Genomic DNA, 72,089 nt, shown 5'->3' with positions numbered 1-72,089 from the left:
TTTTCCTATTATCCCAATCACCTCATCTAAGGTTATTTAAGGTCATAGAATTTACATTTTTCTGGCCTAAGAAAACTAATGATAGAATTGAATGCTGAAAAATCTTAAAGCAGCTTCATAAATAATAAAATCAAAATGTCATAAAATGTAGGAGAACAGAAAAGAGAAAGAGCAGAGCCTTATTAGCTTGAATCTGGCAAGTGTTTGTCAGATTGTGGATTTATTCCGCATAGTCAAATCACAGAGGTTCTAGAAGGCTTAAGATGATGCATATACAAACCAAACTGACAGCACAATTGTAATGCATCTTAGTTGAATGTTCATTGAGGAGCTTGGCTTCTTACAACTTTACAAAGCTTTGATTAAATCCCCCTTTAAACTGAATGTTCAATACATTGAATAAGAATCTAAACATACTGTCCAATTTCGCATGGCAGTTCGATTGACTTGCTAGGTGTGCAAAAGTTGAAACATTCAAATGAATAAAGCAGAGGGTGTGATGGGCACTGAGATACTGGCAAAAACAATGGCTCAAATAACTGGCTAATGACTTAATCACACCTGCAAATCCTCTTTGCTAGAGCAACGAGTGCTGCTCAACCTCACACTTTCACTTGAATGTATTTGTGCAGGTTTGCCAGGAAGGAAAGAAATATATTCAGATTTATTCTGCTATTTATGTTTTATACCTATTTGAATTTTTAATCACTCCCCAAATTTATAATCCTTAAATCTCACATCTATTAGTCTGTCCTGTAGTATAGCCCCTGTTATTCTCACTGTTCAGTTTATCTACAATTTTTCACTTCCTCAGTTTTACTTTCATCCTTTTTCTTTTCTACCATTCACTAAAAATAGCAAAATAATAATAATGCCTTTTTACTCTCCAGAAACTAATTCTCTGTCTCTGTTTGTCTTATTACATGGAGTGATCTAAGAGAATGTGTTTGCTGTTAGAGTGTAGCACAGAACAGACTGTTTATATCATAGTGCAGCATTCCTCAACTTTGGCAACTTTAAGATGTGGACTTCAACTCCCAGAATTCCCCAGCCAGCATATTAAAATTGTCAAGATTTTTTTAAAAAGCATACTAAATTAATCTCAACTGAGGATTACATTGCCCTAAAGCCATCTTGATAATTAGGCCACCCTGGCCAACCAAGTACTGAGAAGATAGTTGAGTTTTTGATTTTTAATCCCCCTCCCATTTAAATAGGACATTTTATTTATTGGTTCAGTAAAACATCTCTAGTCATTTTGCTAAATAATATGGAGGCAGCTGTTCTATTGTTTTCTCATCCATTCTATCTCTTCTTTAAAAGAGGTGGAGAGAGGATCTTTTTCCAAATTTATTGCTGGGAATCTTCAATGTTAATGCCCTCCAAAGGGCTATCATTCCTGTTACTCTCATCTCATTCTGTCAAAAATGAAATAATGTGCTTTCCTATGATGGACTATGTTCTAATCAACCAATTGTTCAATCAACTGAAATCTAATTTTGTCTTTGAACCTCAAATCTGAATCAGAACTTAGCTAATTCACACATCCCTAAGAAATTAAAAAACAGAGCAAACCTGGCATAAATTCTGTGATGTGGAAATGTATTGAACGAAAGTTTGGAAAAAGCCCATTGTATAGCTACCTCTAACAGTTCTCTCGGAGAAGAGCTTATTCAAGAAGTCCTGTTTTGCTCTGCTGGTTTATCATACTCCCAATAGTCTTCCTTTATTCTATACATCAGGATTTTGTTCATTTAATACTTTATTAGGTACATCCTTTACCTAAAAATCCATTGGAAATCAATCCACCATAGGCAGCTTGTATTCATGGTTGTTTCATACCACACAACTTTTGCAAGTTCCTTCATGAAATAGATTAGTGATGCAGTTCTTAAAATTAAATTCTGTGTTGTATGACCTAATCTAAATCTTAGGAGTTTTATTTATTCTTTCCCTACATTTAGGAATTATTGCAGGAGTGCCAAAGCTTGAGGATTCGTGACTCCACGCAAAGCTGGGTTCAGAGGTCACAGTCAAGACCATTAATAACAAGGTGCAAACGGCTGGTTTATATGTAATGTGAAGCTTTTTACTTATTTCATTTATGCACTTCGGGGGCTCTGTTTGCTTATGGAGCACTTGGTGTCTGGTACTTATTTAGGAGATTGGGTTCATACAGGCCTTTGAAGGAATGTAGCAAATTGTTCTCCAGTGCTGTAATTCTGCAGTGGTAGCTGAACTTATTTGTCTCTGCTTATTACATAGGTGCTTAGCTCAAAGGTTATTCTTCACTTAAGAAGCAATAGTTGAATTCCAAGCTCTGCAAACTCAAAGGGTGCTTTGTATCTTTCCTTCTTTCTCATAAAAAGGTGGCTGGCCTTTAATGATAGACATTTAAGAGCTCAAATTGATCTCGGTGATAAGAGACTAGGAGGAGTTCACACAGGAGTAAAGGCATTTTCAGTGAGGGAAAAGAAACAAGATAATTTATTCTGCGGTGTGTAGGTACATGGTTAATCTGTACAATGACAGATGAATAGAATAAACTCTTTATGCATAGCTGGAGGGTTTTGTGTGGTGGGTGTATATACTGTAGTGCATTGTAGTGAGTTTCAGATTTCCTGTCTCTGTGCTACTGGTAGAACAATTCAAGTAATCAATCGGCTGATTTATCATCCACTACTCATTAGTGATCTATTATCAGACAGAATTTTGCAATGTACATATTCAACACTATTGTTAGTAAGGCAAGTGGGGAGAATAGCGAAGTGACCCCTCCCCAGAGTTGCAAGACTTTTTTTTAATCACTCCGTACCCTCAATTTTCACTGCAGTTGCACACTATGTTAATATTCACACTGAGTAACCCACCAGAGTCCTAAGATCCCTTTCCTGTTCAGCTAAAACTAGTGGCTGACCATTGGTGTGTGTGTGTGTGTGTGTGTGTGTGTGTGTGTGTGTGTGTGTGTGTGTGTGTGTGTGTGAGAGAGAGAGAGAGAGAGAGAGAGAGAGAGAGAGAGAGAGAGATGGGAATATTTGGGAAAGAGGATCACTGAATATACTACTATACATGGATTATACTAAATTGTCTTTACCATTTTAAACTCCCCAATTTGAAACGCTTCAAATTATTTTTTTTTGGTTCTTCTTGTTCTTTGCTGTCTTATAAACCTTTAATATTTTCCACTGTACTTTTTAAACCTTCTTTCCCCTAAATTCTATTATTAAAATTGCTGCTTCCCAGGGCAGAGAGGGAAGGAGAGAAGTGGCACTTTTCCTCACTTAGAATTATGATTCTCCTAACAGAAATTAAAACCTTCCCTATTCCAGCCATCCTTTATTTTCTTCTTTCTTATCCTTTTGCCTAAGTTGTGCCAACCAAATTAGGAATTGCTACTGTGTTGCCCGTCAACTGGTCCAAACTGGTACAAGTCTGAATTTTATTTATGGAGGCTTAGAAAGTTAAATTCACATGGCTTCTTTTAGATGAAAAAGAATTGTATTGCATTTGCCTGCAATAGATAATGTGCATAAATTCTGGAACCACAGGCCATGCTTATACATTTGATCTTTGTTATAAAGCAGAAGTGGGGCACAGTGGCTCAGAGTTAAAGTCGCTGAATTTGTGAGCCAGGGTTCAAGACCTGAGCGCTGTGTGATGGGGGTAGCTCCCATTACTTGGCCCAGCTCCTGCTCACCTAGCAGTTTGAAAGCATGCAAATGTGAGTAGAGTAATAGATACGATTTTGGTGGGAAGGTAACAGCATTCCATGCTCCTTGGCATATAGTCATGCTGGCCACGTGACGATGGAAAAGTCTTCCGACAATGCTGGCTCCCTTGGCTAAGAAATGGAGATGAACACGACCCATTAGGGCTGGGCACAACTGTGTAAGGAACACCTTAGTGTTTATAAAGCAGGAGAATATTCCCTTCTTTTATAGCCTCTTTATAAACTATATACTGCAACTTCAATGTGAAGTAATGCTTTTTTTTTTTTTTTTTTGCCAATATGAATCTTCTGCTGGACTTTTTCATGAGCTGGGTTCTTACACTGAATTTACATGTTTTTCCTTTCAGTCTAGCTGCAGGTTGTCATCAGTTACACAACCAACGGAACGACAGTTCCATTCTCCATGAATCATCATCCAAGACCAAAGGCAACAACCTTTTCCCACTCTTTCCCCACTAGTCATTGCTCCTGGCTATAGTATGGCTGGCTGGGTCACCCTGGCTGGTCTCCTTTGCAGTAATAATGCACTTGAAGACTAGGTTTAAAAAATCCTCTCCCACACAGGTCATGGCAGGCTACACAAATATTAGTTCAAACATCCCCATAAATTGCCCCCAGGGGGGCAGACCAGCAGTGACCTCTTTTCATGGTATGTATCTTATTCTCAAGAGCAAAATTAGTGGCTCTTAGGATGTGTGAAATGGAATTACTTCTGGGTAGAAGAAAAAGTACAAGAGAATTGTCAATTTTATTTGGGCAGAAATTGAAGACTTTTTCACATATCACAACAGACACGAACCCATGATAACAATTCTAGTAGGGTTGTTTCCATTTTCACGTAGAGATGCCCTCACTGCCATGCTATTCTTTGATTCATAGCAGAGCCAGTTGATGAAAACGAGCAACTCTGTATCCAAAGTAGAACTACGGAAGAGCAAGTGGAGAAGAATTTTTGGCCTACTTGAAGAAAGCCAGATGGAATGTTTGGAAAAGTCCCCCAAAGCCTGAAAACAAAATCCTCACTTTTATGAAAGACATTTGACTGTGCAAACATAGGAAATCTGTCAAACACCCCAAAGAGGAATAATCATAATCTATCTTAATGGAATAGTTCAGGGGTGGGTTCTACTTACCTTTACTACCAGTTCGCATCACGCCTGCGCTCACTTCGCCCATGCCCGCTCTTCTGTGCATGCACAGATCACCTATCCGGGTCAGTGGGTGGAGACTCCCACCGGTTTTACTATCGGTTCTTGTGAACCGATCCAAACCGGGGACAACCCACCACTGGAATAGTTAACATCCTGAGTGATGATGGTGAAACATTCTAGAAAAGATGGCGTGATGGCGAACTTATGGCACGCGTTCCACAGGTGGCACGTATAGCCATATACGTAAACTCACCTCTGGCACACATGTGTAGGCCGGCCAACTGATTTTCGGGCCTTCTGGGCGTACTGGAAGTAGGGAAACAGGCTGTTTCCTGCTTCCGGAGGGCCTCGGGGGGGGGAGGCCCATTTTTCTCTCTCACCAGGCTTTCTAGGACCTTTTTCACCTTGGGTAGAGCAAAAAAGGCCTTCACTACCCCTCCGGAGGCCCTCCAGAAGCCGGAAATGGCCCGTTTGCCAACATCCAGAAGTCTTCCGGAGACCCTCTGGGAGGGGGAGGCCGATTTTGCTCTCCCCAGGCTCCTAGAAAGTCTCTGGAGCCTGGGGAGAGACAAAAACGGGCCTACCATGCCCACCGTGCCATCGTGTGCCATAAGCGTGGGAAAAGTGGGGGGAGCGTGCGCATGCTCATAGGCGGGGCACATAGAATTATGGGTGTGGGCATGTGCATGTGCGCACGTGACCCCTCCACACTCTCCCCCGCTTTTGGCACGCGATGGCAAAAAGGTTAGCCATCACTGCCCTATAGAGAAACTCTGGAATCAAGGATTTTGTTTAGGGGTGCAGATTTGTTACTGCTGGCCTTGAACAAAAACATCCAAAAATTCAGAGCTTTATTGCTTCAAAATGTCTATATTATCTTGTGGCCCACACACTGATTGTGTACAGTTATGTTAACTGTAGTTAATATAATAAATAGTTGCATGGTTCCATGTAGTACAGGTAGTCCTCAATGTACAACAATTCATTTAGTGACAGTTCAAAGTTACAATAGCATTGAAAAATGTGACTTATGACCTTTTTTCATAGTTATGACCTCTGCAGCATCCCTGTGATGATAGGTGATCAAAATTCAGATGCTTGGCAACTGGCTCATATTTATGATGGTTACAGTGTCCCAGGATCATATGATTACCTTTTGTGACCGTCTGATAAGCAAAGTCAATGGGAAGCCAGAGTCACTGAACAACTGCAATGATTCACTTAATAACTGTGACAAAAAAAAGTCTTAAAATGGGACAAAATTCACTTAACAAATGTCTCACTTAACATAAATTTTGGGCTCAATTGTGGTCGTAAGTCGAGGGCTACCTGTAACTTATGCACAATGTTGAAGATAGAAGTTCACCATTTTAAAAAGTCTTTATCTTATATAATAACTGATGGTTTTACTAACAATAAATAGAGGGTTGCAAAAGCATTCATATATCAATTTCGATGTATCACTCTGTAAAAGGTATAGGATTATTGCTGTGGGGAAAATAGGCAAAAGGATTATTATGCATGTTTGTCACCTTGAGTTACTTATTAAGTAATAAGGGTGGGATAAGTTCATGTTGCTTATAGAGGTAGTCCTCAACTTATGACTGTTCATTTAATGATGGTTTAAAGTTATGACAGCCTTGGCAACAATGATTTACAACTTGAACTTGCAGCTATGACCATGGTACCACCCCCGTGATCATGTGATCTCAGTTTGGTTGTTTGGCAACCAGCTCACATTTATGATCTGTTACAGCACTCGACGGTCATGTGATCATGATTTGCAATTTTTTCTTTTCTTTTTTTTTTCTGATTTCTGGTAAAACCGTCCATTGGGAAAGCTTGATTCCTTAACGCTTGTAATGACCATCATAAAAATTGTCACAAAATTGTGTCTGACTCAACTTATGACTGCAATGACTTATGATGAAGTTCCAATCCCATTTGCGGCTGTAACTCAAGAACTACCTATACTTCTTCATTACTATCAAACTAATGGTATAAAGGTGGCATATTACCAAGAATTGTTGGGGCTGCGACTAATATTTAAATTCATTCATGCTATATTCAGAAAACTTGCATGTGCATGCTAAATTACCTAGTAGGCGTGTATTTCTGATAGACCTGTCATAATTCACTCTCCAAGTGCTCTGTCCCAGTTCTTTGTGATCCATCCTTAAATCAATTAACCTCCCCCCACTGGCTGCTTATGTCAGACATGTGAAAAATGAAGATTATTAGAACATGATCTTCAGTGGAGATTGTTTTAGATCACTTAAAAGGCATAATTTAGGAAGGCCATCTGAGTAGAACAGAGAATCCCTGACAAGACTCATCCCTTTTTAAAAGCAGCACTAGATAGAAAACATCTGCTTTTAAAGAGAGAAATGTGCACATTAAGTGGAAAAATGAGTGCAGTAGATAAATTATGTAAAAAAGCACATAGAAAGCTCTGGTTATTGGAGTTACCAAAAGAGAGAGAAGATTTGTCCTTTTGATTGTCTCATCTAGAGTTTAAAATACTCTATTTTTCTGAGTATAAGACAGACCTTTTTCCCCAAAAAAGAGGGTGAAAATCTGGGTGCATCTTATACTCCGAATGTAGCCCCACCCAGCCTCCCAACGGAGATTTCAGAGGCTGAAAGAAGCCTCTGAAAGAAGCTTCAGAAAAAAAGCCTGAGAAAGGCTTTTATCTAAAACAATATGGCAAGCAACAAAAGAAGATCAGTAAAGGTTCTAACCAAACTATGCCAACAAATCTGGAGAATGACACAATAACCAACAGATCAGAAGAGGTTAATCTAGATCCAATACCAAAGAAAGAAGATTGAACAGAGTACAAGATAGTCCTTCAGAATAAAAGCCTCTGAAAAAAGCTTCAGAAAAAAAGCCTCCAAACAGAGCTTCAGAAAAAAAAGCCTTTTTTTCTGAAGCTCTGTTTCGGAGGCTTTCAGAGGCAGAAAAAAGAGTTTTTTCTGAAAGAGAGTTTCAGAAGTTTCAGTGGCAGAAAAAAAAGCAAGGCACAGAGCCCACAACCATGGAACCTGTTGCTAAAATTCACCACTGGGAACAGCTGATTGGGGGTATTCCAGGAGGCCGTTCCACCCACCAATCAGCTTTTTTCTTATTTTCCTCCCCAAAAACTAAGCTGCGTCTTTCTCTATTGCTTGTGGAATGTACATAGTTACACAAGGTTAGGAAATATTCCTGGTCTAATATTTACAGCAAATCAAAACTCTCTCTCTCCCTCCCTCCCCCTCCTATTCCTCCCCCTTCCTCCTTCCTCCTTCCCCCTCCCCCCTCTCCCCCTTCTCCCTTTGTGTCTAGGTTATGCCTTGTTATTCATCAGGTCAGCTTGAAGCGGTGTAAGGCCTGGCATTCTGGACCGAAGGATCTTCCCAATAAGGCTATCCCCATTCCCCAGTCAACAGTTTTAACTTTTCCAGCCCACTGAGTAAACATTTCCCTCTAGGGCAGAGGAAAGCCTTGCTTTGTTGTGGAGGGGGGCTTAAATTCTAAATTGATGGCAGGTAGGGCAATAAAATGAAGATAAATTAAGGGAGTTCTTTCCAATAGATTAGATCTCAGTGCTGATGAACATGTCTGTTAGGACAGGTTTGAAAATCTCTGGACCAAATTCAACTTCTCCTTTCACCTACAAAAATTCCAATAATGCCATTTGGAAAGGGAGCAGCAAGCTTGTGGGCTAGCAGTCTCATTTGGAAGGATTTGGAAGATGAAGGCACCTGGCTGCAGTTTATCCAGATTTGACATAAACTTGAACCAGAAGACGGGAGAGACAAATCATGCTTGGTATTTGTATAACACTTTCTGGATGATTGCAGGAATTTCAGTCATTGGTACAGCAAGTGTTATACAAAGTTCTTCTACTACCTGTCCAAGGCTCTAGTGCATAGAATAAACCTTCACAAGGAGCAGCCTTAACCAGAACTGTCACCTGCACTGCAGCCACATATTCTCAAAAGACCAACCTTACTTTACATGCAGGCTCAAATTGTACTATTGAACTTGCCAACATCCATTCCGACCAACAGGCCACCTGGAGCATTTGACTAATCTCAGAGTCATCCTGTAGCTATTTTCAGAAATCCCAGAATTGCAATTTTAAAATAGAATGTAAGACATGATTTAAAAATTCTCTCAGGTCAAAAGTACTCTAGAAATGGTAATACTCTCATATTTCTCCCAGGTTTCTTACTTACACACTTGATAAGGATAAGTATTTTCTACGTGTGTGTATATGGATTATTGCTTTAATGTTTTAATGGCTTTTAATGTTTGCAAGCCACCCAAAGTCACCTTTAGGCAAGCAAAATGGCTGGTATACAAGTGTAACAATAAAGTAAGTAAGTAAGTAATAAACAAACAAACAGACAGACAAACAAACAAACAAACAAACAAACAAATGAATACATAAATAAATAACATGGATGAATTGATCAGCATCAAATCAATTACACCAAGTAACAAATACACATTTATATATTGGAAGACAATATGAAAAAGCAGCAGAGTAATTTCTCATTTTAAAGCAGTATCTGAAAGAGTGTTGGATGCCAGAAAGATTTTTTGTGCAGCAATTTTGCTTTTGTTTTATTATTATCAGCTTCTCTTGATTATTTTTTTAAAAAATAAAAAAGAATGAGTAATAGTTGGTATAAGGGATAAGTATATAATTTTAGTACATAAGAACCAATTTAATTTCAAATACTTAAATTAATTAGGCATATACATCAAATAGATTTAATGAATGCTCTGAAAGCTGTGAAAGCTATGAATTTTGCCAAAGTTTCTTAAAACTGAAAAAAATAGCTGATACCTTTGGCATATGGTGTAACAAAAGAAAGCAAAAGAACTGCAGTTACTATAGCCTCTGATCATTACTGATTATAATTAGGAAATGTAGAACTGATGAATAAACATTATTTTGGTATTAGACACATTTCAAAAGTTGATGCTGTCTGAATTTTTCTCAGAATTTGAATAGCCCATCTTAACAGTTAACAATCACCATAAAAAGGAAAGTCCTAAATTTTAGAAGACTTCTCCATGAAGTATTTCAAATTATTTAATATAGAGATAGTCCTCAACTTACAACCATTCATTTAGTGACTGTTCAAAGTTATAATAACTTTGAAAAGAGTGACTTATGACCATTTTTCACATTTACGACTGTCACAGAATCCCTACGGCAGGGGTGAAATGCTACCGGTTCGGCCAAATTGGTAGCGGCAGAGTGTGATTCAGAGAACCGGTAGCGGCAGCAGCACGAGGCTCCGCCAACCTCTGCCCACCTGCCTGGACATCGTTACTTCCTGGTTTTACCCAGGAAGTAACCTGCTTTTGACCCTCTGTGCATGCGCAGAAGGCTTTGCGTATGTGCAGAGGGTCCAAGCACACTTCTGAACCGGTAGGGAAGGTAAATAGATTTCACCCTGTGGTCACTTGATCAAAATTCAGATGCTTGGCAACTGGTTCACTTTTATTACAATCTCAGTGTCCCATGGCCATGTGATCACCTTTTGTGACCTTCTGCAAAGCAAGGTCAATGGGGAAGCCAGATTCACTTAACAACCATGTTACTAATTTACCAACTGCAGTGATTCACTTAACATCTGTGGGAAGAAAAGTTGTAAAATGGAACAAAACTGACTGAACACCTGTCTTGTTTAGCAACAGAAATCTTGGGCTCAATTGTGGTCATAAGTCGAGGATTAACTGTATTTTTAACTATTTAAAATTGTTGATATGTTTTCCAAACAAAATTAATACAGTCTGACAATTAATCATGAATGAAGATGTTGATTTTCATGATTTTAATTGAGATCACATGATCTCAGTCAGAAGGACAGATATATTGAATGATGTTGAGAAACTGGTGCATTGTGGCATTTTTGTCTTAATGAATGATTTGATTTTGTTTCCTGGCTGTGATAGACATGGCTACTTTAAACCAGAGGAACAAAATATATTGCAATTGTCATCAATGTTGCTGTTAAATTATTTCCAAAGAGGATTTTATTGCAGTTTCATGAATGAATGTAACTTTATTATAATTTGACTACATAATTACATTTCATAATATTAAACTAATAAGTGGGGAAAATAAATAGAAGAATTGGAAATGCAATGATTATATAAATGTTGACATTGGGTTTTTTTGGTAGAGGTACTTCAAGTAACGGGAATACTGGGAGACAATTTGAAAAATGGAGCAAGCGATATCCCTAAATAATAAGAATAAATAAACAGCTGTTAGTCCACCAGTGGACAATGAGATGCTTAGGCTAAATCCATAAGCAAAATACAATGAAAGATTATTTTCTATTTCATTCCTCAGCAGCAAATAATATCTAGAGGCATATGACAGAGGTAGTATATAGTCATCATATGTTTCATGATTAATTGCCGCAAATTAATGATCAATATATCCTTACTTTATTATATTAGGATTTTTACGTAGAAACATGAGAAGGGAAGACAATTTCAATTCTTGATTTTCTTACTGCAAATTTTATAAAACACCAGATTAACCAAACAGTATATGTTCTTTAACTTGTCAAAGTTATAAAAATAGTTTAAGGGAGAATGTAGAAGGCAGAAAAAATAGTTTAGAATGTGATATATATTTATTATTTCTTGTAGTTTAAATATATGTCATACATATTTTATTTAGAATTTAGCTTTTTGGTGTAATAATGCTAACTCACACTTATTCTGAGTTTAAAAATGTTTAATGGCAATGGAAGTAGAGCCTCAATGGTTATGGAAAACATAATTTATATCCTTTTTCTGTTCTTTTAATGATATAGAATTTTCTGTAATGGTTTGTCCAATTGCAGACCCTTAGCTTCAACTTCTTCTTAAGCTGCTGCTTTCTATCTTACATTGTTCTATCTTATATTACTGATTATAAGAATGGCTGAGATAATGTACATGAAATATTTTAGAATGTTCTAAAGAAGTACCTCTATATCCAAGAGACCATGAGTTCTAGTCCCACCTTAGTCGTGAAAGCTGGCTGGCTGACTTTGGGCCAGTTACTCTCTCTTAGCCCAACTCATCTCACAGAGTTGTTTGTTGTAGGGAAAATAGGAGGAGGGAAAATTAAAATTAAAAATAAAATAAAATATTATTATGCGTGTGTAGGCCAAGCAAAGATAATCAGGACAGGTGAAGAACAGTTTTGAAATATCAACTATGGAATGCAGAAATGTATTACAGATTCCAATGAAAACATGATAAAAATAGGCCAAGGAATTTTAAAGGCAGTATTACTCAGAGTGAATATAAATGTGAGAAAGTCTTTGAATGTAAAAATGCAAGACTGATACTGTCTCCTTTTTTTTAATACCCCAAACTTCATTTTGTTCATATTGCCTGCGATGCAGTCTCATAATCAAAGCTTTCATAGGCGAATAGCAAACTATGCCAATACAATGCTATAAAAGAATATGAGTTATGACCTTGCAATGATAGGGCATTTTCAAAGTTGAGCTGCTTGTTGCTATGGAAGCAAAGAATGATATTCTCAGGTCTTCTGCTATTTTCTGTAATATATACTGGAAACCTGTGTGTCATTTAATCTTAACATTTTTTAGACCTATTCCATTCTTGTGAACATCCCTTTTCAGGCACACAATAGCTTTGGCAGCCTTTCAGTAAACCATTTCATAGGGGATGATCTAATGAGGATCTCTTTTCCAAATTGTTAAAAAAGAGATTTAAAAGGTGAATGTCATATAGAAGCCTGCTTTATACAGTTTTTTCCCGAACGCCATCACTGCTAAACAAATAATTCCCTCAACACTGTCAAACTATTTAGTAAATCTATATGACTGTAACTTTGTTGCTTGTATCCTTACAATTTATATTGATATTGATTGTTTCCTGATTGCTTATTTGTACCCTATGACTATCATCAGGGGTGGGTTCTACTTACCTTTACTACCGGTTTGCAGCGGGCCGCGTGAGCACGCTCGCTTCACTCGTGCACGCAAGCGCAGAAGCATTTTGATGACATCGGGGTCGGTGGGTGGAGCCGCCTCCCAGTTTTACTACCAGTTCTATAGAACCGGTGCGAACCCACCACTGACTATCATTAAGTGTTGTACCTTATGATTCTTGATGAATGTATTTTTTCTTTTATGTACATTGAGAGCATATGCACCAAAACAAATTCCTTGTGTATCCAATCACACTTGGCCAATAAAATTCTATTCTATTCTATTCTGTTCTGTTCTGTTCTGTTCTATTCTATTCTATTCTATTCTATTCTATTCTATTCTATTCTATTCTATTCTATTCTATTCTATTCTATTCTATTCTATTCTTATATATAGCTGCCGTTTAATCATTCTCGGCTGACAAGAACTTACCAAATGATCCTGCTGTTTTCAATTTGAACAGTGAGAACAGCAACAGCTGCTGCAGCACTCTGAAAACTACAAAGTTTTACCTTTACACCTCCTAAAAATACATATATAAAATATCTCCCAGAAGATGGGAAAGCTTGTTTTCAGATTAAAATGTGGGACTATAAATAAGCATAGGGTTTTATTTACCAACCAGAGCACCAGAGAAGTTAACAGTGCTGATAATTTTCATTAAGGTCAATGCACTGTTGATTTTAGATACTGTTCCCAGACAGGAGACAAACTTTTCTCTAAATTCTGGATTGTTTTGCTTCCATAAAGCTATTATCTCCAATCCTCCTGCTTCTGAGAAAAAGCAGCCATTTGAAAGTAGGGAATTAGTGCATAGAAAACAGTCTTAGCCTCTGCTACATGACAGGTCTATCTAGTCCAGGACTCATCATAATAGACAGTTGCTCTCCAGGGTTTCAATTGCCTTTCGTAGACCTGCTTGGAAATGCTGTAGATTAAAACTGGAACGTTTTACAAATGGTTGAGTATTTTGCATCATCAAATGTTATTAACACTATCTAATATTACGTTAACTGAAGTAAGATATAAATATTGTATACATTTTACTTAGGGATAATTCCCATTGGAACTTGCTTCTTAACAGAGGTACACAGATTCATTTAGTCTGACTATGGCTGTATTGTGTCCTGCCTAGGTAAATATATAAGAAACTTTCAACTAACTTTCATGTCCCTGTAAATGTTGAAGTAAGGAGATTTAGCACTGCTATATCAAGGACATTTCTAGGACATTTGGGATTGGCAATAGAAAGGAAGCACTTTTACAAATATTTTGTATTATCCTAGTAAAATTGAGATGGTGCTTTAAAATAATTAATTAGCAAAGTGATGAAGCTAAATGGATTTTAAAATCCTGAGTTCTGTTACAGATTTGAAGTCAACGTAGTACAGTTTCTTTCATAAATATTTTATGGCTAAGGACTTTAATAATTTCCAAACATATAATTTTTACCATTGCATACCATCATCTGACATGTCGGAGGGGCAGAAGAGTCTGAATATAAACGCTTGTATCACCCGAATGATCAACATTTATAGGACATAAATCAGCAGCTAGACCCAATGGAGTCGAATCCGGTCATAGATTAGAGTTTATTTATTTATTTACAGGACTTATGTGGTTGCCTATCTCATACAATGACTCTAGGTAAGTCACAACAATCCATAAGATGTAGTTAAAAACAAAGATACACTCCTCCATCAATGGCAGACTAAATGTCTCAACAGATCAACCCTATCTTACTACAATGGCTTGGGGAAAATCCAGGTCTTGGACAGTCCTCCAGAAAGCTAAAAGGGAAGAGATCCCTCAGATCTCAAGTGGGAGGCTGTTCAAAGGGCTGGAGCAGCTACTGAGAAAGTGCAGCTCCAAGGTCCCATCAAGTGGCATCAAGTGGCAATATTTAAGGGAGGGGATCTGGATTGTACCCATATATCTAACCTAGTAGGACAGGCCTCAGGGAGATACCCTCAGGAAGAGGTGGGTCCCACAAGTAAACTAGCCCTGTTCCATGTAGGACTTTAAAAATGATAACCAGCACTTGAATTGCACCCAGAAAGCAACTAGAAATCAGGGCAGCTCATGCAGAGGTGCGTTACTTGAGTGAACTATGGGACCCTCAAAAGTCTGCATGATGCTGAATTCTGGATCAGCTGGTCCAAAGATAATCAGATTATGTTTGGATTTTTGTGTGCTTTTGTGACATTTCCAAAGTAATGATATTGGAGACTGATTTTTGGGTTTCTTTTGGCAAGATCCAATCTGGGATGATCACTGGTACCGGAGGTTTAATCTTCTGAGCTGATTTGTCGTTATCTTGAAGTTATAAGGATGTCCTATTTCTCAAGAATGTTGCTTTGATTCAGTGGTCAAAAAACACAGAGTTGACAGAGTTGAAACAATAATGAAGAACTAGACTTATCCATCACTTACCCCATCACTTACCCAATTAGCCATGAATTAGCCATGTAAGTGCAGAAATTCACCAAATCCAAGAGAATATTTTTCTGGTAATACTTTTGTATGCTGTTTATCTGAAGCATTTAAAGCAATGCATATAATAAGTAGATTTATTTTAAACAAATGTTATATTTGCTTCTTTTAGAACCTACAACTTGTCCAGACACATACACATACTCTCAACTTTCTTTCACCTTTTTTTTATTCTGTCCCCTCTGTAGAATTGATTTTCTTTTTGAAAACAATTTTATATTTCCATAGTTTAATTTCAGTTGGAGAGGAAATATAATGAAAATCCTTTTACACAAAGTTGCTGTTTTTCAGCTGGTATCCATAATGCAGGCATGGTGATCTCTGTTTGAAAGATGAAAATAATATGCTTATTCCGAGTTGGATAAAAAAACTGTGGTTGTTTTCTCCTACTTTTGGGTGCATATGGTATTTATAGTTTACTGTGTAAACTTTTTTTTTAGAATGAGGCACTAAATCACAGCCTGATTCTTAACGTCCTATGTTTATCAGCAACTTCACTCTCCCATTTTGGAACAGTAATACCAAGTAGAGAAAGCTGCACAGTTCACTGTCATTTGCTAATTCATTTTTTAAAAAGTAGGGATATGAAAATCTGCTTGATGAGCAAAGGAGCCCACTAATGCCCCTTGAGAAATATAATCTTCTCTTTGTTTTTTCAGAATGAGTTAAATAAATGCAATGCAGTTGAACTATAACTCCCAGAATTCTCAGGCCCACAGGTGGCACAGCACCAGCTTTCCTTTCCTTTTCTGGATCTGTCCAGCCCTGTCTCAAGTTTGATCAATCCATTCTGCACGCTTTGGTGCTTTACACGTGTGAATGTCTACGGTGTCTTCACATTCTTTGCAGCGAACAGCGCAACACCAATGGAATTTGCACTCGCATTTAGTGACTCGAGTTACTTGAGTGGTATCATAACCTCTTCCACAACACATGACTTCACATCCATCAGTCCCACGTGATACCTTGTTGCACACACGACCAGCAGTTCCTAGGGAACCTGTAAGAAAAGAAGAATAGTTTTATTTAAGCTTGCATGATGTTGGCATTGTATCTTGGAAAACATAGAATTGAAGTCACTTTTTGAAATGAATTATAGAATTCATTTTTAACAGAATTTATAATAGCAAATTCTAGAAATTCACTTAAATTAGTAGCAATACAGTAAGGTTTGAAATCTGGTCTGAATAAATTCTAACAACTATTTCTAACTATAATTTCTAACAACAATTCTACATACATTAGTAGAAGTATAATTTCCTGCCTCAAGCAAGGTGTGAAATAAGAAATATTGGTGAGTAATATTGGTAAGGTGGTCAGGTAGCAGGAGCAACAGAGTGATATCAATCCTACTCTTTCAACCACATTTTGCAAGTATAATTTTCCTCATAATTCAACATTAACTGGAAGTAAAATTGAAATTCCTGGATATACACACTTTACAGTTCAGATGCTAATTTCCATGGGAATTTTTATCCAGATAGGAATTCTGAAGACAAGGAATCCTTCCTACAATGTTAGTGTCCAAGTCACTCTTTCCTAAACAGGATACTCTCTAGATTTGCAAATCTTAATTCCAAGAATTTCCCAACCATCATGATCAATGTTGAAAATTTGAGGAGTTGAAATCTGCCCTTCTGAAAGGTAGGTGCTAAAACTGGAGAAGACCAATGTAAGCAAAATTTCAAAATATTGTTTTACCTGCAGACTTATCCATCAAACAATAATCAGGAGAGTTCTCAAAATATACAAGGTCAGTTTTGGTGGGCTTCCGGAAGTTCTTATTGGCCACAGTAAATCCGGAGCCATCTTGGTTCATAGTCACTTGGATGGCACCATTGTATTTTTTCCGAAGATAATCTCCTGTTTTGCGGAAGTCTGACATTGCCAGCCAGCAAGTCCTTAAGGTACAGGAACCACTGACACCATGACATTTGCATTCTAGTTTCAGGAAACGCTTCACAGCCTGAAATAGAAGGTTTAGTAGCAGATCTAAGGTGGAACAGACAAAAATTGCTTTAATAATAATACTCAGAATGGCTGCTTCTGTTTCTGAGAGATACTGCTTTATTTCTTAGACTGGGTATTTCTCTTTAGATTTTGCTAGTTACAATAATGACCTTCCAGACCTATGAACAATACTTATACCTGCTCTTTTGTGATACATCTCTATCTGGTCAATTAGAGCTGAGAATCATTCTAACTGAAAGATAATAGAAATCACCTTCAGTGACCTCATAAAAATGCTTTTGCTGGAAGGTGTATCTATCAGTTTTTGAATGAAAGGAAGGTTTTGCCAGGATGCAATAAATATCTTATGTTGGTTTTACTGAAGTGGTAGCTATTGGTGCTAAAAACTTCCTATTTGATGTGTGTGTGTGTGTGTGTGTGTGTGTGTGAGAGAGAGAGAGAGAGAGAGAGAGAGAGAGAGAGAGAGAGAGAGAGAGAATTAGAAAGCTCAGTTATTGCCTTGAGCTGCCTCTTTCTCTTTCCCTGTTTTATTTATACTCCATTTAGACATTGATAGTACCAGACCTTTTAATCAAAGTGAACTGAAAATTATTTGAATGTGGCTAAGAATCTGAAGAGGGTTCAAAGTTCCAGTTCCTAACAAATTCCTAGGCTTTTGTGAAGTTGGTGATGCTGTTATTTTTTCTTGTCTGAAAAGTTCATAGTTTGATTATAAATGCTACAAAGCATAAGATAATGATATAGGAATGGTTATATAATCCCTAAAACCGTGTTGGACAATTTGTTCCTCTCTCTAAGTATAATATTATCTCCACATTATGCTAGTGGGCTTTAGCAGTAAAACTATTTTGAGGGCTTTCTTTTGTTTCATTTTCACCTTTCCAACAAATTTCAGTGTTCCAATTATTCATTTTAAATACCAAACCCATCAAAGTAAAAAAGTTCAGCCCAATCCATCTGCCAATGATGCTGACATGCTATCAGTCAACCCTTTGGTGGCTTTTAGATGTCCCCTTCTCTCTATATTCATTCATTCATTCATTCATTCATTCATTCATTCATTCATTCATTCATTCATTCATATTGTAGCCCTATGCTACAAAAAATTGCCTCCCTCGAATCTAAGGTTGGCATTACTAACCGTTCTGCCACAACGATTGTTATGCAGATTCATTAAAGCACGGGCATCTTTCACTGTTTTCTCTTTGGCATCCACAAAGTCCTTTGCAAACTTTATGCCATAATTGATGTTGTCACTGCAGCCCCCCCAGTCAAAGTCCCCTCTGTCATCCTTTGAGCGGCCCCGCTTGTGGGGATCACAGTTGCAGGCTTTTAGCTCCCCTTGGCTGCAGGCCCGGGTGATGGCATATACAACTCCAGCTGAGGAGATTGCGTAGACGAAGGCTGCTTCTCTACTACCTGCCATATAGATAAAAGAAATAAACATGAGTGAATCAGGAAACAGTCGAGGGTTTTGAAAAGAGCATATAAGTTTATATATTGTGTGCGTGTCCTATGGTATTTTTAATCCATCTAATAACTGAATGGTTAGAAATCAATGGAACTATGGACACAAGATGCTTTATCTTTACATGCCAAAATAAAAGATGCGTTAAGAGAATAACAGATGATTCAATTGGAAGATATACATATCTCAACAATAGAATACATATTTGAAAAGTAAAGCCTTTCCCATCAATATTCAGTTCCTAACAGCTCCAAGTAAAAGGCTCCTAAGTAGCAAGAAGAGAAAAAGATAACCTACTGACTACAGAAAACATTTTTAAGGAACCTGAAAATATGACAGAACAGTAGCACTACAGATACTCATTTTATCAGCTAAAGCATAATTGAGATAATGCTTGTATTGTTAATGAACTATCAGTTCATATTCTAGAGAAGCTAAACTAAGGCATGCTAAGCAAATATTCTAAAATATTTTCTGGATCAAAAGAGGGATTAGCAGTGGATAAACCAAAGAAGAATTAAACCCAACTTATTGAAAAAAGTTCATCTGGTCAGAATGCCAGAAAAATGGCATTCTGGAAAATGGAAAAACGTTTTAGTTATGTACTATCTTACGAAAGAAGCGTGACATTCAAGGGTGTGAGTCCTAATTAGGAAAAAATGTTCTGGCTAAGCAATTAAAGATTTTATTTTCATTTTCTTTTTTATGCATTTGGAACTGATAATTTAGGTATTTCAGTTTGTACTACTTCTATATCAGTGCCTTTCAGGTAGATTGGGAGGACTTTATAAATTCCAGAATTATAATCTGATCACAGCTGAAGGACATTATATGGAAGAAAACCATCATGGGCTCTGTATTACAGTTTTCAAGGGTTTCCCTTGCTTATTTATTATCACTGTAGAAGCTGCTTGATTTTAGACTATATTCTTTGAATGTGAGCAACTATTATACCAACTCACTCACATCTGGACTGGGGGGAAAGCAGATGTTTGCTTAGAAAAACAGAGAAGTACTTCTTCCAGAAACATTAAATTGTTTTGCAAATCCCCATCTAGCACAGACTACTGCTTTATATTTTATAGATCTTCTCTAAATTTGCACCTCATTTTACAATGGTTATAAAAGCAACAGCAAATAAAAAACATACCATTATATTCTGCAAGAACAGCCTATATATAATCAGTTTCATTCAAAGCACAGAGTGCATTTTATTTGCCTTAAGGGAAACCAAGGAGATCTCTTTTCAGAAGATTTGGCTATTTCCCCATTTCTATTACCCATGCATCCCAAATCCAGGTAGCTAATTTGGATGTTATGTCCACATAAATTCAAGCTGCCAAATTTGAGAAGCACTGTCTTACAGAGTATTCCCTGACCTTTAATACCTGCACACTCTAACTAAAGCAAAATTCTATGACTAGTAGCAGAAACACCAGAAAAAAATGTTAACATATATCCTTTTAAAGGCAGATCACTTATTAAAACATGTCTATGCTGTTTTGTATTATAGAAGATCCAGAAGCAGTTTACAATAATTTCAAAAGAGATTTCAGGCGTAAACAAAATTAAAAACAAGTTGAAAAAAAACCTGTTATTAAAATAAAAACTTTAGTGGGAATTATGGCTGGAGAAGAACTACAATAAAAAGCTTTTGAAAGAGATACAAAATGTGTTGGCATTGAAGGGGAAAACACATCCGACATTACCATGGAAAAGCTCATTTGGCGTTGCAGCCAGGATCCTAATTTCTTAAGAGACTTAAATACTTGGAAAAATTTTAAGGTCCCAGAACTGTTTAGAGCTTTATGTACTAATAGCAATACTTTTTATGTGACTCAATAGCAGATTGAGAGCCAGTGTAGCATAGATGAAATATGGATACCATTACAACTGCAGGAATCCAGTATCTGTATTCTATATTATTCTATATTATTCAGATAAGCCTGAAAAACAGACCTATTGCAATCTTTAGATTACCAACATATGACTAATCATAGCAAATTATTTCTGTCCAGAAATGGTGCAGTTGATGTATAGCCTAAGCTATACCCTAAAGTGTGAAACTCCAAGCATAGCAGGGAATTCCTTCGTTTTTGGATTTAGAAACTTTCCTGTTTCCATCTTTTTTTATGCTTTCCACCCCCAACCTGGAGTGTTCAAGTTGTCTTGATCTACAGATATTTAGCTTGGTGTCATCAATGCAAGTGATGTCTTGCTTCAGATACCCCAGTGACCGCACCCAGGTGTGTCTTAGTACTAAGCCTGTTAGAAAATAGTTCTGTGGTTTTCCAATGTTATTCTCTCAGATAGAGGCAGAAGCTGTTTCAGAGCTGCCATGATCAATGGCATTAAAAGCTGCTGAACTATCAAGTAAGCATTCCCTCTTCATCAGGACAGTCAAGCTGGATTCTGTCCTATAACTCAGACTGGAGGAGATAATCATTATTTCCCCCAAATGCTCAGAGTTGAATCAGCAGCTGCTTCTTAATCAACTTGTGTCAAATGGGGCAATTTTCATTGGTGCAAGTGTGATATAGATAGCAATAAGAAAAAGGTTGGTTCAGTTTAAAGCTAGAAATAAAGAGCTGTTGTGGATCCCAACTCCGAGCTATTTTGTAAAGAATCTAGATGACGACAATCAAAGCTCCAAAACTAATGCGTTCAGATGTAAAGAGACTACTGTATCTAGATTTCCTTTCTATTAAATAATTTTTTTACAGTGTGAATAGATCATCACCCCACATTATTTGAGCATGCAAATGATGGCACAAAATTAATTAATTAATATTTATTTATTTATTTATTTATTTATTTATTTATTTATTTATTTATTCATTTTTCACAGTTCTTAACTGCCCATCTCCCTCAGAGAGGGGGTCTGGTCAGCGTACAATTTAATCAATAAAATTAAGCATTAAAAACAGAATAATTTTTTAAATTTTAAAAAAATATAAAGGAACATTATAAAAGTACAAAAGATGGAGAGTTTCAAGATGGGGAGGTTAGCAGTTGTTAATACAGATGAGGGACAGGGGTTCACATGGGGACAACCAGCTGCATGGTTTTGTGAACCCCTGGGTCCCCCATATAAGGCTATACAAACAGGTTTTGGCCCCTTTGCAGAAAGCCAAGAGATTGGGAACATGTTTTCATAGAAAAGTTGACTATATAAGAACATATTTATGGAGATTCTCGGTTATCTAGATTATAGTTGTCTCAAAGGTGTTTTTTTTTTTAAAAGGCAATTTTTTGAGGAAGAAGAAGACGTTTTGCTTCTCATGATAATGATAAACATAATCAGCTCCAGTGAATTTATTTTCCATTTAAACCTGCAAATGTCCCTTAAAAACTGTTAACTGAGTCTTGTAGTTTGCTGATTTTAATTTACGGTTGTTCAAACATGGCTAAAGAGTTTGGAATGAATAATCAGTTATTCCTAAACTGTTCTATAATAGCTTTGATTTAGATAGGCTTTCTCCTCTAATGATCAGCAGCTTTGAGGGCTTTCTAAAAGAGTTAAAAAGCCTGGTTCAGAAAGCAATCTTATTGTCAGTGGGAAAAAGAAGAAGGAGGAGGAGAAGGAAGAGGAGAAAGAGAAGAAGAAGTAGAAAAAGAAAAAGAAGAAATAATGACCAGTTTTGACCGTTTTACTACAACACTTGATATAAAATTTTTGTGACCAAGAACAAAATTAAAGCAATGCAGCATCCCTACATTTTTATCTCAGATGTAAAATCAAAGCAACATTGAAGAAAGGGAATGATCTATTTATTTATTTAGCATATAGCAGAAGAAAGGGAAAGATAATACAGAGGGAGAGAGAGAGAGAGAGAATGGAATGGAATGGAATGGAATGGAAGAGAAGAGAAGAGAAGAGAAGAGAAGAGAAGAGAAGAGAAGAGAAGAGAAGAGAAGAGAAGAGAAGAGAAGAGAAGAGAAGGAAGTTCATACTGCCTTATCATCACTGAACTGATAAAGGGACTTACTTCGGAGCATGACTCTGCCAAAAACGGTGTGGTCTCTGTCCAAAGTGCTGCAGTTCCAACGATGGTGACGGAATTGGTGCTGGCATTCCCGAATCCACTCTTTAGCTCCTTCTCCTATGGATTGCATGATATCTGGGTAACTCTGGCACAAGTGCCGCTGTTTATTGACTAGTCCTGGTATGTTATCACAGATCACCCTTGTGCCTAGGGCCCCAATATACCTGTAGGGATATAAATAATGTCTGTGAAATAATCAGGACTCAATCTTTCATAAAACAGTTAATGCTATTAATGAATGAAATGAATAGGTAGCTACTGGCGTCCTTAATACTTTCATTTTCTTTCTCAGACTGGCATAAACTGCTCACAGTTTCCTGTCCATACACATTTCTTTAGTGCTATGTATCCCACTTTTTACACTGCATAAAGATAAATGTAAATATACCAACAGTGAAGCAGTTAAAAATTTATGAATATAGTTGCATGTAGGAGATACATTTATCTAGTTAACAAAACAATAATCAACAACAAAATATTTTGCAATGGCAATACAGAAAACTTTAAAAAGGTAATATTTTGAAATCCATATGTAGGCTTATATCTTTAAATGTTTGTTAACAAGATTATTCAATATTATGTCAATCTTTAATTCCACATGATATTATCATTGCCAGGCTGAAATGATAGTACTGTCATAAAGTAGAATCATAAATGGTTGGCTAACCAAATGCTCAGAAATTCAATATTCAAGACTCTATATCAGGATGCAGAGCATTAATAGTGAGTTTCTGCAGGGCAATATTATTCAATAGTTTTAACAACAACAACAACAACAACAACAACAACAACAACAACAACTTTATTGTCATTGTACGGGTATACAAAGTATACCCATACAACGAAATTCACTTAACACTCAAAGACCAGGTCCAACACACATAACAATCCCCAAACACACTGGAATGACCTGGAACTGGGATTAATGGGCTGCTTTTCAAACTTGCAACAATTCTACAACAAGATGGAGGAAATTGGTTTTCTGCACATTCCATCAGGTTGGGCAAGATGATCCTTGTGGTCCCTTCTCATTCTATAATTCTGTGATTTAAAATTGAGGAAACAAAGCTGAAGGAGAGTGGGGGAAATGTATCTGATGCTTAAGGAATTATGGCTTTACACTTGGATATAATTTTGTGGCAATGGCAGCCGGGCGCTTTCAGATATAATCACTATATTAAGTTGCACCAAGAAGTCTTCTGAAGTATAATGACAAGAAGAAACATGCAAATAATTATTGGGCTCATTTTTAATGAAATACTTAAATCTCTTGATATTTGAAAAGGAAATGAGATCAATGATCTCAGACTTCTCTTCCCAGAGAATATATGGGTTTTGCCCTTAATAAGCAAATGCATTGTATTATGTTATGATGTTATGTCATGCCATTTCTATGGTAAATTAATACTATAAAATCTAACTCGAGTACTCTGGATTTCTTAAAGAACAATATTTTATTTTAGTGCATATTTAGTTCAAGAGCATTCTATTATCAACCTAGCTTCAGCTCTCATTCTTTCTAGCTGACATTGTAGCAAGCAGAACAGGCAAATATTTTCGTTTGCTAAGTATCTGAATGATTCTTCCAACAGGAACAGTCTTTGTGTGTGTCAAGATGTGTTCTGACTTGGATTTGAATTGCTAACATGTTAATCTTATACCAAATGGCTAAAGAACAGGACATTGCTAACAACTTTGTACAGCTTAGACACAAAATTATCCCAGGTCAACATCCTAGGTCAAAACAACATGTATCTCTTTGATAAATTGATGTTGGAAGCCAAACAAGTTAAAGAGCAACATTTCCCAACAGTATTAAAAAGCAAAGTATCCAGGTGCAGCTGGACTATATAATGGTGGGTTTTAAAAGGCGCCACTTTTTTCTGTGTGTTTAAGATTCTGCAAATTCATTGTAGGTGTCAGCTTAAGAAATTTCAAAGTTATGAGCCAACCATACTAATATTAGATTGTAAAAACCCTTATATATTTAATGGGTTACTTCAGTTTGGGTCTTCAGGCTGCAATGCTGAAAACGTGGCTTTTATTTTACAGAAAAATAAGATGAAATGTTCTTATATGTAACAGAAATGAGACCACCAAATAAAATATAATAAATCTCACAATGTATTATCACATTGCTCCATAAGTTTGTCTACACATGGAAAGAGCTTGTTTATGACTACAGTGTTTCCCCAAAAATAAGATCCTGTCTTATATTTTTTTGAACCCCCCAAAAAGTGCTTGGCCTTATTTTCAGGGAGGTCTTATTATTTTGGGGCGTGTGGAGCAAGATGGGACTCCTCTTGCTGTCTTACCTGATTTCCAGCTCTGCATTTAAATATTTTTAGGGAGGGCTTATTTTCGGGGGGAGGCTTATTTTAGTGCATGCGTTCAAAAGCCCAATGGTCTTGTTATCTGGGGATGCTTTATTTTCAGGGAAACAGGGTAGTTATTTAACCCATTGCTTCAAGGCATTGCATGGAGATTGCCTCAATGTTTCTTGCTAACAGTTCTGAAAGATACTTTATATTTCAGTTAGGGTTTGAAACTCAACCAAGAGTGTCTTGTCATTTTGTCAGATACGTTTTTCATTCAGGGACTGTCATCTTACCAGTAGTTCTTAAGAAATTGTGACACATTGTACTTCCTGTATAACACAGTCTTAGGAAAGGTTATTTGGCACTAAAAACCTGAGTTCATTAGGACTTTTTCCCAAGATATTGTACATATGATTCCTGCTTTAGATTAATAAATCTTCATTGTTTTGTTTGTTATTAGTATTCTCTGGACTTCCATATAAAAGATGTGAATGTCTCCCACTGAGGATTTAAAATTGTTAATAAATAAATAAAAATAAACAGTTGTATGTTCAAGTATGGAATTCTCCACATCGATCAAACAACTTCTTTTTTTCACACCAGAAGGAAATTAATATTGTTATAATAATTTTTTTATGTGTAAGGCTATCATACTACGTACTGTATCTCTAAAGCTGTATTTCTGGCTGAAAAAATGAATGTCTTGGGTAGAGTTCAAATGTTTTGAGTTCCTAGACTGGAATTAAGACCCTCCCTTTAATGATAATAATAAAAAAAAGGGCTATATGGCTGTATTTCACTGTCTCCCACACCATCTGCTATCATTTGTATTAGTCATGAAGATAGCTCACATCCTTATGAAAGATCTGCAAATACAGACAAAATCCCATTATTTTTCTCCTCATAAAATATTTTGTTTCAACTCTGGTGAGAAGTTGAGGTCATCTAGGGCTGGCATGGTGGATGATAAACATTGCTCCCCACATCCTTGGCAAATGAGGTCTGTTTTGGCTAACATACATTATTTTCACAAGCTGGCTGATCAACTGCTCAAGAGAAAAGACAGGATACAAGAGGCATTAGAAGGCGGTCTGTTGTCAAATGTGAAGAAGCAGAACATGGAGTATGTAGGAAAAAATAAGCAACCATGGAATTCAGTCATGACCTTAGAAAAAGAAGCTTAATGCAACAACTCTATAGTTTCTTTGGACCAGGCTCTATTGTATAATGGTAGAAACAAACTATTTTCTTGATTCTTTGGCTTCAGGTCAGTAAAAGCTAGACTGTCCCTATTCTACCATGGACTTAGTGGGAACTTACCACAAAGTGTGTATGAAACCACTTGAAAAGAAGATTGCCTATGATATCCTGCCAAGTGATATGGAGAATTTTGTTATTCCCTAGCTTCTGGACTTCCTGTAAATATGTGGTAAAATTCTCACCACTTAGAAGAATGTCAGAGCCACACATGGTTACATGTGTGCTATGGAAAACTATTCTGGTGAATGGATGTTTTCAGCCAACTGCAGCCATGGCTAAATTGCAGAACCCTTTGTTCTTCTATGACCTAGAAAAACCAAGATGGAACTCCTGGTTCCATCCATGAACCAGAATAAAGATTAGTTTTAATTTAAATAACAGAGAAGAACTCTGGAAATTATGAGGCAATACTCTGCAAATAAAAGTGTTCTTCTTCTAATATTTCTAGTTATTTTATAATTAATTAAGTATGGGATAAGTTGCTTCTGTACTGATACTTTTTTTCCCAGCTATTCACTCTGCATTCAGGAATCCAGATGATATCATTAAGGCATACCAAACTATTGACTTGAAATGATGGAAACAGCAATCTTTCCGATAGTTTTCTAATGCAAAGAAAATAGATCTAGAAACTTGTAAAGTTCAAAACTGTCCCCTAGAAAATAAACTCAAACCCCAAAAACACAACTGGCAGTGCAGCTCCTACAGTTATTTATTTATTATTTGCTTCATTTTGCTTTATCTGTTTAGGTTTCTGTATTTTTAGAATTGTGTTTAAATACTGTTTAAATAATTTTATAATATAGTACATATAAAAGTTAGGTGCATATACATGTAGCCATTTTGATTTTTTCTTTAATTTTTAATCCACGGGAGAGGAACTATTTTTAAGTCTCCAGGCTACTTGTCCTTTCCTTTGAAAATGAAAATGAAAATAAATCCATTCTTCTGGCACTAAAGGATGCCTATTCTTCTTTTTCTGTACAGTTATCAAACTAATTAAACAAGAGTTTGGCTTATGTCAGCTCCCTTTGCTCCATGCTGCCTATAGATTTAGAAGCCTATAGGAAAAAATGCATAGTTTAACCCAATATTTTTCAACTTTGGCAACCTTAAGATGTGTGGACTTCCAGAACTCCCGAGACAGCAGGGCATGATGGGACCTGTTTGTCATTTGGCAACTCTGAATTTTCTCTTGTCTCTAAACACTTTTTTCTCCTATCCAAGATTTCTTGATTTCTCTCATAATAGTCTATTTACCAGTGTCTCCTCAGACTCTTATGTCCCTTCCATTTCTCAGTTCTTTGTTTATGCTAATTTATTTTGTGCCTGTCATTTTTCAGTCATTCTGACTTTCATATCTATTTTTCTTCAACTTTCTTCAGTAGTTTGCATTCCTTCTCCACCTCCAGTTTTTCTTTTAATGACATGGCATCTCTTAGCTCAAAACAATAACTCTTCTTCAATTGTCTTCCTTACCTTCTGTCCCTCTACAGCCAAATATATTTTTCCATGCTACAACATGCTGCAGCACATACATGCAGAATCTAAAACAAAAAAAATCCTTGCTCAGTCATGTGCAAGTGAACACTTATTTCACTGATAACTTTATAATTTAAAACTAATTTGACTGAATTCTTTAAGCCGGTAACAACTTTAAACTGTGAATGAAATTTCTAAGCACTGAAATAATCCATTTGATAGATGAATTTGGGCATTTTTCTCTTTATACAATGTTCATTATAAATAACACTTGTAATATTTATTTTGCTCTTGAAGAATATTAGAATATTCTGCTATATTTGTATTCTTGAGCTAATTTTCTCCCTTGAAATAGATATTCCCACATCTCAAAGCATAGTACATATGTTTTACATGTGACACACCTCTTAGAAAGATTATTTCATTTGTGTCTTTGAATAGTACATATAAACATGTCTCTTCATGTATCAGTTCAAAATGTCATACCTGTGAGAACAATATTTTCACCTAAGCTTGTGCTGAAGGATTCACAAGGCTGAATTGATTCAGTCCACAAATGCTTAAAATTCTAGCTGTGTGGAATCCAAATATTCAATGAATATCTATCCAGAATCATAGCATATATCCTTCCCACCCATTCATCAGGTTGATCTTGGGATCATCAGATTAATTTGACTGGAGTTTCTGGGGAAGTAGAGTAAATCAGTAGCAAACCAGAATGTCTTTAAAAAATATGAAGAAGCCATGATGGACATATCTTTTTCTCACTGAGAATATAAACAGTCCATGGTCTTTCTCTTTGATTATAATAACTCTTTTCTGAATGGCAGATGACATAGTTATTAACTGCGTAATTAATGCAGATTGCCCCCAGTAAGTCTCACTCTTCTTTTCTGTCTAGTTCATGGTGTAATGGATGTTACAAAGGTAATATTAAATACAATGTTAGAAGATTATATTATCAATCTCAGTCTAGCTTGCAAGAAAAAACATAGCAATGACCATCATTCTCTGTACTGAATGCTGATGGTTTAAATTACTTCTTCCAACTTTTATCATTATTTGATCTTTCAAGCTCTTTGTCTTATAATTGGCTATCTCTACAGCACCAATTCAACTCATCTCATCTCATTCTGGATGGTTTGTTTATCAAGTGAAAGTGGGAAGTCCTGACACAGAAGCATCTGTGCAATTCAAAAACGTTTTGACACAAGTGGGTGAAGGCCAACTTTGAAAGATATTTTAAAGTTTGGGAGATGGCATCCACAGTTTATTGACAATATATTACAGGGAGAACTGTTTCCTTTGCTGAAACATGAGCATATGAGGTTCAGAGGCAGAACCTTCCAATCGCACAATTTTAAATCATATTATTATTATTATCTCAATTGTACCTACGGAGCCAATGATTTAAACATTTGTCCACTTTTCCTGCCAAGGGTCTCAATTGAGGCAAATATTATTTTAAGGATAAAGCTGAGAAAGACAATACAGAAAGGTCACTGATTGCTTTCTTTTTCCTGCAGTCCACTGTGCCAACAAAGTCCTACTTCCAAAGCGCCAGCTTCATGCTGTGTGAGATGATTACTGTCAGGCCAAAATAATGTAACTTAAAAGACCTGTTCAGGCATTGCTTTGCATTAGAAGACCTGTTCCATATCTGCCTGTAGGCGGGCATAAAGACCCAATCAAGCATTAGAAATGCTACCAGTTGCTTGCATATGGCACAGTGCAAAAATGTACAAAAAGAAGAAATATAGAAACTACCAAATAATTTTTTCTGATCTAAATGGATATATGTTTTTTATGTGATACACCAAAAATAATCAGATTTAAGTTATAATAGATACGCACAATATAAGGCCCATAAATTGATCATGGTCATTGGAGGAATTCTAATAACCATGGATTATCAACATTTCAAATTTCTGCGTAGGAAACCAAGTCAATCAAAAGCAGGATTTGGAATGGATAATATCATGTGGGTTCCTCAGTTTCCTAACCTTTTCGCTTGCATTCAGAAAGTTCTGATGGAGCTGGCTTTTCTTTGCCTTGCTGCTGATGCATCCAAACATCTCTATCAGTGTGTGATTGTCAGAGAAAGTAGATGACCCCATACTCCTAATTTTGGCAAGAAGGAACAAATCTAAAAATGGAGACAGGACGACAGGACGACAAAACAGACCAAATAAAAAGGGAACTGAAAGAATAGAAAGCCTGCCTAGTCTTTTACAATTCCTGCTCTGTGGAATGATCTCCCCTCCCTTCCCGAAAAGATTTGTGCAGCTCTCACACTTATGTAATTCAGGAAACTATTGAAGACATGGATGTTCTAGCTGTTATAATTTTTGAGGCCAATTTTTGTTCTTTTGCTTGTTTTGTTTTGAATTCTCCCTCTCTTTCTTTTAGTCCGTCCCTGTCCCCCCCCCACATCTGTCTATCATGTATCTAATCATCTTCTTAGCTAAATATTGTATATTCTTAGCTGTAAACTGCCCAGAGTCATTTTGGACTCAGGAGTCTTATAAATTAATAATTTAAATAAGTAAAATAAAATGTGAAATTTGAGGGGGTGAAGAATAATTGAGGTAGGAGTTGAACAAAATGTGAAGAATTAAAGACAGGCAGTGACCATGTATAAGAACGAATAGAAAATGAAAAATTGAAAAGTTATTTTTTAATGATTACCAAAATCCTCAATTTTTTTATAAATAAAAAAAAATGAATCCCTTATGAACTTTCTGATGAAAGTCCTTGGTGAAAGCTTGTGGTTGATAGTACTTATCCAAGGGCAGGACTTTTAGAGAAATATAGACCCCTAGCTCAAACTAAGATTCAAACACTCCTTTTGAAACTGCCCCAAACTCTGAAGATTTTTCCCAAGCCAATCATGTAAGCAATGCTTGTATTGCATAACTATAAGCAACTATGCTTATAGAACTATTTTATTTTAAAAAATAAAATAAGGCAGAAAAAGCGCAAAAAGCACAGCTTCTGGAATTCCTTTTGATCTCTCAAAATAGCTCTGTCCAGAATGACGAGACTGCTATGAAAGGGATGGAGGCGTAAGAGCAGAGAAGACAACAATATTTAGAGGTACTGCCAAACTGTCCCTCTTATAAGATGCATTTGATCCCTTCCTGATTTCAAAGTGTTATTGATGGACAGAGTTCTGGGTTCTGAGTTCTTCACATAATTCCTTTCCAACATTCTGTGCTCTGCAAACCCCAAGTAGAACAATAGGAACAGTCTGTTTAGCAGAATCCCTGCTGCTCCAGCTAAATAATGTTTAAGCAGTTAGACGTTCTTAATGAAGTTGAAATGGTTTGGGAGAAATTTCTATATCATACATACATATGTCTTTGTTTTGTTACTGTTTATACTAAATGATGCAGGTGTCTGAAATACCTGATTGCCAAAAATAAAATGGGATGGGGAAAGGGGGGGGGGGGGAAACAGCTGGAATTATTGTCATCCATGGCTTTAATTACTTAAAGATTTTTTAAAAAATAATAATGCCCAGAAATGTTCTCTGTTCTTTATTACTATTTTTTGTTTTTGGACTGGACTCACTGGTTTCAGGGTTGAATTCAAAGTAAACATTACACGCAAATCATGAATTATGCATCTCAGCAAATAGCCTAGCATTTACAGCTTTCATTTTACAAAGATGTTGGCCATAGAATGGTTATTTAACCAAACAGGCTGAATGAACAAAGAAACTGATTGGTAGAACTCAGAACAGCTACATTCCTGCCAGATGCATAAATGGAAACTGTCATGACACGTACATGATAAAGTTATCATAAAATATTATTTGCATCACAATAATTAATGCAGAACATAAATGGCAACGTTTGCGTCATTACATTATTTATTTGCTTCCCCTTGTCTTTGTAGACTGCTATTTACTTATTAGATTTGTATAACCACACTTCTTATTTATGAGACCATGGGCAGCATAGAATAATTAAAAACCACAGTGAGAATACAAATATAAATAAATGCAATAAATATACAACCATATTAAAATCATCACTAAAAGCTCAGTTAAACACATAACATAATCACAGCAGTGAATACAACCATACATCCCATTCAGTACAACTACTGAAAGGGCTCTACTACTAGAGTCCCCAGCATGACGACACTGTTATTCCTTAGATGACTGGACCCATAAGGTGATTCTCTTTTTGGATCTGATGGGATGGGTAGATGTAAATGGAAAGAGATGGTTCCTCAAACATCCTGGCCTCATAGAATGTAGAGCTTTATAGTTCATTACCAGCACTTTGAATTGCATCTGGAAGCAAGCCAGTAGTCAATACAACTCAAGGAATGCACATAACTGCCCACACTGCTGCATTTTGGACCAGATGCAGACTCTAAATTCTCATCAAGGCCAGTCCCATGTAGAGCACATTAAGTGACCCATTCGAGAGGCACGCTAGGCATGAGGGACTGAGAGCAGAGCCTCCTGATCCAGGAAAGGATGCAACTGGTGCACTACATGAAGTTGGCCAGGGTTTTCACCTACTCTTCAAGCAGGAGTCCCAGATTCCACACACAATCTGTTTGAGACAGAGCTACCTCATTCATGACAAAATAATGATACAGTCTGGTCCATAAATATTGGGACATCGACACAATTCTAACATCTTTGGCTCTATACACCACCACAATGGAGTTGGAATGAAACAAACACAATGTGCGTTAACTGCAGACTGTCAGCTTTAATTTGAGGGTTTGTACATCCAATTCAGGTGAACGGTGTAGGACTTACAGCAGTTTGTATATGTGCCTCCCACTTGTTAAGGGACCAAAAGTAATGGGACAATTGGCTTCTCAGCTGTTCCATGGCCAGGTGTGTGATATTCCCTCATTACCCCAATTACAATGTGCAGATAAAAGGCCCAGAGTTCATTTCAAGTGTGCTATTTGCATTTGGAATCTGTTGCTGTCAACTCTCAAGATGAGATCCAAAGAGCTGTCACTATCAGTGAAGCAAGCCATCATTAGGCTGAAGAAACAAAACAAACCCATCAGAGAGATAGCAAGAACATTAGGCGTGGCCAAAACAACAGTTTGAAACATTCTCAAAAAGAAGGAATGCACCGGTGAGCTCAGCAACACCAAAAGACCAGGGAGACCACGGAAAACAAGTGTGGTGGATGACCGAAGAATTCTTTCCCTGGTGAAGAAAACACCCTTCACAACAGTTGGCCAGATCAAGAACACTCTCCAGGAGGTAGGTGTATGTGTGTCAAAGTCAACAATCAAGAGAAGACTTCACCAGAGTGAATAGAGAGGGTTCACCACAAGATGTAAACCATTGGTGAGCTTCAAAAACAGGAAGGCCAGATTAGAGTTTGCCAAACAACATCTAACAAAGCCTTCACAGTTCTGGAACAAGATCCTATGGACAGATGAGACCAAGATCAACTTATACCAGAGTGATGGGAAGAGAAGAGTATGGAGAAGGAAAGGAATTGCTCATGATCCTAAGCATACCACCTCATCAGTGAAGCATGGTGGTGGTAGTGTCATGGTGTGGGCATGTATGGCTGCCAATGGAACTGGTTCTCTTGTATTTATTGATGATGTGACTGCTGACAAAAGCAGCAGGATGAATTCTGAAGTGTTTTGGGCAATATTATCTGCTCACATTCAGCCAAATGCTGCAGAACTCATTGGACAGCACTTCACAGTGCAGATGGACAATGACCCAAAGCATACTGCAAAAGCAACCAAAGAGTTTTTGAAGGGACAGAAGTGGAATGTTATGCAATGGCCAAGTCAATCACCTGACCTGAATCCCATTGAGCATGCATTTCACTTGCTGAAGACAAAACTGAAGGGAAAATGCCCCAAGAACAAGCAGGAACTGAAGACAGTTGCAGTAGAGGCCTGGCAGAGCATCACCAGGGATGAAACCCAGCGTCTGGTGATGTCTATGTGTTCCAGACTTCAGGCTGTGATTGACTGCAAAGGATTTGAAACCAAGTATTAAGAAGGGAAAGTTTGATTTATGATTATTATTCTGTCCCATTACTTTTGGTCCCTTAACAAGTGGGAGGCACATATGCAAACTGCTGTAAGTCGTACACCGTTCACCTGAGTTGGATGTACATACCCTCAAATTAAAGCTGACAGTCTGCAGTTAACGCACATTGTGTTTGTTTCATTCCAACTCCATTGTGGTGGTGTATAGAGCCAAAGATGTTAGAATTGTGTCGATGTCCCAATATTTATGGACCTGACTGTAAATCCCCAAAGCCACTCAGTTTTGCCAGAATTGAGCTGAAGTCTGTTTTTCCCTATCCAACACCCCACAGTTTTCAGATACCAAGATAGGATATAAACAGCATGGCTTAGTTTGCTGGGGATGTAGATGTAACACTAGGAATCATCAATGTGTTGATGTAAAGTTACTAAGTGGCAGTGGTGGGTTGCTCCCGGTTCGCACCGGTTCACAAGAACCGGTAGTAAAAATATGTAGTAGTTCAGAGAACCAGTAATAACATTGGCTGGCCAGGCCCCCGAACTGGTCCCCGGTCCAGTTGCCGCTCGCTTACCCTGCCCATCTCATCAAAGGCTTTTTTTTTTTTAAAAAAAGTATTTTTTTCTACAACCTCTTAAGTTTGTAGAAAAAATGCTTTTAAAAGTAAAAAAAAAAAAAGTTGGCCATACCCACCCAGTCACATTACCCCCACCAAGCCATACCCACAAAATAAGCCACACAGTAGTACCAGTAGTAAACAGAACCAGTAGTAAAAATGTTTAGAACCCACCCCTGCTCAGTGGTGATGGAAGGTCTCACCCAGTACCTTCATGTAGATATTAAACAATGAGTCCTTGGTGCTCTTTAAGCTCGCTTTTTGATGTTTGATGTTTCATTACCCAAACTAAGTAACATCATCAGTGCTAGACAGGACACAAATGAGAAAAATTGCCTGCAGTCACACTTCCACTAAAGAACAACTTTTCTTCCTGTATGAATATGTACTATAGCATGCCTTACCTACCTATCAGTGTCAGATACAAACCTCCAATTAATTATACAACTAGATGGAAAATAGCTCAAGAAAGAGAGTGAAAAAACACTAGCACTAATGATGTTACCTAGTTTGGGTAATAAAACATCTGCAAGAAAATGAGCAAGCTCAGAAGGCACCAAGGATCCCTCATTTCAACCCTGAGCTACAAATATTCTCCTTTATTGGATTAAACAGGAGTGGAGAGAGTACCAAACCCTGCAGGACCCTTTCTATTAACACCTACTGGAACTGGCCTCAGAGCAAGAAGGAATAGTAGAAAAATACAGTTACCATACACGGTCAACCCTGAAACTGATCCAGAAGGATATGGTTGATGATACCAGAGGCAACTGAGAAATTAAGAAAAAGGATGGATGCACTACATTCAACCTGCTTCCACCAGAAGTCAAAGCATGGCCAGTGTTGTTTCAATCCTAGGCCCAGGGTTGAAACTGGATTGAAAGGGATCCAGATAATCCACTTCATTGAGAGGAAAGTATGGTTCAATAATTTATTGAGAAGGAAACAAACTCTACTTCCTTAAGAGGTGGAGGGATCATTCCCTCTCTCAAGGAAGAATTCACCACTGTCCGACTCCAGCCACATGTCATCTCCTGGGAAGCCTTCACCAGCCATGAGGGATATCTATCTAATACTGTTCACATGGATGAGCTCCATTTTGATAGAGAGTCAGTTTATGATTTTATATGTCTGCAAATGTCAAAGGTATATGCAAGAAACAAGATTACAAGGATAACTTTGGCTGGCCCATTTGGCTCAACATGTAGCTTGTGCTTCAACTCAGGGCAAACTATCCAAAAGGTACTTTTTACTCATTTCATATGAAATTTCTAACTTACTGTATCACAAACTCAGAATCTTTTGTAAAGCTCCACCTCCGATGCATGGATGGAACCAATATGGGGGGGGATTAAAAGTGTTTAGTTAAATGGAGTCAGTGTAGTGTTTAAGGCACCAGGGTAGAAACTGAGAGACTACATGTTCTAATTCTGCCTTAGGGACAAAGCAACTGAGTGACCCTCCGCCAGTCGCTTTTTTTCAGTCCTTGGAAGGAGGAATAGCAAACCCCTTTTGAAATTTTGTGACTTGTCCTGGTAGTTGCTAAAAGTCAAGACCAATTCAATTTAATTCAAATCTTGATTGTCAGAGTACAATATAGGTACAATGAGATTGGCTGAGCTTCCCTTTGTGCACCCCCCCAACACAATACAACTCACAGTGAAAGACAAAAAAAAAATCCCTAGCCCAGTGAATCCTATTAACAAACAAACAAACAGTCCTATTACATCATGTGAACTTATTGCATGTTGCACTGGCCCGCAAGTCAATCGTGCTATGTTCTTGTAGAGTTATTTTTCATTCAGGGGTTTGACAGCCCACGGATAAAAACTGTTCTTCAGCCTGTTTGTGCAGCTGCCTATGCTTCTATATCTCCTTCCCGATGGCAGGAGAATAAAGAAGGGCTGACCAGGGAGAAGGAAGAACTCCGCGGGCCTTCCATAGTCTCTTCTCCGCGGAGACGAGACTATGCTGGGAACAATTGAGAGAAAAAAAAGAAGGGGACGACAAAGAATGAGGTGGCTGATGGAGTCACTGAAGCAGTAGGCATGAGGTTGGATGGACTCCAAAGGATGATAGAGGACAGGAAGGCCCGGAGGAATGTTGTCCATGGGGTTGTCATGGGTCGGACATGACTTCGCAACTAACAACAACAAAGAGGTAGAAATCAGCAGAAAAGCTTTCCCCATTGCTCCTTCCTTACAATTAATAAGCAATGCATTAATGTATTAATTTCTTCTAGATGTAGCTGTTCAAAAGGTATAACCTTTGTCTCTAAAAAGGCTAAAACAATAAAATTGATACCTTGATCTCAAATGTATTCCTTAAAAGAAAATGCCATTTAAAAAATTAACATAGTTGTATATCTACTAATATCCACTGCCATCTGGGTAGAGCAATTTAGCAGAATAACAGAATAATTGAGTTGGAATGGACCTTGGAGGTCTTCTAATACATCCCCCTGCTCAAGCAGGAAACCCTACACCTTTCCAGACAACTGGCTATCCAGTGATGGAGCATCCATAACTTCTGAAAGCAAGTTGCTCCACTGGTTAATTGTTCTCACTGTTAGGAAATTTGTCCTTAGTTCTAGGTTGCTTCTCTCCTTGATTAGTTTCCACCCATTATTTCTTGTCTTGCTTTCTGGTGCTTTGGAAAATAGGTTGCCCCCCTCTTCTTGGTGGCAACTCCTCAAATATTGGAATGCTGCTATCATGTCACCCACAGTCCTTCTTTTCACTAGACTATATTGCTGCAATTTTCTCCATAAGTTTTAGCCTCAAGCCTCCTAATCATCTTTGTTGTTCTTTTCTGCACTCTTTCCAGTGTCTCAACATATTTTTTATAATATGGTGATCATATTATTATCTGAATCCTGTTCCTGATGTTTTCATTCTATATAATATCCCACTCCCATTTCATACCACTGGCAAGGAATTAAACAAATAATGGCTGCAAATGTAGAAAGAAGTCCTGATATGGAAGAAACATTATTAGAGGTAACTCAGTTTTATAATACTGTAGTACATTCTTCACCTAATCTAAATATAATGTATGAAGCCCAGAGGTACAAAAAATATAGAAAACATCTCCAGCATTATAAAGGAATGATTATTTGCAGCTGAATAGCAGGACTGTGGCTTTATACGTGGTTTTGAATGCCGAATTAGACATGAAATACTGTTTGCATTTAACCTATCTAATTTCTCTGCTCCATATAGCAGCCATGGGGGAAAAGGATAAGAATTCAGATTCTAATGCACAGGAAAGATTGGTTCAACTTCTTCCCAAATGAAAATTGTACCTCCTTCCAGTGAAAATCCTAGTTGCAAATTTAAACTGGATTGCTATGTGCATGAAAGGGTTAATTTGTGCATACCAGAGTCTGAGTTGTAGCCTTCTCCCTGCCATGATTTCTATTTTAAATAAATAGAAAATAGATGTTTAACACAACTCATTTATTGCATTGTGAAGTTTGATTCTGAGATTACAGGGAGGGAAGCACTTAAAAGTTATTTCAAAACAATTGCTCCTCTTTTTCCCTGCTCTCTGTCTGCTTAGCACTTCATAAAAGAATCTACATTAGAAAGATCTAGATAAGGGGAATGCTTCATTTTTCCTTTCCTTTCCTTTTTCCATGACTGAAGCTATTATCAATGCAAATCTGGATAGGCTAGATAGCCAAGAAGTTCTTCTTTGTATGGCCCCTTAATGCAGGCTGCCCTTAATGCAACCCTTAAGATAACAGAAGAAAATTGTCACATGTCACCACAGTTGGGTTTTAAAAAAAATTCTTGTTGTAAGAATCTTCTGGGTCTTCTTCCAATAAACAAGGAGAATCCTAAATTGCCTCTTAGATAAACAAAACAATCAGACACAGCCACATCTATTTACTCAGCAACATACGTTTCATTTTAAACCTCAGCAAGCATGGATTCCTGGAGAGCACACATGCGATGATGAGTCAGAATATCAAAAAATTTCAGCCATTCAAGCACCCAAGATACTTGCTATCCAATCCAGTTTATGAACAGTTAGGAGTTTTGAGGTCCTCCTCCTCATCTCAAAACTTTATAATATCATTTACCTAGTTCTGTTGGCTTAAGAGTGAACACAATGAAAGGAAATCAGTCAAATAGGTTTCAGTAAGAAAGGAGATAATTCATATGATGCATTCTTCCACTCAGGAAGCCTATGTTCTTTGTCCCAGAAAGCAGCACAGTTAATGGGATACTCTTGGATAGAGATGCATCTGTCAAGTTGAGGGCCACCCTTGGTTTTTCAGAGAAGGCTTCACTCCAAAGAATGGATAGGAACAAAGGGATATTAAATGTGATTACATTCAAGTCTAATTCAATAGGAATCTTTGGAGGATCAAGGTTATTAGGGCCACATGAGTCTACATTCACCTACTCTATAGCAAAAAGTGATGTTTGTGGCAGGAATCTACCATGATTCAGCCTTACATTCCATACAAGTTATGTCTGAGTAATTATGAATGGACCACTTTAATACTATGCAGAGCTTTTGTTCTTTTCATAATACAAAATCAGAAGTCTATAGTTATGGTAACAAACTATGACAAAAAGTTTCAGAACAACTTAGATTCCAAGTCATCTCCAGGAATATATACCAGAACATTCCACTGTATTCAGAAGCCAAGGACAATGTAGTATCTCACCCTTCTTCATATACAGAAGCAAATTTAATTGACATTTTGATCTTACTTTAGTGTTGGCATTGAAGGATGTTAATTTCCATCATACTAGAGAGTGAAAAGTGAGTTTAGATTATCATGATAAACCAGTAGTGCACACAATGTTGCTGTCACAGTGAAGGTCTTGAGATTTTGGAAGAACAGGCAAAATATTGTTACTTAGTAATGGCGTCTATCTAGAATTAGAATCAGATTTGACAGTTGGAACTAGCTCATTAAATCTACAAAAAAAGAAAAAAATTTCTATAATTCTAGAGAAGATATTTGTCATAAGTTTAGCACTGACCCATTAAGAAACCATTAATCATCACAGAATGATCTTTTTGGCCCCGTAAAAAGCATGTCTAAATTGCCAGCTATGCGCAGTTAGATACAATTAAAGAAATGTTCTTAAACTTGGAGTCAGAAGATTATTTATGATTCTTGTTGCATTTTCAGAGTCTAGCTGAAACCTCAATGAAAACAAATGCAGCTAAGTCAATTTTCAGTGTAAACATTTAAAAAATGGAAAACAAAGCTTTTCAATCTGGATATGGGAAGAAATCCTTTTCTAAGCCATCAACTTCTGGTTGGTGGTAATGATCATGATGGTTTGTCTTCCTATATTGCAAATAGATTACTGCACTTGGAAGACCTATATGGTTTATTAAATTAAAAAAAAGTATCCTTAACAGGATATCTATTTCTTTGGTGAATTATTTTGTTTCTGCTTGTAGAACTAAGTGTGTTTGCCAATGCAGGATGGTCAGTATGTGATTTGGTATGGTGTGATTGCACAATCCTGTTACAGTACTATCATAGCTGAAATCAGCCTACACTGAGTCAATCCTGTTTTAAGTAACCTTTCAGTGAAATCAAGAATGCTTTACTGATACAATGAATTGCTTCCATGTACCAAAATTCCTTTCTTCTTGTCCTCCCACATTCTGCTAATCTAGTGTTGGATAAGACTAATTTTACATACACATAATTTTTAAAATGTCAGTGGTATTGCTCTTTGCCAGAGTTAGAACAGAGAATGACTGCCTGTGGTATTTTGTGATCTATATTCTGAACCACTACTCAGAGCGTTCTGGAGAAGAAATGTTAAACATATAATCACATCATAGTTAAATGTTGATACATTTCAGCTTTATCCACTGATTTAGTATTAGTGAAGTTCAAGAGGATATAGAGGATTTTTTCTAATGGGTGGTTAAACAGGTTGGCAGGAAATTATTTAGAGGCTTAAAGTTAATTAAATATCTCACATATGAAATTAGTTATTTTTTATGCATTAGGCTAAGACGACCATATCTGCAAAACTCAAAAACCCCTTGTCATTTTCAGTTATCAAACCAAATTCATGGCTTTGCTGTTGACATAGAAGGCATTTAACTATTTGGAACCAGAATTCCTACAAGACCACTTTGCATTACTTGGTTGATCATTAAGACCCTCAAATGCAGGTTGTGTATGTTGAGATTAATAGTGTCACTTTGGACTCGAGAACACAAGATTAGAGGCAGGATAATTCTCTCTTTGCAGAATTTGTCACCTAAAGCACAATGGTTTCATCTTGCTTCTAATAATTTAGCTATGTTGTCTGATTATGTCACTTTGATACCAAACACATTGGCTGAGTTAACACATCATACCACAGTTGTTTAACCATACTGAATAATCACAAGCAGCTGGATTCACTCAATACATTAAATCAAAACCAAGGAAACTCTATTATGGTTTAGTTTGATTTGTGAAGTGAACCACTATCCACACTGAAATCCCCATAAAGTAAGTGCTTGAAATGGTAATCTTATAGTAATCAAGGCATTTTCATTGCCTTGGCAAAGGAGGGGACCCCCTTCAAAATTTGCCTCAGTGTATTTCAAATGATTAAATTGATATTGTAAACAATCCTGAGTTCCTTGTGGTAAGATGAGCAGTCAATAAATTTAATAAAATAAATAAATGAATTTATATTTTTCATGAGATACAGTAAAGTTAATTACAATATGATCCCAATGGCCTTTTTCCAGGACTTTCTCCACACCTTTTTGTTTATTGGGCCATTTTTAACTTTTGTTTATTTATTTATTTGTACTTTTAAATGTTATTTATTTGTATCCTGCCTTTATTATTTTTATAAACAACTCAAAGCAACAAACATAACCAGACACCTTCCTTTTCCTATTTTCCTTACAACAACACTGTGAAATGAGTTGGGTTGAGAGAGGGTGACTGACCCAAAGTTACTCAACTGTCTTTCATGGCTAAGGTGGGACTATAACTCACAGTCTTCCAGTTTCTAGTCTGGTGCCTTAACCATTAGATCAAACTGGATAACAACACGTCGTGGGAAGAAAGTAGTGATGGAACTCAAATGGCCATTCTGCCTCTGAACCCTGGTAGTAGAATGCTCAGGAAATCTTAAAGTGCTTTTTCCCACATTGCACAATAAACATGAGTAAGAAGTGTGATAATAAATTTGTTATTTTAAAATACCTCATTTCATTTACTCAGTTTAGTTAAAGCTTCTCCTGGTTTTTTTTTAAATGTCCAACTTCATGTTGGTTTTGACTGTTTCTTTTTCCCTTGGCAGATGACCAAAGTTGACATGGGGACCATAGAACTGGAGAAAACACTCATCAATTGCTAGGCAATGGGCCACATTTTTCTTAGTTTCCGTGTCCATTGACTTGGAAAGGGCAACATGTTAATATTATAATAGTGGAGTTCTGGGTAACTGAATGATTCAGTTACCCAGAACTCCACTACTATAATATTAACATGTTGCCCTTTCCAAGTGACTGGAGAAAAGACATGATACATTTTGCAATCTGCATGAGAAACTACTATAATATTAACATGTTGCCCTTTCCAAGTGACTGGAGAAAAGACATGATACATTTTGCAATCTGCATGAGAAACCCTGAAAAGCACCTAAATGTTTTTTGAGCTTTCAATGTCCATTTTAAATAGCATCCTGAAATGCAAAGTGTTCCATAAAAGCCATACTAGTCGACCACATCAAACTCTTACTATTTTGTTAAGCCTTTATAGAAATGGGGCTATTTTAGCCTGCTACAATTTGGAATGTTAATTTACTCATGAACAATTACAGTTCAGAACTAATGCTGCTGCAGGTCACATACTAGAATCACCTGGTTTAATTTCAGTGAGGGGTACATTTGTTTCTTCCTCCTTCATTCTATAACAGTTTTAAACATTCTTAGAATTACTTATTTTTATAATACTGAAAGCATTCCCCCAAATCATCCTGTCAAGGGAATCCCCAAAGTCAGAATTGTTTCTATGACAATATGCCTACATAGGAAAAGAAGATATTCACAGTTGGCATTTAGTTAATTTCTAAACGACTCCAAATGAACTCTGTACCTAGAGGTGATTTTAAAACTATTTCAAATAATTCCAAAAAAAGACAAACATAATATATCTCTCATTGTGCCATGGAGTTCTGTAATTTATTGTATATGAAATTTTAAAACCACAATAGCTGCTGCTAGACTTTTATGTAGGATTCACTCCATGTACAGGATTTATCTATCAATTTTATTCAGACTACATTGTCTGCAACCAGCTACTAGGACCAGGGTCTCTAAATGACTCTAGGCAGCTTGCATTTTAAAATCAAGGATAATAAAGGTAAAGATAAAGATAATGAAACCAAATAAAACAAGCCAAAAAACCAAAAGGGTTGAGCAACTACCCTATGACAAAGTCTGGGATAATATTCATGTTTTCAAAGACTTTCAGAACATCATCATTAAGAAAAAGGAATCTAATTCAATTTATATCAAGAATATATCCTCCTATTCAACCTGTCCTTTCTTTTGTAATTAGATAAAACCAGATGGGAAAATGTAAGGGACAGGAAAATTAAATTTCAGCAACAGAATCCAGGAACTCAGGCAGGGTTGGTGATGAGTTACAGGGAGTGTACCAGCAGCAACCTCAATTTCAGTCAGAGGGCCTTGTAACTGGTTACCTGCAGGGCAAAGGCTCTAAAAGCCGACAGTGACTCATGAATGACAACTATCACCCCAACCGCCCTCCCCTCCCCTTGATGTCTTGGCTAGTACCATATCCAAAATGCACAGGTCTTGGAATTTAAGTCAAGTTGGCCACCTCATCCATAATAGTGGTTAAAGGTGTATTTATTGCAGATTGACCTGATATTCAATAGCAGCAACTGGACTTCAATGCTACTGAGGAACGGATAAATTGAATCCAAGGGTGGATCACTCTAAACCAGAGAATTCAATGTCCCCAATTACAGCCATATAATGCTCAGATTCTTCCATATCTGCCTTTCATAATTCTGATGCTCCTGCCCACTTCCTCTGTTTGCCACCAGAATTATTAATAGTTCTAGGGATTTGATGAATGGATGGATGGACGGACAGAGATAGATGATTTGAAGTTATCAAGAACTTTGAAATTCCAAATGAACTTTATAATTTAGGGAATTCACTTTTCTTTTCAAAGCAATTTATAAAGCAATCGGAAAACTAAAATAATAAAGTTAATAGGCTGTAATCATAATCATAATTTCTTTAGGTCATAATCTTTCTCTTCCATTTAACATAATGGTAGGGTGTCTTTTCTGACTCTGGGTATCTTCCTTTGATAGGTGTGGCAATATGAGTAGCAAAGAGAAGCCTTTTCCAGTCCTAAAGATGAAGGGCATGCTAGCTTAGAGAAAGTTAGCCAAAAGCATAGCTGGTTTGTTCAGTTCCCTTTTCCTATCTGTCTTTGTTTCCCCTTCCGACTGTGAATCTTATTAGTTCCCTCTTCACTTTTGTGATGATCACTGGACATTATTTCCTTCCTATAAATAACCACTCTGTATTTTTACCACCCTTCATCTGAGCCTTTTTATTTTAGTTTACTTATATCCTTATTATTTTTATATATAACTTAAGGTGGTGAACACATACAATATTCCTCCCTCTTCCTATTTTGCCCACAATATCCCTGTAAGATAGTTTGGGCTAAGAAAGATGACTGGCCCAAAGTCATCCAGTTGGCCTTCATGCGTAAGATGGGACTAAAACTCATATTTCCTTAGTTTCTAACCTGGTGCCTTAGAAATTAAACCAAATTAGCTCTCTGACTCTGCTTGATACTTGGCCTTTCCATTTGCTCTTCCTGATTATTTATCATACTATCCTTCTGCTTGGAATATGAGCTATTAATCTGGAAGGATGCCAATCCTTACAAAGTGATTGGACGGCATTAGATAGCCAATTTCTTCCAACTCAATTGTAACCCTAGCTCATTGTCATAATAAAGATAATAATACACTTGGGTCCCTAATTTGTGGTTTAATCACATCATCATTACCATGGACCTTGGCAATTCTGTATATGTCATGGTGATTGTAATTATACATATCTACACACTTTTATGGAAAGTTGAACATTGTAAAATATATATTCAAGAAAATTTGATCTTTGTTCTCATGCAGGCTGGGAAAATGTGGATACGTTGAGGAGCAGTGGTTTCAGTTAAAATGCTAAGTGAAAGGGTTTAAGTGAGGTGGGGAAATATATTTGCATTCCTGTTGGTGTGTGGTGTTTGTACAGTCTCAAACATATGTGCTTGCATGAGGCTCAAGACTTTTAGTTTTAAAATGGTCTCCTATCTGTAATTGCTCATTTTACTTTCAGCTGCAAGTAAACTCTATTTAGTTATTTACACCAAGCTTGTTTATTGTACAGATTATGTTTGGAAGCCACATACTGTAGCTCTAATCTACTCCAAAGAGTTCTAAAACAGTGCTTGTGGCCAATGTTTAGGGGAGATCTTTAAAATGTTTATTGACTACCTTGAATATATGATGTTGTTTTAGTATAATTCTGATCTTTTGCTTGTCTCTGTATTATTCAGTCTTAGTACTAACAAGTTATTTATCAGTTTTGATTCTAGAAATCCTTTTAACTACAGCAGAAGCAGGCCTCTGGTACTTTCCAGTTGCCTGCATGCTTCTTTTCATTTTCTAAACAGGCATGGATTATTAAAAACATGCTGCTACTTTCAGTACTTTTTAAATAATTAAGCAATATTTTAATATTTCAATAGCATCTAGTACAAACTGATGAAGGTAAACTTTGAAATAATACCAAGAGATTTTATACATGGTACACATCTAGGCACATGGTAAAACTTGACACAACAATCAATCTATATGATCACTGTGAAAAGGATGCAAATTTTGTACCTCAATTCTCCTTGACCAATCATTCTGGTATTTAATAACTAAGGCTTACCTTCAGGATCTAGCTGCTAAGGCTGCAATCTTTTCTCAACTTACACAGGATTCATACTAAATTCAATGAAATTGTTCAATTAACCCTGCATTTTTGTTTTCCACCAAAAGAAAATGCCAGAAAGAGATTCTATTTTAAGACTATAATTTTTATTAATTAGTTTTTAATGTATTCTAAAGTACTTTCTATAAGTCACCATTCTCTTTCTGTTTGCATAACCATTTCAAAATATAAAGTACTATATAACAAGATAGCATTTCCCAGCTAAGTCTTTTGCAACTAACCCATAGAATTTATCTGCCACACATTTTAAAAAACTGAGATACAGTTTTTAAACATTACATTACATTCATTTAGAATTATTAGGGTATACATGCACACACACGGTCTATATAAAAATCACCATGCTGTAGAAGTCCTACAATTCATACAGAGTTTGTGAAGCAATCCATGCTATCCCTGATATAATTGAAAATTCAAAAAAATGTTTGCTGTTTAGAAACACGTAGTAGATATTTTCTTTTAATGAGAACCAAAATTGATGTAGCATTCACTAGGATTTGGTTTCACAAAGGTGCTGGAAGAAAAGGTTTAGCATTTTCTCTAGGCAGAAATAGAGAAGGCCAAGCATCATTTCTGTCAAAACTTTGGCAAATCAAATGAAACTATATTCTAGCTACTGTTGGTACTGTGATGTTAGTGATACTGCCTCTTTGGGCCTGCTGAATAAAGTTTAAGCACAAAACTGTAGAAGCAAATTCCCTAGATTTCAACATGGCAGAAGGATGCAACCTTTTTTGCTCTGTGAAGACTTTTCAATACAAGGATTTATAAATACAAGATAAACATGTCATCATCTAATAAAATAATACTTAAGGCACTACAGTTTGACTCTTGCCCTCCCCCTTGCTATATATAGGGAAGGAATTTGGAATCACTACTCTAAATTAGATCCTGTCCTCTCCTTTTCTCCAGACCCATGACTAAATGATAAAAATGAACTTCTTCAGATTCTCTGACTTAACATCATCTGCTTTTCAGAATGCAAGCAACGACCAAGCACACATAAATGGATTTGATTAGGACTGGATTTCTAACATTAAAAGCTTGTATGCAAGCAAAGTGCTTCCCCTCCTCAGTAAAGATGGAAATTGAAAAGGAAAAAAAAAACCTCTTTATGTACTCTGATCCAACTTACTTGGGAAGATATACCATTGCATGCAATGAGATTAAACTGCAATATTTACTTGGGAATAAATCAGAGTAAACATACTTTTGTGAGAGAAAACAATGAAACACAGGAACTGAATAGGTATGACTCACTTTTTCATGGTTGACTTAAGCATCATTTACTTATGATTTTGGTGTTCATATGATACGAAGAGCAATAAAATAATGACATTCAATTTTCTACCATGCCCTAAACTAAGCCATCATAGGATTTCCTTCTTCCTTTGGGATGCATTATTGTACACCTATCCATCTATGCAGTCAATGGCAGCTGAACATCTATAGTAGTTCAAGTTGTCATTTACAATACTGTAAAGCTCTCATCTTAAGCTTTAAAAACTTAAACTCCCACTTTCAGTTGTTGCTAACTATGTGCTAAATGCTGCTGTCCCAAGGAAACAAACAGAGGTCTTCTTTGCCTTCCATCATCCAGCCCCCATATCTGGTATTTGGCAAGACACTTTCAAGACAAAAAGAAGTCATCTCTCCCCGCTCCAAGTCTTTTACCTGTTCAGGATAACTAAGCCTAACATTTTGACAGTTGTGGTTATAATGTCTAGTACGTTTCTCAGAGCTTTATTTATCTACAGTTGACTTACAGATAAATGGCTGCACATTTGAATGTACTGTACAGTTGTCTAAACTAAGCAGCCAAAATTACGGCACATTGAAATATTAGCCGAATGTGAACTGTGAAATGTGAACTTTTTTTTTTCTTTCTTTCTTAAAGCCTCTTTGCTAGGGACAAAGGAACCTGAAGGTTCAGCCCGTCTGACCATATAGAGCAGAGGTCTTCAAACTTGGCAGCTTTAAGGTTTGTGGAGCTCAACTCTCAGAATTTGGCTGGAGAATTCTGAGAGTTGAGCTCCACAAACCTTAAAGCTGCCAAGTTTGAAGACTTCTGATGTAGAGAATGAACGATGTCAGCGTAAGAGGCCTTAGGAATGGATGCAGAAGAGCGCTGCTAGCCGGCACAGGTGATTCCAGGCTAAGGCCTGAGTGGGGAGGAAGGGAGAAGAGAAGCTCTCAGCTAGTCCTGGGAGCAGAGCCCGTCCTGCACACAAGTTCCCGCTTCTGCCAGAGTCCTCTAAGTTTAATTGCCGATTCACTCCCTCAGCGAAGGCAACTCCCGCGTCTCTCATGCAGGCAGCAGCAGCAGCAGCAGCAGCAGCAGCAGCAGAAGGCCGGGTGAGAGGCAGACTGACAGCCGCGGCAGGTTGAGACGGAGCGCCCGCTCAGCCTCCAGAGGAACCAACCACAAGACTTTTCGGAGGAAGCGATTCTGCCCCGAAGCGCTCTTTTCTGCCGCCAACAACCCGTGACGGGCCCAGGTGTGGCATTCGGGCAGCACCGCGAGTTGGGCAGAGAGAGGCCTCTGATTAGGTGACTCAGTGGCTAAGGCACTGAGCTTGTCAATCAGAAAGGTCGGCGGTTCGAATCCCTAGTACAGGTCTCCTGCGTGAGCAGGAGGTTGGACTAGATGACCTCCAAGGTCCCTTCCAACTCTTGTTACTGTTGCCTGGAGCGCCTCTTCTGCCCCTTCGAAAGGGGATGCCCTCTCCGTCGTAGGCGGCCCTGGGTATCACCCGAAGCCGCCTGGCCTGGAAGGTCAGACCAGGAGGGCTGAGGAAAAACGGAGTTTCGGGAGCGACGGATAGAGCCCGCCCTTCCCTCAACGCGGGAGAGGGAATATACCTAAGGGCAGAATCGCTCACTCGGAAGAGCCCAGGTGTGCTATAAATCCCCGTCCTCCTCCACCACCACAGGTCAGCGCAGGCTGGGATAGCAGGAAGAAAGTTCGAAAGCAGAACCGCCTCAGGACGGAAAACGCCAGAGAGAGCCACGTTCGCCCGCCTCAGCTCAGCTCAGCTCGGCGGCCTCAACAGACAAGTGCTGTCAATTGCGCTCCTTTCGTCCCGCGCTTGCGCCCTCTTGGCCTGTTCCCCCGTGGGTTTTCCCGCGAAAAGCCTTCGCCCTCAGCTGGGCAACCGCATTTTTATTTTTATTTTTATTTTTAAAGCCAAACGTTTTATTGACGGAGAGGCCCTGACTTCGATTATGGTTCAGGGTGTGGAGTGCATCCAGAGCCTTGGGTAAAGCAGGATTCGGTTAACTGGACGGTCAGTGCGACTTTCCGTGGTTGTGTTTCATACGTCCGCGCTAAACCAGGAATGGACACGCTCCGCAAACCAAGTAAGCCAGTGTTTCTCAACCTTGGCAACTTTGAAGATGTGTGGATTTCACTGCTGGCTGGGGAATTCTAAGAGTTGAAGTCCACACATCTTCAAAGTTGCCAAGGTTGAGAAACACTGAAGCAAGCCACCTTTCCCGGCTTAGCGTGACCTGGAAGCCACTCGTGTTTTTTTTTCTCCCTCTCTCTCTCTCGTTCTCTGGGTGGGAGCGAGGCAGGTGGCTCTAAGGAAAAGTGGCGGACGAGGGCCATTGACAAGCTAGCAATTGATTCTCGGATGAAGGAATGGGGTTGTTCCCCCCCCCCCGGGATCCTTCTCGAGGGAACGTAAGAGGAATGTTCTTTTGTAAGGAAAGCCTGAGATGCGATCCGACGAGAGTAAAAAGGATTTCTTTCGGGGTTACTACAGATGCTGCCTACTCGGGGTCCTGCTATAGGTTGAAACCTGTTCGGGGCCTTCAGGCCTTTTTCACAGGTGAGGAGGAGCCACCCTGGCGTTTTACTGGGCTCCATCGCTCAGGCGCTGGCCGGGGTTTTTGCTGTCAAGCGGAGGCTTTGGAGCGCGGGAGCCGACCCAGAAGAGAAGGGACTGCAGGATCCCGCTATCCCGATGACAATCGCCGACTACTGTGGAGTCCCAACACTTTTGTGGACCGAACACGACGAACTTGTAGCATGTTATAACCGAGTTTAGGTCTTGTATGTTTAATGAGTCCTCCGAAGCCGATCCTTTTGGTTAATTTCTGCTTCAGAGCATTGCGCGAATCCTCAACCCCAGCTCAGGTGCTGGGAGAGGAAGGGACCGCAGCCCCTGTCCGGGAGGCACGACGACTCCATGCTGTTTCTAAGCCTGAACCGTTTGACAGCCCTCCGCCCGCATCCCCTTTCCCGAGATCTCTGGTCTGGTGGTCCATTTCCTAATTCTCAGCCAAGCTTTCTGCGCCGAGCTTCTCCCGGTTTTTTTATAGACAGCTTCTCTCGGATCGAAGCATTTCGGAAAAGAAGCGCGTGCTTCTTCTTGTCCACGCATCTCCCGTGGATTTTGGAAGCTGCCAAGTCCCATCACCAGCTGTGCCTGGGAGAGGAACCTCCTGCCTCTTAAGGAGTCAGGTCTCTGGAGCTCACAGCCCCGCAGATAGATCTGGAGTAATTGAGGACTCTCCCCATCTTCCTAATCCATCCCAGAATACAAGCGCTCTGCATATGATCAGGCGCACCCCCTTTAAAAAAAAACACACACACATCACCAGCTGTGACATCTCAAAAACACCCTGGATCTGAGCCCACTTGAGCACCACCAGTCAGCTGCCGCATCTCACTTTCTAGCCAGATGCGAGAGAAAGTTTCCGGGCAGACGTCCCTTCCCGCTCCCGCTCCCCCCCCCCTCGCGGACTTACCACCACGATGAGTCCACCCGCGGCGTGAGAATCAACAGAGTCAGCAGCAAAGGCAAAGCGAGGCGGGAGCGGACTGGCCTGCCCTGGGACGCTCGTCTGGTGCCTTCGGGAGCGCTGGCAATCCTAGCGGAGCTTGCCAGACGGTTTGAGCCAAGCATAATTCTCTTTCGCGGGAAGCGGAGAAGGAAAGAACAAGCCCCAGATCGCAAAGAGAAGAAGACGGATTCCTGGACCTCCAATTGTGGTGCGCGAGGGGGAGGGGGGCAGGTTGCGGGGAAGAGCAAACGGAGGCGGCTCTTAGGTTATTCCTGAAGGCGGGAGTCACGACTCTTCTCCCAGGGCTGCTGCGTTAGGCATGGCTTCGGAAGGAGGCCAAGTCAAACTAGCCCAAAACTCAGGGCGACCGGCCGCTTGCTGGGCTAGCCGGTTGATTGCCTCCTGAGATGGACCGGCCGTCGCCTGGGCTGGCAGGAGCGTCTGCGGAGCAGCCCCAAGGACCGGCATCTGCTGGGAATGAAGACACGCTGGAGGGGTGGGTTTGGGGGCAGGCTGGGGAGATGGACACCTCCTTGGACTCTCATTGGGCAAAACTCCCAGGCACAAAGACAAGGCTGTGGGTGGAGTGGGGGGTGGGTGGGGGAAATCAAGCCCAGCCAAGGGGTTGGGACGGTGCTCTCTCTATCGCTGGCGTTTTCTCCACCAGGGTTTGTTTTCCCCTCCCTTGCTAGCTGAACACTCTCACCTTTTCCCTCCCAGGCACCACCTGCTGCCGAGAAAGAAAGCCAGAAGAGATCAGAGACGGTGCTGAAGTCTCCCTTGCTGGCAATAGACAGCTTCAGGCAGCCTCCCCCACAATCCTATTCCTCCTCTGGTCCTAGTGCCTCCTATAGCTGCTCATTCTTTCAGCCCCAAAGTAGAGAGAGCGAGCGCAAATGAGAGCTAACCCCAAACCCAGATCTTACCATTTATTGGATGTGTTAAGTGCTAAGCCAATATATGGTTTGTGGCTTAAGGAGTTGTGTGAATCTAGCCAATAAGTCATGTTTAAGAAAATCTTGGCTTAGTGTAGTGTGAATTTAGCTCCAGAGTTCTGTTTTTCCCCTTGTGGCAGGGTTCAGTTATTTATTCTATTTATATTCCACTTTTTTCCCCCAAGACAGGAGTTTGAGATTGATTAATCTTGGAATCCAACAGCTTCGGAGCTTTGCAAATCTTTCCCCTCTCTTGCTGTAAGTGGGAGGGCTAAAGTCACCCACTGAATTTAATGGCTGCATTGATATCCATCCTGTTGGCAGAGCACCAAACTGAAGATCATCAGGTGGCATTTTAGATTCAAACCCCTGCTCCGTCAATAGGCAGGCATCTCTTCCTGCTTTCCTGTCTTCCTGCCTGTTTCAATAAATTGTTTTCATATGCTGTGTGAACGTGTTTATTGGAGAACAGGGCTTTTTGGTGGCAGCTCTTACCTTTGGAATGCTCTTTCAAGATGGTAATGCCAGACACCATCTTTAGTTTTTCAGCACTAGTTTTCTATTACATTCTTGCAGGACTAACACTGCTGTAATTTTAACTTGCTGCTCCTCCTTTTCATTTTCTATTTAATTGACAATTTGTCTTGTATGCTCTATATAAATTTAATAAATAAATAAATAATAAATATAACGTTTGATTTTTTTAAAAAGAATATGTTTCTTTCTTAATCTGTTTGAATTTTAGTGTAAATCATTTTGAAATTTTAAGAGGAAGTGGTATATTAATATTATAAATAAAATAATGGCCTAAGCTGGAGTGCGGTGGCTATGATTTATGACAATAAAGAGCTTTGCACGGCAGGGAAGACAGAATTTATCTGTCATGATATGCACATGACATATCCTTATGACATATCCTTATCCAGGATAAGCCAGAAGATACATTTGTAGAACCTTTTTCCAAAATATTGTCTAATTCCTTCACAAAATTATTTTCTATTTTCAGAACAGTAAACTTTGCTAAGTCTCTGGGAGATAAGCAGGTGCTTTTCTAGCATTTTTGAGACTCTAATGTTCCACTAAGTAACATTACATTTAATGACTAATTAATATCTCAGGATTGCAAACTTCAGTATCAGCAAGTGTTCTGGCATCTGTGGCTTCTTCCTTTGCCAAACCTGCTTCTTCCAAGTCCAATAGTTACAGTAGAATAATGACTTTATTTGGACCCAGAGAAATTGAGACCAGCAACCAACACTTCACATAATCCACTTAGCTTTCTTCAATTTACTATGCCTGAAAGCAAAATCTTTTTGGACTTTGTGCTTTTGTTAGAGATCCAACTGAGTGATTGTGTAACAACTTATTTATAAAACAATTTAAGGGTGTGGAGGTGATGGGAGAGAGCCTAATATTTATAGACTAAAGCCTGGACATTTGTTTGTAAGCTAACACAATGTGCAACGATCCTCTGGATGTCTTTAGATTATTACACTATTGATCATTGATTTAGACCACCAATGTTGAAAGTTCTGCCTATGTAGATGTTAGAATAAATGACAGTGCTGCTTATAAAAAAAGTCTAAATGAAACAGGAAAGAGGAATAGCTGGGTTTAACATATTCTTCTCTGGAACCTGTTCTGATTTGCAGCCTTAATGTCACCCTAACAAATCCAGATGATCGCCATTTGAAATCACTCTCAGCTATTTCTGAGTAGCTGCATCACTCAAAGAAGGAACTTTTATCTCATGTCAGTTAAGAATTCTGATTTCTTAGAATCACGAGAAAGCTATATTGCCAAATATAATGGAATTTGTAAAGCATATATTATTGCATATATGTGGTCAGAAGACTAGAGTTCTAAAAAACAGCAAGAACAATTTATCAAGAATTGGAAAATTGTGGAAAAAGAAGCAACATTTTCAAGTGTAGTACTGTGAGTTCAGTCACCATCCTTTCACTCCATTCCATTACTTCTTCATTGCCTATTTTGTTAGAAATTTGATTTGTAGTCTCATTTGTAGCAGGAGGTCATTATGCATATAATGAAATTTTCATATCATTTTAATATTAAAATATGAAATACTAAACAAAAGAACGGCATAAAAATTACTACTACCTACTACTTACTTTTTCCCTGCTGCCCTCAGTCTGCCATCATTAATAGCAAAAGTTCAGCAGGAGGTGGCAGACATACTTTGGGGCATTCTGTTAGGCCTGGTATTAATGTGACCCTTTTTTTCCTTTTCCCTTTTCATCCTCAGATGCCATGTCTTCAGGAGTGGTGGAACCTCCTCCTCCTCCTCCTCCTCCTCCTCCTCCTCCTCCTCCTCCTCCTCCTCCTCCTCCTCCTCCTCCTCCTCCTCCTCCTCCTCCTCCTCCTGATAGGATTGATAGGATAGGATACTTTATTGCCAAATGGGTTTAAAGAACATTTAATGATGTTCCTTTAAGTCAGTGTTTCTCAACCTTGGTAGCTTGAAGTCCACCCATCTTCAAGCTTCCAAGGTTGAGAAACACTGCTTTAAGTTTTGCTTTGGCTAAAAAAACAGAGGGAAAGGATATGACCTAAAAGGAGAATTTTACCATCTCATTTTTTAAACATTAGCAATACATTATTAAATTTATTCCCATGCTGTACGAAATGTTAGATAAATATATCAAAAGTTAGGTTAACTCAGTAAGATTCTAATCTGATATCCTTCTACAGAGAAAATGATAGAATATAAGTATGAAAAAAACTAATCATTTTTCTATTTTTACAAATATTAAGAAAGCTTAGGATGAATCAAACTCTATCCATCTTAAAGTTTTGAGAGATAAGGAGAACATTTCATAAGCTATGTTTTCCCTTCTTTTACAGAGTATGTATATTTTAAAATAACAATCTTATGTCCCGAGACATACAAGAACACATAAATTCTGTCCATATATTCATTTCCATGAAGGTTGGCTTTTTATGCCAAGATGGTGAAAATGACAATGACAATGATAATGATAATAATGATGTTCATTGCAAGGATTATTTTTTCCATAGAAACAAATAGCAACAGTATTCAAATGGAAGCTCTGTAGATGTCTGAAAGTACATCTAGTACAAGTAAAAGGATCAAGATAATGAGTTTATAGGGTTTGGAAGAAGAGTAAGTTAGAGTCAACTACATAGAGACTGAAGGAAGGGGAGGCCCATTCAGTGTGATGCTGATCCCACTTTCTGTCAGCAAACAAATGCAACTTTAATAGAAAAATGGCTCCTTTTTATTGATCCTTTCCAGAAGATATTCATTCACAATATGTTGAGCTTTTCCTGACAGTCTGGTCTATCCTGTGTCTTGTATAAGACTTTGTAAACAAAGAAGAACCTCCCACTGAGACCGAAAGCACATTTTCACTTGTTTGGCATCATTACTAAGAAACTGTCTCCAGTGATGCTTGACATGATTCAGAATCTGGTCCAATTCTTATAAGCAGAGGCCACAGGAGACAGAACATTTGCCTTTCCAACTGCCTCACATGGTTTTGCTTGCCTCAGTTTGATCTTTCATTCAAATTAGTGGTGTGTACCAAATGGGGTCTTATTTGCTCCACATGAACAGCAAGCGTGTGTAAATAAACAAGGCTCACTTTCAAATGCTTCATGATTCATTAACTTCAAAAGTCTCTGTTTTCATAAAAGGTCAGCTTCTTCAGAATTTCTCCACATTCCATCAACACTGAAGGCAATGACTTGATTTGGCTGAGGTTTTGGGACAGTGGCTTTGCTGCTGTGATTCTGCTGGGCAACCTCAGCAAAACAATACATTATTTTGTTTAAGGAAAATACTTCAACTTGTACACTAAACCAAGGTCAACATTCTACAATAACTGTATGGTCAGTGTAATATCAGATTTTCTTTTAACGTGCCATTTTGAAATATAACACCTAGCAATAGCACTAGCAGTAGCAATAGCACTTAGACTTATATCCCGCTTCACAGTGCTTTACAGCCCTCTCTAAGGAGTTTACAGAATCAGCATATTGCCCCCAATAGCCTGGGTCTTTGTTTTACTGACCTTGGATAGATGGAAGGCTGACTCAACCTTAAGATGGTCAGGATTGAACTGCTGGCAGTTGGCAGAATTAGCCTGCAATACTATATTCCAATCACTGCACCACCACGAAATGCAATTGATGAGGCAAGAGGAAAACAGTCTTCTTTGGGATCACATCTGAACTGTCAAATCCTTTGCCTCAAAGCTGATTTGGCACTTTCTCTTAAGTTATTTAAATGTCCTATTTTATCAGCTGTATATTTTTAATTCAGTTTTTAATGATTCATTACATATATTGTTACTCCCTCTACGCAATGTTTAAGAACCAGGTTATAAAATACAATTTTATACGTATAATAAAAAAATGTTTAAAAAGAACTTCATCAAGTCTTTTGGGGAGGAAGGGTTGAAGGGAATGTTATTTGGTGCTAGGAACCAAATAGAAATAGTTTTGTGTATTTATATTACATGGAGAGAGATTGTACATTTGTATCTCAAAGTGAAGAATATATAAGTATGTCTTGTAATCCTTTGTTGTGATAGTTATGAAGTCAGAAGATAGAAGATATACTATACTGCAGTGGTCCCCAACCTTTCTGGCACCAGGGACCGGTTTTGTAGAAGACAATTTTTCCACAGACTTGGGGGGAATGGTTTCTTGTACAACCTAGATCTTGCACATCTTCAGACGAAGCTTCACTTGCCCGACACTTGCATGGCCAGGTTGCTTGCCCAGGAGTTGGAGGCCCCTGCTACACTGTATAGTATTATCATAACTCAGTCCACTTAGCTAAGGCAGTACCTTTAATATTCAGATATTCATATGAAGATTCATTTGAGTCTTGATGCATTTATTCTCTCTCTCTCTCTCTCTCTCATTTAATCTCATTTGCAGACTTTTGTTTATTGATTCCCTTTAATCAACACAAACAAAACAAGGAAACAAAGCAATCCATTACAAAAGGTTTATCATCTAAAAGGGCAGGAAGGGGAAGAAAAAAGAAGCCTGGGTACTAATTCTTAAATCATGATTATTATATAATGATCATCTGGATGCTGTCCAGGTAGTGGAAGTGCTTAGTAGAGCAGATGAAACAACCCTGTAGCCCATTTTGATGGGTTGAAAATTTTTGCTAAGTAAAGTTTTGCTAATTTAGCTTAAGAGATTTGGGGCTAAAATTAGGAAAAATTGCACCTTGAATGCAGCCTCTAGAAGGTTTTGCAGCTGGCCAGAAGAATTGAGCTTGGAAGATTCCATTCACAAAGTGATTAGGTTCATTGCAGTAAACTATGATTTCTAAATAATGGTGTATTGAATATTTCAGTGATTTTCATACACCATGCAAAGCCATAAGTTATAGATGGAAAACCATCATGACTAGGTTTGTGCAACATACGAAGAGAAAATTAAATGCATTGCATGATAATGAATCGAGCTATTGGCATATGTCCATGAAAGCTTGGATCATTTTACTTGAAAAATCTAACAAAGGAGTTGCTACCAAAGATGAAAAAAATAGTTGCTTTAGGAGGGAAAAACAAACAATACAATTTCCCCCAGTTTTAAACATCTCAGACTTCCTGCAACAAAATATTCTTGTCTGTTCACATATATGACTATCTCTAGGCCAACTTCTCATTAATGATTTGATGAAACTACTTATCAAACAGTGCCAGGCCATACTTTTTTTCTTATTTAGACCATGGTTATATTCAGCCAGCTAAAGTTATTTTAATCTCCTAGATATGACTTTCCCAGAGATTCTTTTTCCAAGTTTGCACACCAGTTAATAAGCAGTGTTTAGAAACTGCTATGTATTCCAGAAAGGGGGAGAAGGTTATTATCAACAGCTGGCTACTAGATCCTGCAAAAATATCTACCATGCTTAGATATACAATTATCTGGAAAGGTTGATTCATTGGACTTCAAGTAGGTTAAAGAGGAATAGTTGCTTTCAAATGGGTAGACCGTTTTTGGAACACAAGGGGACCCACAGATCAGGAGGTTATCTCAGGCCAAGATCTGCCTTTGTAACCAAACTCAATTATAATTCTATAATCAAATTCTAGAGGTTGAGGAACAGACTGTCCTAGAAGGTAGCTAATGAATAAATCACTTTTCTTACTGTAAGGCATGCAGCAGCATTATACAGCTTTTAGCAAGTTATACTTCACATATTGTTAGAAGCATTGTTACTGTCTGAAAACTCTATTATTGAAGGGAGGTTTCTGTACTAAATGACTGAACATATAAAAATTAATGTATTGTCTATTCATTCAAATATTGAGTTTTCACTCAAAGTGAGCATTATGTATATCAGTGCCTCTACCACCCATCCTGCTTTTTTTTAAATTATAGATTCATGCCATTGAATTTATTTAGGAAATTTATGAGATATTCTTCTATTGCATTTTTCCATTATAGTTCACAAAGGAATGGTGGGAAAATGCTTCCCTACTTATGCATTTTCTGGTGAGGAAGCCCTATGTGCAAAGTGGAAAATAAGCTGGAAAAATACAAGTAGAGAAACATGCATTTTTAACAAAGAAAGCAGCACATTCAGAATCTTTTTTTTCCACAGTTGTTGCGGTGCAGCAGCCATAGCCATCCTCTGTTAGAAGCCACTTAAGATCACTCCCAATGCACTTGCAAGAGGATGCTCAATGCAAGATCCTTCCTGAGATGCATTGTATGGTAAGGTAGCCTCCAACTGAATAGGACTATAACTTTGGTGGGAAAGCAAAACAGCAAAACCTGTATAAACCAAGGAAGAAATCTGGGAAGAAAGCAATTTTAAATGAGCTTTTAATTATGCTTACACTTTACACCACTTTTTTTCATGCTGTCAGGAGAATTCTTGGAGTTAAAAACCAAAGATATTAAGGTTCCAAGTTTGAAAAACACTGCATTCACATAAACACTGCATACACACAAACACCTAAAAATTAGGTTTCCTTTAAACTGAGCTGAGGTTCTGAAGATTTCACAGACATATCAATGTAGTGTTCTTGATAACAAGATGAAAGTGATGTTTCCCATTACTGTCTTGTAGATATTTTGTTTTCAGTTCATCAACCTTCTACCCTGGTCTGTGATTTCTTTCTTTCCCAGCTTAGACTTTCAAGAGCAATCTAGGTGCTACCATTTAAGAGGGCTAATAAGCACTTCCAAATTAATCTGAAACTTCCTACTTCACATTTTTCTTTCCTCTTTCCTCTTTCATTTGTTTTGCACCTAAGCTTGTGGAAAGTTTTCTTTAGAAAAAAGTTTTCTTTAGAACAGAATAACAGAGTTGAAAGGGACCTGGAGGTCTTATAGTCCAACCCTTGCTCAAGCAGGAAATTCTATAACATTTCTGACAAAATGTTTGGCACAATCCTGCTAAGGGTGATTGAATGAAAAAACAATCTTAGTACTAAGATGTTGACAACAGAACAGATGTTTTTTTATATTTAATGCAGGGATTCTGTATTGCTGCTTTCTTAATCTTCCAAATGCTTAAAATTATATTTCTTATCCCTGACTATTCCAATACTGGTTGGAACTGATGGAACTTGAATGATAAAATCAAGGAATTCCAAAATTTGCAGTGGAAGACATTTGTGCAGAGAGACACAGGTAATACCGAATCTTTGCTTCCATAAGGACTTTTGAATCCTAGGTATGATAGCACTTTTCTAGCCAATGTGGCTATTGTTGAAATTCAGGGAGTTTAATTCCACTTATTTGGTGGACATTCAAATGGCGAAGGTTGAGATAGAATATAGACAATAGCCCACTTTTCAACAATTCATAAATTAATTCTATAGGAACAAGCCTTGGGCTTAATTTGCAATCCCCTAAATTGCATTGTGGTTTAATTTTAATTTAATTTGTTATGTGAAACAGCAAATGTAATTGGTAAATCATGGTCAGGTGTAACTTTTTAAATCAACTTTTGACTTAATATACTCTGTATCACCTCCTATTATTCCAGCATGGCTTTAAAAGGAAACTAGAAGCATCAATTTCCTAATTTGAAATGATTAAAGTGTTTCATTATAGTCAAACTAGGAACCCACAATAGTTGTGGACATAAGCCAGAATAGACAATACCGTGCCCATGGGCAACAATGCACTTTCAGGCATCCCTGGGTGCTCATCCAGTTTTCTGCTCCATCTAACTTTAATTATGTTTCTGATTCTTTTACTGAAACAGACAAAGGGCAAGCTAGCATGAAGTAAGCCATAAAGCCAAGTCCCTGCCTCCAAAATCATCTTTATTTACAAGAATGCATTTCCTGTATTGTTGAACTGTGATTTAGCAGTGCTATGTCTAAATAGAAGTTGTCATAATGTAGTTCTGGATGAATTGTTAATTTTTTGAGAGAAAAGTGAAACTTCAGCAAGCATAACTATGTAATAACCAAGTATACAGTCCAATCCTCTTTTGCACTCAGTTCTTTCAGAGTCCTCTTTCTATTAAAAATAGGATGATTTTTATAGTTACAGTTAAAAAACCAAATCAAGACACTATTCTGGATAAAACAAGAATAGTGTAGAACACTTCTGCTGGAGGTGTGGGAGATTTTCCACAGCTTTTCTACCTTGAAATCTTTTTCACCAGTTGTATTCAATTCAGGATAGATGATCATCTGCTAGAGATGCATTATTCTAAATTTCTACTTCAAGTAAAGGTTTGGACCAAATGAACTAATTGGCCCCTTAAAATGCAAAATTTCTAGGATCTTGAGATCTCTTTGTTTGGATCACATAGCTAGGCATGATGATGCTTATTTGTACCCAAAACAAGTGCTGTCTCTCATAATTTGCAAAACAGTGGTTGCTTCTGGCCCTGCTATTTTCTGTGGGAGTGGGCGCCTCAGAATAATGCTGTTTGAGGATGGATCATAACAGCTTCAGAAATTAAAATTGAGGAATAGGGATAATGGCCTCCCTAATTAATTTGGTCTCCCATTCTCAAAGTGATAGTGTCCCAGTGTGATGCCATAGCAATGACTGGAATGCAGCATAATGGTTTTCGAGCTTTGCAATGCCTTCTTGACAGCAGGAGGGAGAGAAAGCCGAGACTGGAACACTTACTGAGTTGTGGTAGTTCTTTTTCAATTGCAAAGAAGACTAGTCAAGATAATATCCAGGGCTGAGTGTAACGTGGTAGGTCTTTCCTTCTCAGTAGGCAGGGTGAGCTCCTGTGGTGAGCTCATGAGATTAAATGAATATATGCTTTATTGTAAACATTTGTTTTAGAAAAGGAAAAGGCTAGGGTGATACAAGAAGATTATGGAATTATCAGACAACTTCTGAATGTCATGGGATATAATTTGGCCAGGACAAGAATACTGTCATGTGCTGCTTTCAAGAGCTATCTTCCTAGAACTCAGAAAAGTTTAATAAACTGTTGTCCTTCATTACTTGTATAAGCAGAGAAGTTCATTTCCAGAAGAGCTAGTGATGGCTGCCAATTTGGATGCCTTTAACATGGGTTTAGACAAATCCTGGAGAATAAAACTTCCCAGCAGTTATATTGGCTATGCATGGAAGGCAACAGGCATTTTAAAATTCAAGCTGTTGGATGATATTCACCAGAGAATACTATTTTGCTCCTGTACAATTTATGAGCTTGTTCCAATAAGCTTCTGATTGGCTCTTGCAGAAGCAAACTGCTCACCAAAAAAATGTATTTAATCAGACTCAAAGTGGCTCTTACTCTCTTGTAACAACTCAGAGTTAAATTTACATTTGTAGATATAAAAGAATCAGCAAACATGATTTTATAAATTACCAGATTTTTATACTCTATAAAACATTCTTCCGATTACTTTTGATTAATTATATTTATTTTCTTCCTTTTTAATCTAAATTGAATATAGAACCCTGTTTTCCCCAAAATAAGACATCCCCTGATAATAAGCCCAATTGGGCTTTTGAGCGCATGGCAATAAGGCGTTCAATAAGGGTTCAAAAAAATATAAGACAGAGTCTTATTTTCGGGCAAGCATGGTAGTATGGCCACAATAGAGCTCCAAATTTCTGTTGCTAAGTGAGACAGCTGTTAAGTGAGTTTTGCCTCATTTTACAACCTTTCTTGCCACAGTTGTTAAATGAATCATTGCGGTTTTTAAGCTAGTAACATGGTTGTTAGGTAAATCTGGCTTCCCTATTGACTTTGCTTGTCAGAAGGTCACAAAAGGTGATCATATGGCCCTGGGACACAGCAACTGTCTTAAATATAAGTCAGTTGCTAAGCAACTGAATTTAGATCACATGACCATGGGGATGCTACAGCAGTCATAAGTGTGAAAAAAGATCATAGGTCACTTTTTTCAGCACTGTTGTAACTTTGAACGGTCACTAAATGAACTGCTGTAAGTCGAGGACTACTTGTGTATGCAAAATATATAATTCAAATAAAGAATTCAGCTAGGATCCATACTAACTGTGCTTTCAGAATCAATAAAGCAAAGCATATCCAACCTAGTACTGCCAGGAATGTTGGATTATGGTCCTATCACATCTAAAAGGCAATCACTTTTGTATCCAGAGGGCAACTGATCTAAACTTTTTTTTTTTTCAATCTGATTTCTTATTGTGATGTTTATGTAAATGTTGTACAACTTCTGTCCTTTAACTGCACATAGAGAGATTAGAGAAGAGGAACAGAAATGACATCTTGCTAACTGCCTCCCATCTTTACTCATGGAAATTAAGTGAATCCCTCAAGAAACGTCTTATTTCTACATCTCAGAATAGTCCATTAGGATTAACCCGATTAAACTCAAATCTCAAAACAAAACTGTCCTTGAACACCTAGACAAAATGAGAAGGGAGAGAGATTAGAGACCTATCCAATGATGGGACTTGCTCTTTTTTGGGGGAACAGATTACATCAATGATCTACCCACAAATGTGTTATTTTATTTAGTATCCTATGCCATTCTTTCTTGTAAGATACCTGATTCATATACAAGAAAGACAGCAATCTATATCATAACAACCAGGAAAAATAATATTATAAACCTTTCTGATTTAGAAGGCAGATCTGTAGAGAGTAGAAAATATACAAGGCTACTTCTAAGAGAGAAATGTTGACTGTTTGATGCATTCTCATTCTAATGGTGAGCCCTATGTATCTGAGCAGTTGTTTAAGTTATAACTTAATATAAGGTATAATATATAATTATTATCAGAGATTTGGATAATCCTAAAAACTAACTACATCTACTACCTGTGAAGCCTATTTAACCAGTGTCAGTGTATAGTCTGCACAAATCTCTCAAGAGATTTAAAATACAGATTGGGCACACACAGCATGTGAAGCCATACATCATTTTACATCATAATGGCTGAATTTATATAGTTAATCAAATTTGAATAAATGATATTATAGTAATATACTGGATGAGAATCAACTCTAAGTATATTAATGGGGAAGATATTCCATTTTATAAATTCGTTTTTTTTTTTAATTTGATTTATATGCCGTCCTTCTCCGGAGACTCAGGGTGGCTTACAATGCGTTAAGCAATAATGTGTTAAGAAAGTATCAAGGTCATGTCCTACAGAAAGAAGAAAATAGATTTTTAGGGCTAGATTACTCATTACAGTAAGTAGTGGCATGTTGAATAAAATGCAGCAGATTGGTTTACAGGAGATAAAACTATAAAATCACATTAGCACCATATGGGAATCCAGACTTATTCAGTAGCAAGAATGTCATTTTAAAGTCCCAGAATTTATTATAATTTGACTCACAGTTATTTCGCCCATTGGACTAGGCATCTAGTGCTCTGCTAAATCAATGAATTTTTGAACTAGATCTGGGCTGTAAAAATCACAGATAACCACTAAATATCAGCCAAGGGTTCAAGATTGTATCTTTTCATTGCCAGTTCACCAGTTTTGGTAGTGGTACTTTTCCTCAAACTGAGTAATTTCTCCCCCCCCAATTGGCAGTAAATAGTTTTGAAATGTCACAGATAAGGTAAAGGTAAAAGTTCCCCTTGCACATATGTGCTAGTCGTTCCTAACTCTAGGGGGCAGTGCTTATCCCCGTTTCAAAGCCAAAGAGCCAGCGCTGTCCGAAGATGTCTCTGTGGTCATGTGGCCGGCATCACTAAATGCCAAAGGCGCACGGAACACTGTTACCTTCCCACCAAAGGTGGTCCCTATTTTTTCTATTTGGATTTTTTACGAACTGCTAGGTTGGTAGAAGCTGGGACAAGTAATGAGAGCTCACCCCATTATGCGGCACTAGGGATTTGAACCACTGAACTGCTGACCTTTCGATCAACAAGCTCAGCGTCTTAGCCACTGAGCCAACACATCACAGATAAAGCAGCATATTTTTTTTCAGTTTCTCCATGTCAAGATCTCAACTATTTGCTCTGGCCTAGAAATTCAACTAACTGGAAATATCATCATCGTCATCATCATCATCATCATCATCATCATCATCATCATCATGTCCTGTGCAGAGCACATTGGGCAGCAAGTGTTTTCTACCATTTTTGATCATTCACAGCATCTTTGGCATTGTCCCAAGGGACATTAATAATCTTAAAATCTTCCTTAAGCATTTGCACCAAGTTTTATGAAGCTGGCCTCATTTCCTCTTTCCTCCAGGAGGTATCCAAAGTAGTACAATTTTTGGATGCTGGTATTTAGGCATATATAAGATATGGCCAACAAATCACATTCAATGTTCATTCACAATTCTTGATAGGTGTCCTAAATCTGATTTTTGTATTAACTGGAAACATAGACAATATTAAAAAGTCATTTTTATAGAAGTGGGAGAATTCAAAGAACTATGTTCTAGGCTGCTAGACATAAAAGTCTTTGATTAAGGCCTTGGTGAGACATTCTGACCAAGTTATAGTTTTGAACCATCAAATATTTTTAGAGAATGACTCATTCTTAGATTTCTATTGCCAACTATTGGTCAATTAGACATATCCTATTGATTGCCATTTTGGTGTACAGTATACTATTTGGAAACACTAGTGTAAAAGGAGATGTTAACAACAGCTTCCATAAAAATATGTGGAAGCTGTAATTAACGTGCATATTCATTAAGGCTTCAAACCAGTTTGGCTCAATTCAATCTTCTGAACTAATTCAGGAAAGAGAGACATTCAGTTTACAAAAGAGACATCCAATTCTATTTAAGAATCCAACTCAAGTCATTGTAGAATTAATGGTATTACAAACAAACCCAAAATTTTCTGATATGGACAATTAATTATCATGTATCATAGATTATCTATGATTATCTACATAATTATCTATGTATCATAGAGATATATGGCTATAGTTCATTAAAATGTTTGTATATAAGTATCTATAAATATGTTTTGTGTGTTTTTATTTCTTTTTTCTTTTTTGCCTTTTAAAAATAATTTTGTCTCTGAATCAAGGCTTTGCACAGCTCTCCTTCACACACACATATGCCTATACATTCATATGCCCTTCTTTCTCACACACACATTCACACTGACAAATTTACTGTTCAAAGATATCAGATCTATTAATATGAATGCATTAAACTTTACTATTCATACTATTGAGATATATCTATTGAGATTTCTTCCTCTCCCTCTGCCTCTCCTTTTGTAAGCTGCTACTATAAATCTACTAGTTTATGACACTGGGGCTCTGCTGTATGAACAAAACCATGTGGAGAATGCTCCTTTTCAATACCCCATTAATTTTAAAGCTGTATCAGTATTTAAATTTGGGGGGAAATTGAGGAATTGATGGGAGGAAGGGAGAAGGAAGCTAATAAAATGCTAGGGGAAAAACCACAATCATTCTAAAAATTTTGTTCATTCAAAACACAGTCTGCGATTTTTCATAATGTAACTGGTGTGATTTATTTTGAATGAACAAGATTCCCAAAAGTTTTTAACATAGTGCCTGCAAAAACCTGCCATCCTTTTTGAAATTGAGAAGGACAATCAATTTGCCAGGCTTGGGACAAGAAAAAAAGGGACACTAGGCATATTCGTCTCTTGAAAAAAAAATATTTGGGATAATGATGTTCGCATTTTGCATGGTGTGATTTTTGATTGAAATACAGAATACTTCAACTTCACTTCAACGAAGTGAAATAGGCTCAGTTCATCTCAATCATCTCCCCTCAAGCTCTTGTATTCAGGGTCTCATTTGCAAAGGAACAGGAGAGAAGTTTCATGTGGCTTGTGCACAGAAAGATGGATTTAATCCACCCAAACACAATAGGAGATCAAACTGCTCTTGCTGCTCCCTGCCAGCATATCCAAACCAAATGCTCATGAAATCCCCTTTTGTTATGACATTTTCAATTGAAAACGACTGTGTCTCATGTTTGGGGAAGTTTTCAATATCCCAGTCAGCAAAGAGAGATGCTTTGCTGGTGAATTGAGCTGATTGGAGTTCCCAAGTGAATAATCCTATTAAGGTTGGAGTATCTGATTTAGTGGTCCTGTATAGCAGCTAATCCTAGCAGCAGGGATTACTCACACTTTCAAGGATATTTTTCTTTTTTCTGGGAGACCGCTGGATCACTCCAGGCACAGAACCAGAAACAAGAATGCATTCTTAGACTTCTTTGTCACCTTTTATACATGGAAAAATAAGACCAACTCAAGTGTGTAAGCAATGAAACACAGACCAAAAGCAGGACGTCCTTTGATGTTGTTTTGGAAATAATGAAATGCATGGGCTACTTTCATTTTTTAGAGGTAGTAATTTGTCAGATATTTTCTTAACTAGATTTAATCAGACAAAGAGTAGAGATGGACTGAGATACATTTAAGAATGTTTGTATATTACTTTCAGTCACGAGTGATGTTTCAGTACCTTCATGGCAAAGATCTCTAGGTCACTGGTTTAGTTAGGTGACTTTAAATAGAGTTTAAGCAACCAAACATCGATAGGTGGGCTGTATTTGGATAACAGACTTTGATTTTGCCAACCTCAAAGTCTTCTCTTCAAAATTCAGTTGCAAAAACAACCATTTTATTTTTATTGATACCGAGTTTTACAAAACTGGGTTTTCAGCTCAGATTATATTGATATTGCTTTGGTCACCTGAATGGAAGATGGGCACTTCGATCAAATTAATAGGGAAGGTACAATAGGGGCATATTGGACTTCTGGAGGCTTTTAGTACCATCATATCATCTTTCTGGGTTGCTTGACAAAATTTGGCTAATGGGCACAGCTTTTGACAAGGATCTGTTCCTTTCTTTTCACTTGTATTCAGAAGAATGGGACTGGGAGACCACTGTTCAGAATATGGATGTTTTTTTAATAGTTTTCATCCTCTCCTCCCTAGTGTTGTTCAACATTACAGGAAACTGCTGAGGGAGACATCCAGACCTTTGAAGTGAGGTATCATCATTATAGAATTGAGATATAAATTCTACAATACTGCTCTTTACAACTGGTATCCTCAAACATTGCCCACTTTAACAATGGGTTGGTTGAAGGAGAAGAAAATAGAAGTGCTGATAGTAAATAGGAAACTAAAGACTGAAGTTTAGTTACTTTGGAGCAGAAAAACATTCTGATTGAAAGAGCAAGACCAATTTGGAATTTTGTTGTTACTTGATTTGCTGAGTAGCTGGTGGTTGTGACAAATATAGCTTTTATATAGATATACCTAGTCCTCTAGTAGGGACATTTCTGAGCCAATCAGTTTTGGCAATAATAATCCACACAATAACTCATATTGACTAATACCCATTATCTTAAGCTAATGTGAAAAAAGGCTAAAAACTAGAAATTCAAAATGAGATTACTAACTATTGTGAAGTACAAGGGATTACTTGATTCTGATGCTGGTACTCAGAGATCAACACTGTTGGTCAATTGTAAAGGGAGAACAATATTATGGTAAGTGCAATTTTTAAAGTCTTAATTTGCCCATGACCTCATATCTAAAGCAGGGGCAGGTAATATTTAAGGGATCAGGGAAGCAATCAAACTTTCCAAACTCTTAGAAGAGCAATGGAAGACATTTATTGATATAGTGGCGTAACATTGGAAGATTCAGAAATAACGTTCGGCTGCTGTTTTGTTTGGGACATTTTCTGAAAGGGTTTAACAATGTCAATGGTGGTAGTTTACCTCCAGAGACTTTTCCCTCTCATCCTTATCCTTAAATCTTGCTACGATGCAAAGAAATGGGCCAAAATTGGCCATGAAGACATGATTTGGGGCCTTACTTAATTTCTTTTTGAAATGTCAACCAAGTTCAGTCACATTCAGTATATGTGGTCCCTTGCTCAATAGTAGTAACTGTGAGAGGAATCTTGGAGTCCTAGTGGACAACTATTTAGATATGTGCCAGCAGTGTGCAGCAGCTGCCAAAAAAGCCAACACAGTTCTGGGCTGCATAAACAGAGGGATAGAATCAAGATCACATGAACTGTTAATATCACTTTATAATGCCCTGGTAAGGCTACAGTTGGAATACTGCATTCAGTTTTGGTCACCATGATATAAAAAAGATGTTGAGACTCTAGAAAGAGTGCAGAGAAGAGCAACAAAGATGATTAAGGGACTGGAGGCTAAAACATATGAAGAATGACTGCAGGAAGTAATAGGTGAGACATGATAGCAATATTCCAATATCTCAGGGGTTGCCACAAAGAAGAGGGAGTCAAACTATTCTCCAAAGCACTTGAGGGTAGGAAAAGAAGCAGTGAGTGGAAACTAATCAAGGAGAGAAGCAACTTAGAACTAAGGAGAAATTTCCTGACAGTTAGAACAATTAATCAGTGGAACAACTTGCCTGCAGAAGTTATGAATGCCCCAACACTGCAAATTTTTAAGAAGATGTTGGATAACCATTTGTCTGAAATGGTATAAGGTTTCCTGCCTAAGCAGGGGGTTGGACTAGATCCAAGGCCCGTTCTAACTCTGTTATTCTATTCTACTTTGGTGCCATGATTTTGGGTGCTGAGAGTATACAAATGGTGTGCTCATGTGTTGCCTACACTCATATGAATTTTATTAGCTGCTTTGAGAACTTGCTGGTATGAACTAGCCAAATTAACAAACAAGCAAATAGTAATCGTACAGTAAGCTTCTGCTATGTTTAATGTACCTAGTTTGAATTGAAATCCTTCAGTCATTCCCTCTCTGGAAGTGTTGAATGGATTGAATATTTCTTCCTTGTCTACTACAGAGATAACTACTCACTTTGGAGATTTTTTTTAAAAGTATGCCTTCAAACCACAAAAAGTCTCTTCTCCCTGCAGTAGATAATAAATAGGTCATTTGAATAGTTTGGTCTTAATATAAATGGGCACTTTTCCAAAATTTAGACTTCAGCATTTACAATTCCCCTGCTTGAATGGCCATTGCTGAGAATTATGGGGATTGAAGTTCACACAGCTGGAGGACATCCAGTTTGGGAAAGGCTGGAATAGATCTGAGTGATTCATCTATCTTTTATTTCCAAATATGATTGGTTAGGAAACAAGCTGTCTTGTTAAGAAACAAGTTGTCTGCTACAATGTCCTACCTATCAATGACTATTTCAGCTTCAACCGCAATAATACGTAGGCAAAAAATAGATACAAACTCAAAGTTAACCGCTCCAAACTTGATTGCAGAAAACACGACTTCAGCAACAGAGTGGTCAATGCCTGGAATGCACTCTGTTGTTACATCCTCAACCCCCCAAAACATTAACCTTTAAACTGTCTACTGTGGACCTCAGTCCATTCCTAAGAGGTCTGTAAGGGGCACGCATAAGCACACCAGCATGCCTACCGTCCCGGTCCTACTGTCCCCATTTATTTGTACTCATTTCTTATGTATATACTTATACCTGTTTATACTTATATGTTTATATGTTATACTTATACTTGTTTTCTCATACATGCTTGACAAACTAAAATAAATAAGTAAATAAAGCTGTGGGGCAGACATGATAATTTCATGCCCTGTAACGTGTTGGCTGGAGGAATCTGCATAGCTGATGGAGGAAGCAGAATGCTGGGCTAGAAAGACCACGAGTTTCGATTTGATCAAGCTCCTTTTATTTTCTTATGCTCACTTTAACACAAAGTTGCAGATCCTCTTGAGCAAAACTAACGCATATTGCTGCAGAGCTTATGAAATCAGTCTGAGCTCCTCTTTATTGGACTCACTGGGAGGAAGAAAAGCCAGCAGCATCAAAGATAGCTATAATTGGTACCACTCTTTAAAAGGGCAGAGGGGAGGGGGTTGTCTTTCAACAGAGCTGTCAATAGCAGTAAATCTTCACTATTGGATGGTTTTATGGAAAGAAGGCCTACATTTTCCTCTTAACCGAATCCCTTAAAAAAGCCCCAACAACTCTCTGCCTTGTTGAATCAGAAAGAAATATTTGATTTAAAAAAAAAAAAAAAAGGACATGGATTTTAAAATTTGTGCTTTTAAATGGGTGCCAATATGTGACTGCTAATTCATAGCAGCATATGCACTAGGACCAAAGGAGAAATGTTCTCTATTGCAATTTAACCACATGTGTCTCTTTTTTGGGGGGAGGGGAGGAAAGGGCTTTTGATTAAGAAGAGTCACAAAATAAACTATTAACAGAAAACTCCTATAAATTATAAGTCCCACTGAATTCAGTGAAACATATCCAGATAAATGTATAAAGCATTCTGAGCCACTAACTCTGGCCTTCCTTCCTTCCTTCCTTCCTTCCTTCCTTCCTTCCTTCCTTCCTTCCTTCCTATTCATTTAGAGCATTCTCTTACATTTTCTGCAGTGGTGGGTTTCAAATTCTTTTTACTACCAGTTCTGTGGGCATGGCTTGGTGGGCATGGCAGGGGAAGGATATTGTAAAATCTCCATTCCCACCCCACTCCAAGGGAAGGATACTGTAAAATCTCAATTCCCTCCCCAATCCAGGGGAAGGTTACTGCAAAATCCCCATTTCCTCCTGATCAGCTGGGACTTGGGAGGCAGAGAATAGATGGGGACGAGGCCAGTCAGAATTTTTACTACCGGTTCTCCGAACTACTCAACTACCCATTCTCCAGAACTGATCAGAACCGGCTGAAACCCACCTCTGATTCTCTGTCTCTGTTCTAATAAAAGTTTGCATCTGCTAACATTATGATAGCCCTTTTCCTATAAAAGTATATTAGTATAGAAATAAAAAACGTGATGATTTGTTTCACTAATACAACTATCTACCAGTCTATTGATTAATGTTAGAAACATGAGAGAATTGTAGTTGAAAAACAATTTTGAGATTCCAAGAAGATCCTGAGATATGTTATGAAGCCAACCAGATAGCAATCTTTGAGATGAGGGAAAGGGCAGGCAGTGGGCTAACACTACATTGGCTTTCACAGATGCAAAAACTGGCTTCTTTTTGAAACATTCCTTGCTTCAAAAAGTGATGTTATCTAGAACTCTTGGAAGCCACTACTGTTGCATGCTCTAGCATGATAAGAGTAGGAGAAGGAGTAGGAAAAAAAATACAGTATAGGAAGTAGAACAAAGAGGATCAGTGCCCAGTTGCTTTACAACACAGGTGTCAAACTCATCATGTCATGTTGCCATCATATGACATTTCGTGACATTTTCCCCATTCTCAGAGCTGGGGTAGGCGTGGCCTGCGTGTGACACATCAGGCTCACGGGCTGCCAATTTGACACCCTTGCTTTAAAATCCAATTATGATGTTTTCTGTGCTTTTGGTTTACCAATTCATATTCTGGAAACATCCCTGAAAATTTGTAACTGAGGTAGGTACTATTGGTTTTGTCAGAGAAAAAGATGCACTGAAAAAATAAAGAATTAAAAACAGGCAAAGAAAGAACACTCTGCTATTTATGATATGCGTTGCATAATAAAATGAAAAAGGGGCTAGTTCTTTACATTTCTGTCAAAATGTACTCTTGTTCCTTTGTATTTCTAACAATAAAAAAATATCTTAAAAGGAAAAAGGAAGACTTCCTGAAAGCCAATATCATGCTTTAACATAGAAGAGTGGGAAAAAAACCTCAGCTGATCAAAATAATATTCTGCATATATTGTGTTCTGTTTATATTAAATCCAAGAAGAATCTAAATAAATCTGAGGAAATATCTGCTGCTGACACAGCCCTGTATATGCAAATATAATATAAATCCAAGGCACAGTTGATAAAAGCATATTTTGGAGGAAATAACTTCAACAAATTCTTGAGGATCCCCTTCCCTCCTTCTCTTTTCCCTGGCAGCAACATTCAGGAATGCTTATCACTGCTAAATATTATATACAGAGAGGTTGCAGATGACTAAACAAAACTGTTTGCTTTTCTTCTCTTCTGGATTTGCCTGGTGTTGTAGTTAAACACAACTGACCCACTGCAAGCCAAAGACAACTTGCACCTCAACTAGCATGCTGAAATGTTATTTTTGTCCATTTGTAAGTCCATCTGGAGTAGAACACTAGACTCAGAGGGGTCCACCAAAAGCATTAGGCTATAGTGCTGTATGGTGTATGGAAGTTTCATACATATAATATTTTATTAAGGATACAGAATAAGTGGTAAAGTAATGAACTACCTAGATCCATCTAGCTGGATTCCTTCTCTGGGAGCTACTTTTGAAGTGAATAGACTCATTGCGATTGGAAAAAGCCTATAATCTAGGGCAGGGGTGTCAAACTCGATTTCATTGAGGACCGCATCAGGGTTGTGTTTGACCTCGGGGGGACCAGGGGGGACATGGCCAGGGGTGGGCACAGCCAGATTGATGTCACTCATGTCAGGGGTGCCTCTAGTGGGCCGAGTGTTCTA

At 37.8% G+C, this 72,089-nt stretch overlaps 1 protein-coding gene across 1 annotated transcript; it reads right to left on the bottom strand.

Annotated features, from left to right (window-relative positions):
• Positions 1–16,111: 16,111 nt before the first annotated feature.
• WNT2B (Wnt family member 2B) lies at positions 16,112–50,468 on the bottom strand. Its single transcript, XM_070939830.1, has 5 exons — positions 50,311–50,468; positions 22,770–22,990; positions 18,454–18,731; positions 17,043–17,307; positions 16,112–16,341 (listed from the first exon to the last, which is right to left on the bottom strand). Exons 1-5 carry the CDS (start codon positions 50,466–50,468, stop codon positions 16,112–16,114), a joined length of 1,152 nt encoding a protein of 383 aa, XP_070795931.1.
• Between the last annotated feature and the right edge of the window lie 21,621 nt (positions 50,469–72,089).

This window comes from Pituophis catenifer, unplaced genomic scaffold (genome assembly GCF_029215685.1).
Source record: "Pituophis catenifer annectens isolate HBS135680 unplaced genomic scaffold, rPitCat1.0.hap2 SCAF_3, whole genome shotgun sequence".
NCBI classification, from domain to species: domain Eukaryota; kingdom Metazoa; phylum Chordata; class Lepidosauria; order Squamata; family Colubridae; genus Pituophis; species Pituophis catenifer.
This window is presented reverse-complemented; position numbering and strand designations above follow the sequence as displayed.

What these genes read in the sequence shown, in the direction of transcription:
- WNT2B (XM_070939830.1), bottom strand. Translation starts at nt 50,468, where the DNA reads ATGCTTGGCTCAAACCGTCTGGCAAGCTCCGCTAGGATTGCCAGCGCT. An exon ending in TGGCAGAGTCATGCTCCGAA is followed by an intron (nt 18,732 to 22,769) that starts GTAAGTCCCTTT and finishes TCTATATGGCAG; the next exon opens with GTAGTAGAGAAGCAGCCTTC. An exon ending in ACAATCGTTGTGGCAGAACG is followed by an intron (nt 17,308 to 18,453) that starts GTTAGTAATGCC and finishes CTTCTATTTCAG; the next exon opens with GCTGTGAAGCGTTTCCTGAA.